Here is a 72,089-nt window from a genome sequence, read left to right as displayed (position 1 = left end):
TGTAATTGCGGATGCGCCCTCAATACTGTTCACTGTGAAAATGACTTTTTATTTGAACTTGATTAAACTGGGATTCACTCACCAGTATTTCCCACTGACAAAACCTTTTTAAAACGCGTTTCAGGTAACGAAATGTGAAAGCCAAATAGAAGCCAGCTGGAGAGCACTGGAGGCTTGGAAAAGTGGCAATAAAAGTTACCTAAATAAAAGAAAGCATTTATTTCAATAAAGTGGAATTTATCCCTGTGATTCAGTTTGTAATAAAAACTTGGGTTTTACCCATGTGTTTAATATTCTAAAATATGGTGGTTTACTCTGATTTAATATTTCCTAACTACGGTCCTGATGAAAATTTCCGCTGCCAAATTGGATAAATAAACATGATACCACCGAAGCTGGCTCACGGCCGCCCGTTCCTGGGAAATAGGGATCGGGGGTTGTGACAGAAGGTGGTATCAGAGCTATGCCACTGATTCAGCCACAGAAGTGTTCCGCTGACATCAAAATTCAAAGTGTTAGGAAATGAATTATGGAAATACGTGTATAATTGTATTTCTTGCTCTGTGTTATCTGACTATCTGTTAGTTTACAGTATGAGCGACCAAGGACCCTCTGACGCGTATCGTCAATTGTCTGGTTCGCCTAGAAGCGAAGGCACCTCTTCTCAGCCTGCCCTCTCAGGGTACTCTGCTGACACGGAAGAAGGAATCTTTGTGTTTAAGGCTCAGTCTGAAGAGCCATTTCCTCAGAAAAAGAGGGGATGGTTCAGTAGGGGAGCACATGAGCGTAGGAAACGTCTGAAAAAGTTACAGGATCAGCGAGTGTTAGCCGCAGCCAAAAGAGAAACCGATGCCTATGCCCAGGATATGCTTAATAGGGGTATAGCCAATATCCATATTTTAGCAACCACTGCTGCTGACCCAAACCTGGAACAAATGCTAGCACCCCAACCACAAAATCCTGATCAACCCATGGAAATAGAAAACCAAGTGGAATTGCCTGATTACAACCCAGAAGAGATACCTAGGATACCTGCACCCAATCCCCTAGACCCAAATAACTACGACCCCTGGTGGAACGAGGTTAGGGATTATGTGCAACAAAACCCAATTCAGGAAAATGTGCCAATGCCCAATCTAGGAGCTTACCCAGGGTTAGATCCTCAAGATCCCTACAACATTAGTGATGCATACGTTAGGGAAATTTTAGAGAATCCATACCCATACCAAGCCCCTATGCCTCCATATCAGGAACCCGTACCTCAGTTTCCAAACCCAGTCCTAGAACCTGCACCCCCAATGAGTGCAGAAAATGTCCAGGAACTTAGGACTTTTGGGGAAGAAATTTTAGAAAGCAGTGATAGAATGCGACAGGTGGGAGAACGCCTCGTATGGAAATACGATGAGCGTAATATGGATTTTTGGATGAATCCATATCAGTGAAGGTGATGGTAGAAACAGTAATAATAATAATAAAATAATATATGTGTGTATGTGTTAGAAAAAAAAATGATGCATACTATTAGTATTGTAGCTTTACATTTCAGTCGGTACTGTAATTTAAATTTCTGTACTGGTGTGTAATGATGCATACTATATAAAAAGAGTAAAAGTCGCAATGCTCGACGTTTTTGGGTAAACATACGTGTTATGTGATTGGATATATATTCAAATATTAATTGTATTAATGTCTAAAATTCAGATGGCCGACGAGGGAAATCAAGAAAATCTGAATAATGATAACCAGAGTAACAATAACGTGGTTAACGAGAATCCGAACAACAATAACAACGGAAACCAAATGGATAATAGTGCTGTGCAGCATATTGTGGCACAAGGAATTATAGATGCGATGCCATTTATTATTCAAACGGTCCAAGAAGCGAATAATAAAAGTAAGCATAACAGTAAGCGACCAACTGAACCCGAAAACAGCGTGAACAATGGATTCGTACTTCAAGCGCCCATTCCTAAAAGAAGAAAAACCATTCCATATGGTTGTTCTTACAAAGAATTCTGGTCCTGCAAACCAATAGAATTCTCGGGCAATGAAGGACCCATTGCAGCTTTACGCTGGATAGAGAAAACGGAGGCAGTTCTGAAAATAAGCAAGTGTGCTGAAGAAGATAAAATAATGTTTGCTTCAAATCTGTTTAAGAATGCAGCCCTAGAATGGTGGAACACTATCCTCCAATCAAGAGGAAGTGATAGGGTGTATAACATGGAGTGGGAAGAATTTAAAAACATGGTAGAAAGGAAATTCTGCCCTCCAAATGAAAAAGAACAGATAACAAATAAGTTTCTGAATCTTAGAATGATCGGGGTAGATAGTAAAGGTTACACTACCACATTTTTTGAATATGCTAGAATAGTGCCAACCCTTGCGTCACCTAAACCAGTGTTAATCTCCCGTTACATCTGGGGATTAATTGGAGAAATTAGACATGTAGTCAAGGCAGCTAGACCTCAAACCATAGAGGAAGCCGTAGAACTAGCCAATACCTTGACAGATGAGCTCATCCGTACTAGGGAAGAAGACCAGAGGAGAAACCTAACCCAAAGGCTTACTCAAGAATTTCGTTCTGGGAATTCTAACCGTAGAAATATAGGTTCTACATCTGCACCCTACTGCAGGAACTGCAAGAAGAAGCATTCTGGAAGATGCTCTACTTATTGCAATTACTGTAAGGCGCCAGGACACAAGGAAGAAAATTGCAGAAGAAAAGCTAGTAATGGAATGTGCTACAATTGTGGAGAAAAAGGTCATATTAAGACAAACTGCCCTAAATTGACTCCAGCTGCAAACAACAAGAACCCTAGAAATGCTAGAGCATTCGTTTTGACTGCAGATGAAGCCAAAATGATCCCAGACGTCATTGCTGGTACGTTTTTAGTTAATGATATTTTTGCTAAAGTATTATTTGACTCTGGTGCAAACCAAAGTTTTATTAATACTTCGTTTTGCAAACTCCTAAATCAATCATTAACTAAACTACCACAAGAATGTCTAGTAGAAACTGCAAATGGAGAAACTGTTAGGATTTCTGAAATCTTACAGGGAGTAAGAATAGAAATTTCTAATCAAAAGTTTATTGCAAACCTTTACCCAATGAATCTGGCTGGATTTGATGTTGTGTTAGGAATGAATTGGTTAATAGCCAATAAAGCCAGTATTTTATGTGATCAAAAGTTAATACAGATAAAATCACCAAGAGGTGAAAAGATTTCAATCAAAGGAGATAAACCCTTTAGACCCACAAAATTCATCTCGGTGATGAAAACTGCAAGTTGTATAAGAAAAGGATCTATAGTGTATTTGATTTCTATAATCACTAACGCTAAAGGAAAAGAATTAAAAGATATTCCAGTAGTATCCCAATTTTCAGATGTCTTTCCAGAAGAATTGCCAGGACTACCGCCAGACAGGGAAGTTGAATTCAGAATTCATTTGCTACCAGGAACAGCACCAATTGCCAAAGCACCTTACCGTTTGGCACCCGCTGAAATGCAAGAACTGAAGAAACAATTAGACGAATTATTGGAAAAAGGATTCATACAGCCAAGTTCATCGCCATGGGGAGCACCAATATTATTTGTTAAAAAGAAGGACGGATCAATGCGTATGTGCGTTGACTACCGTGAATTGAACAAAGTCACGATTAAGAATCGGTACCCATTACCAAGAATCGATGATTTGTTTGATCAACTTCAAGGAGCTCGATTTTTCTCTAAGATCGATTTAAGATCAGGATATCATCAGTTAAGGGTACAGGAAGAGGATATTCCTAAAACCGCATTCAGAACAAGGTATGGTCATTATGAATTTACTGTCATGCCATTTGGTTTAACCAATGCCCCAGCCGCATTTATGGACATGATGAACCGAATATGTAAGCCATATTTGGATAAATTCATAATTGTCTTCATAGATGATATTCTAATTTATTCTAAAAGTAAAGAAGAGCATGCAAAGCACTTGCACTTACTTTTAAGTTTGTTAAGAAAGGAAAAGCTTTATGCTAAGTTTTCAAAGTGTGAGTTTTGGTTAGAACAGGTACAATTTCTCGGACATTTAGTGAATCATGAAGGAATTCATGTAGATCCAACAAAGATCGAGGCAATTACTAAATGGAAAACCCCTGAGTCACCAACCGAGGTTAGAAGTTTCTTAGGATTGGCTGGTTATTATAGAAGATTTATTCGAGATTTTTCTAGGATAGCCATCCCTTTAACTAAGTTAACCTGTAAATCTGTTAAGTTTGAATGGGGACCAAAACAAGAAGAAGCCTTTAGAATTTTTAAGCAAAGATTAACCCATGCACCTATATTAGCATTACCTGAAGGAAATGAAGATTTTATAATCTACTGTGATGCTTCTAAATTAGGTTATGGATGCGTATTAATGCAACGTCAAAAGGTTATAGCCTATGCATCTAGACAGCTTAAGAGTCATGAAGGAAATTATTCGACTCATGATTTGGAATTAGGAGCTATAATTTTTGCCCTTAAGATTTGGAGACATTATCTTTATGGTAGTAAATTTACCATATTCACAGATCATAAGAGTTTAAGATATGTCTTCGGGCAAAAAGAGTTGAATATGAGACAGAGACGCTGGATGGAATTACTTAGTGACTATGATTGTGATATCCAGTATCATGCAGGAAAAGCTAATGTAGTGGCAGATGCTTTAAGTCGAAAGTATCATGAGAAGCCAAAAAGGGTACGTTCTCTTAAATTAAATCTGCAAGTAGATTTAAATGAACAGATCAGAAAAGCACAAGAATCAGTAATCAAGGAGGATACTGAAAAATTAAAAGGAATGATTAAGGAATTAGAACAAGGAACAGATGGAATTTGGAGGTTCCATAAAAAGAGAATGTGGATACCTAAATTAGGAAATTTACGTCACCGTATATTAGAAGAAGCCCATAAGTCTAAATATACGATGCATCCCGGAAGTGATAAAATGTACCAGGACTTAAGGAAAAATTTCTGGTGGATAGGAATGAAAAAGGATATAGCAGACTATGTTTCTAAATGTTTAACTTGCTCTCAAGTTAAAGCTGAACATCAGAAACCCTCAGGTTTGTTACAGCAATTAGAAATGCCAGTCTGGAAATGGGAATTGATAACAATGGATTTTGTTACTAAATTGCCCAAAACAAGAAAAGGTAATGATACAATCTGGGTGATTGTAGATAGGTTAACTAAATCAGCTCATTTCTTACCAATGAAGGAAACCTTTAGTATGGAACAATTAGCCAAATTATATGTAAATGAAATCGTTTCTTTGCATGGCATTCCTTTATCAATTGTTTCTGATAGAGATAGCCGTTTTACTTCTCATTTTTGGTCAAGTTTTCAAAGAGCAATGGGAACCAAGCTAAAGCTAAGCACCGCGTATCATCCTCAAACTGACGGGCAAAGTGAAAGAACAATTCAGACGATGGAGGACATGCTTAGAGCTTGTGTAATTGACTTCGGAGGTAATTGGGACGAACACTTACCTTTGATAGAATTTTCTTATAATAACAGTTATCACACAAGTATCAATGCTGCACCATTCGAAGCACTTTATGGACGAAAGTGCAGAACCCCAGTCTGTTGGGCAGAGATTGGAGAAAAGCAACTATCTGGACCTGAGATAGTACAAGAAACAACTGACAAAATTATTCAAGTCAAGGAACGACTGAAAACAGCACGCGATCGACAGAAAAGTTACGCTGATAACAGATGTAAGCCGTTAGAATTTCAAGTAGGAGACAAAGTATTGTTAAAAGTTTCACCCTGGAAAGGAGTGGTAAGATTCATCAAAAGAGGAAAACTAAATCCCAGGTATATTGGACCTTTTGAAATTACCAGAAGAATAGGACCTGTAGCCTATCAGCTACGACTGCCAGAGGAAATGGCAGGAATACATGATGTATTTCATGTATCTAATCTCAAAAAGTGTCTAGCTGACGAATCACTCATAGTACCTCTTAAGGATATAAAGGTTAATGAACAACTCAAATTTGTAGAAAAGCCTCTACAGATTGAAGATAGAAAAGTTAAGAATCTCAAGCATAAGAGATTAGTTCTGGTCAAAGTAAAGTGGGACTCCAAAAGAGGACCCGAGTACACGTGGGAGCTTGAATCGGAAATGAAAAAGAAATATCCACACTTGTTCCAGTAGATCTCGAGGACGAGCTCTAAAACAAGGTGGGGAGGATGTAACAACCCTCGGTAAAACCGACACCTCTCGTAATAATTCCGACGCCCTAATATATTTGTAAATACATCTATTTGTCTTTATATATGTGTGCCCCGTATTTTAAAACTGAGCCCAAAATAGATTATATTATATAAAAACAATAAATCTTAAGCTGAGGCGGGCCGCCTAGGGCCTCACCTCAAGCTCATGCGGGCCGCGAGGGAATGTGATCCGGATTCTTTTGATTTCTTTAGTCTAGGCGGGCCGCGTAAGGTTTATGCTTAGTTAACGCGGGTCGCGCGCGTTCTGAATGGTGGCACGAACCGGAGTCGACACGTGTCATCATCGTGGCGGACCTACGTATTGAATCAGCTAAGCTACGTGTTGACTGGATGTTGACGCGGGCCGCGAAGCCCCAGCCCTAATTCCACGCGGGCCGCGAGAAACCGAGATTTCAGAACTATAAATAGAGGCCATCAGCCTCAGTCGACAAATCGTTCAAAAATCGTTCTTTCTCTCTCAAATCTAAATAGTGGGTATTATACCCGAGTTCAATATCCCCTAAATTAGCGAGGTTCTGCTACGATGTAAGTATTATAACCCCTGGAGACGTATTAGATACGCTGCCCGATTGATCTAGGGTTCCGTAACGGCTGTCGTGGTTCTGCCCGACGTAGTCGTTGGAATACCGTCTCGGGGAGGGTATTACTAATGTTAAAATGGGTTATTATACTAACACACGTGCATTTGTGTAATTTATAGATTATCTCCAGGAAACCCTTACGAAAAACCTAAAACAGCAATGTGAGTTGATCCACTTTTTGTTAAATGCTTTTACAAAACCTTACATACTTTTCCATGCGAATGACAGTTATTGAGTATTTGTAAGAATACAATTATCGTGGGTATGTTGGGGTTTTGTATACAAAATTTGTTACAACCTGGTTATGGAGTAACATTACCACAAGTCGGGTGTCGACAGTACCACGGGTGATAATTGATATAACTTGGAAACAAATGTAATTGCGGATGCGCCCTCAATACTGTTCACTGTGAAAATGACTTTTTATTTGAACTTGATTAAACTGGGATTCACTCACCAGTATTTCCCACTGACAAAACCTTTTTAAAACGCGTTTCAGGTAACGAAATGTGAAAGCCAAATAGAAGCCAGCTGGAGAGCACTGGAGGCTTGGAAAAGTGGCAATAAAAGTTACCTAAATAAAAGAAAGCGTTTATTTCAATAAAGTGGAATTTATCCCTGTGATTCAGTTTGTAATAAAAACTTGGGTTTTACCCATGTGTTTAATATTCTAAAATATGGTGGTTTACTCTGATTTAATATTTCCTAACTACGGTCCTGATGAAAATTTCCGCTGCCAAATTGGATAAATAAACATGATACCACCGAAGCTGGCTCACGGCCGCCCGTTCCTGGGAAATAGGGATCGGGGGTTGTGACATTTTATACCAAGGATGCCCCTGAACAACTACGAGGACACCCCTAAAAAAAGTTTGTAAGTTCAAAGCAATTAAAAATAATAAGCTCAAATCCCAAATGCCCAATATGTTAGCTCAAATCAATTGAACATTGTAAATAATAAGCCCAATTGCCCAATAAGTTAGCCCAAAATAATAAAAGATTATAAATAATTGCCCAATTGCCCTGAAGTTTTAATGCATGGAAAGACACAACTACGAGGATACCGATCAATTGAAAAGCCTGTGCCTAGGGGCTCACTCGAAAAAAGTTTGAATAAAGCTCGGTTCGAAGTCAGCTCGGTTTTAAACGAGCTGGCTCGGCTCGGTTTGTAAACGAGCCGGGCTCGAGCCAAGGTAGGTTCGATTCGTGGCTCACTCGATAGTTGGCTCGTTAGCTCGCTCATTCAAATTAAACATCAAATTATATATGTTTGTGTATTAATTATAATATATTTAAGAAATGTTTTAGTAACATGGTTATTTTTTATGAAAAGATCTGTGACAACTGTGTTCTGTAAGCATTGTATAATGCAAAACAATGTTGATTTTCAATAAAACAATGTGCTTTGGTGTTACTATGTGTGTATTGATGTTCATGACTTTACAATTTAATTCGACATTGATTTCACGCTTTAAATCACTTTCTGGAGGGTTATATGCAAAACTAGTGCATAAACACAATCAGTTTAACGCAACGTACACTCTGGAACTGTGACGTAAGCCAAACACACCCTAAATATCCTTTACATAACTTAGAAATAAGTTTCGAAGGATTCGGTATGGCAAAAACATGTTTATTTGAACTAAAGGACTATTTGCGACAAAACTGCGAAACTAACGTTGGTGACCACCCGGATAATATTTAAATCCCAAAAATATTCTGTTATGATTAAAATTTTATTTTAACTAGGTCCGTGATGAAAAATAAATTAAAACACCTAAAAATATTATTTTTCGAGTCTAAGCGCGTATCGTGCGTTTCTACGCGACATAGTGCTTCTACTGCAAAACAACGCAGCCAGTCCTAACAACTGAAATTTATTTCAGCAATATTTTGGCAGGTTTATTTTTGTAGAATAATAAAAATAATTTAGAACGCCTTAAACCGGGGTTTAAACACTAGATAAAATACCCGGTTCTAAACACCCGTTTTAGCCTACATATAGCATATTTATATTAAAAGTTGCACATGGACCCCTCCCCCATCTAAATTTTCGGTCACAAGTAGGTGGACCCCACCAAATATTTTGCCAAGATTTACTTTGATACTTCTTGATTTTTCTTGAATTCTATTTGATTTCCTTGGAACATTGAACGAACAAATATCCCAACATGACATATATCCCAACATGATTTTTCTAGACAAGAGTTTACTAGAACATTGAACGAACAAATATCCCAACATGACATATAATTAAGTTAAAATATTAACTATTTTAACAAATAATTATCACATGGAACAATATAAGAAACGTGACTCAAAATACTAAACTCTAAGCCAAGGCACGGCCCGTTCGTCTAATAGACATTAGTACGTTGTAGGTCATCGAGTAGCTGATCACGTTTGAGTGGACGTTACAATACAGGAGACGCAGTACAGTGAGTACATAGACCCCTCTTTTACTATTTTCATAATATTTAGGGGTGAAACACATGTGCCTACTTGTTACTTTCATGCTTTCCTGTTTTCATATCATATACTTGCTATGTTAATTAGTACACTTATAGTACATGATTTACATTACATTGTTTTGCTATGTATGTTTACTTGGCATACTTAGTACATTGTTTTACCTTACATTTCTGCTATGTATGTTGACTGAGCATGCTAGCACATTGATTTACATGAGTTTTCTGCTTCGTATGTTAACTTAGCATACTTAGTACATTGTTTTCATATAACATGCTTACATTTGGTATAACATTTGGTTTGTACAAACGGGACTTAAATACGTTCATTAACATTAGCTACGCCACTCGGTAGTAAATAATGGTACCATAGGACTTGACAAATCCCGTTCCTGACATCCTAGGTTTGTTTGGGTGTAAGGAATGACTGAATCCGAAAACATTTCTTTTGATAACCTTGACTTAGGGTTATCCGTCTGTCTCAAGGCTTGAATGTATGCGTTTAACTTACCACATAAGTGTTTGTATCAATAAAACATGCATTTACTTTGCAAAACATAAGTTTTTGATGTATTCAAAATACTTTGTTTTGTACATTTTTACATTTGGTTTATGTGACTACACTTTACTTACCATACGTAACATTTGTTACACATTACTTGACTACATTTGGACTTGTACATTTTACACAACAACATATTTTTCAAGACTTTGGTTTACAAAATAGTCTATTTTATACAAACTCATATTACTTGGTTAATCATTTAACCATATATTATTCTCTCATTTATACACATCTTCTGATCTTATCGCTTTTCAAATGATTTACGAAACAAAACAATTTACAAGGTTCATGACAAATTTTATTAAACATTTTCTTAAACTTAAGTCATGAATCCTATTTTCACAAAACCTATGTATCTCACATGCATTTTTATGCTGACGTACCTATTTTCACATGTGTTTTCAGGAGTTGTTGCTTAGGATGTTCGTGACACACTAGGGCGGACCTTTGCCTTAGAGACTTAAAATAAAGATGGAATGAAATATACGAAATTTTAAAATCCCAATCAAATAAACCAGATAAGAAAAAAAAAAGTATCTTGACAAGTTATTATGTTATAAATTCAATGCTTCATACGTCGATTGATTAATAATATATATATATATATATATATATATATATATATATATATATATATATATATATATATTATATCATAAGTCTAAATAATTAATATACTATGATAATATTAAGAATAATAAAGAAAACACAGTTTGAGAAGTTGTAAATAAAAGAAAGGAAACCATACATGTGTATCTCGATCAATTTGATTACATCAACTAATAATCTTTAAAACCTCACAAAAAAAAGAAGAAGAAAGCTAGTTAATATTGATAATAATAATAATATAACACATACAATAGTAATAAAATCTTAGCCACCAGACCCTACGCAAATTCCGATGTTATCACATTCAAGTTCAACTGAATGCCCAAGGAATTGGGTTGAATATTAGTTTATACACCCCCCACGACCTCATAAGGTTATCACTTATTCTCGGAAACACCATCGCCCAAACCACAAACCTCCACTCCAGTTTAAGTTGCAGTTGACGTTGAAGTAGCCGGCTAGTCGTCATCGTTTCACCACCAGTTGGGTATCTACGACACCTTCAAGTTTCGGTCTGCCGGAAGCTCAAAATCGTTGGTTTCTAGTTGATCAATCGCGGTCGTTGCGTAGTTTCTTTCTCGTCTTTGTGCGACCCAGGTACAAATCTTCCTAATCCCCCACTGGATCATGTTTCTATGAAGATGAATGAATCTTGTTGAATCGTTTCTGTTGATATACACAGTCACGTCTTCGCCACTTAGACGTTAAAACCGCTCCGACACACCGAAGTTTCTGCATAATCTTTGATTCAGTTCCTTCAACTCTTAGTCTCTCGAGGTACCTATACCAACTGGTTGTCTTAAATTATACAGTAAGAATATAAGATGGTTTTGAAATGTATTGAATTATCAAAGGTGGTCAAAGAACTCAAGTAATGAATATATATGTATATGACTTTGAGTAGAGGTGCTGGGTGTTGGTACGATGCCACCCATTCATGCACACAAAATTCATGTTTTTTTCCAAGCTGTTGCCATCACCATCTTAAGTTATGACTTGGTTTTGAAACAAAGAGTAAAACTTAGAGAAGTAAATCAAAGATATTTGAAAAGAAAATTATAAAAAATAATAATAATAATAATAATAATAATAATAATATGTTTCTGTGATATAAGGAAATTAACATAAATATATGTTATACTAAAACATGTAAAATAGTAAATAAAAGTTGGGTTACTATACAATTGTAAATTATTATTATTATTGTTATTTTTTTGGAAACTAAACCGAAATAGCTTTATATAATGGTAAATCGAAATGAAGTAAAAGAATTAAAATATCTTTTTTTTATAATGATAAAGTAAAACATAAATAATTACAGAACCGATATGATACAAGAACAAATGTATTTTATAGGTTTTCACAAACGGTTGGGAAGAAATTAGCATTGTTGGTATTATCATAGAAGATCGCTTAAGGTACGGATTTTGTGGTCTTTTTCTCGTAGCGTTTTATATTATTGTACTCGTAGTCTCTAGGCTATCGAACCATTGTCATTGTTTTCTAGTAGTATGCTTCTTGCCATCGATTTGCATGCGATAGATAAATTTCGTAGACGCATTATCTCATGTTCCTATTGATCATTGATTTTTGCCATAGAAATGAATTATTGTACTAGTTGTCTTGATTTAAGTGTACCGTTTTATTGACCTCAATACCCGAGCACATCCACCTATGGGGACATAGGGCGTCATCGTCGGCACAGATGACGTGCACCATCCGTGACGGTGCGATTAGTTCACGGCGTCTCTACATTACTATTTATTGTTTATGGATTATTGAGAGGCGTATGGATCGATCCTAGGATATTATTGTTACTTATTGGTATTGGGATAGGTGTGTGTGCCCACATCCCCTCTACATATTGGTACATTGGAACTGCAGCTAATGTACACATTGCTTATTGTTTATTTTCATTGGCTCACATGGGTATTTCCACATAGATTCGTTTCGTATTGATTGACTATTGATTAGTGTTGACTGTTTCGTTACATCGTTATTGGCATAGTATCATTTCACCATTGATCGAATACCGTATTGATCGTTACCATTATTGCTATTGTTTTTCCGTTACTGGGCAACTTTTGGCTCAGCCGTGTTTTTTTTTTTTTCCTCTTGTTTCTTAAACAGGTACTCAAGGGAACTTGGGGAAAAGTGCGAAGAGAGAAAACTAAATGGCTAGAGTTGGAAATAAGGAGTTTAAATAAATTGCTATTTAAATTTTTTAGACATTTTTATTTTCCGTTAAGACCATTGTGTGGTTTTAGATTTTTAAACCTTTGGAGTTAATGAGTTAAGTTTTAAATGTCTCTGATTACTGTATTGGTTGACACGTCAGCCTTATTCGGGCCGGGGTGTTACATGGAACTAGTTTAATTATGTGATGAACTCTTCGTTTCAGTTAATTTAAGATAATGTAACTCTTTGTTTGATGAATAAAACATAACTTTTAATTACCATGGTTGTGGAACAATAATTCTGTTACAACACTCTCCGACGTTTCCGCCACGATTTGATGTTTTACGTGGTCGGGGTGTGACAGAAGAGTTGGTATCAGAGCCAATGGTTATAGGAAATTAGGTTATTAGTAATGTTTTGACCTAGACTATAACCTTTCTAGGACCCCAACACAAGTTATCTTGTGTTTTGATTTTAAAACATGCACTTCACCTATCCTTAGGTGATTACCAAAAACAAAACATAATGGAAGGCACAAAGCCAAAATGAATCATCAATCTCGTAAACCTTCCAAGTTTTCAAAATCTTGTCAAAGTTTTGGGTTTTAAATAGTGTGAACACATGCAAACTGGAAGAGTGAATGCATGTACCCTGGGTTTTCTGTCTAAGGCTAGAGTGTTCATACAAATCCACATAATCGGACCAGCCACTCTTACCTGGGAACTCTTGGGGTGAGTGTTCACTTATAGGCGAGCATGTATTCGCGATGCATTATTTTTGACCCATTTACTCGATTAGTCACTGTGTGTCATTTGTTTGCTTTGTGATACGGACGAATGACCACCATCTTTGCTTTTGTCGATTTCTGTTCCATCTCATTCTTTTCATCTAACCTTCTCACTCGTCTCCTCTCATGTTTCCTCTTTTTAGAATGCCTCCTCGACGCGAAACTCAGCTACCAAATGCCGAACTGGCAGAAATCATCGCGCAGCAGATAGCTGCTGCATTCCCAAATCTTATTGCTCAATGGAACCAAGCTAACAACAACAATAATGCTCCATGCAATTTCAAAAGTATTAACTCGGCTAAACGCTCAAGTTTAGTGGTTCTGAGGGAGCAACTGGGCTTCTTCAATGGTTCGAGAGCATTGAGAATACTTTCCGTCACGTTCAGTGTCCTGATAATCAAAAAGTCGAGTTTGCTTCCAGTGTGTTTCAGAAGAGGGCGCTTACATGGTGGAACGGGGTTATGAGAGACTGTGGTGCAGAAGTTGCTATAGCACAAACATGGGCTGAACTTAGGACTCTTATGATAAGGGAGTTTTGTCCTCGTCATGAACTGCGATCTTTGGAAAGGGAGTTTGATGACTTGAAGCAGGATAGTGGTGAGCACCGGGCATATACTGATAGATATGAGGAGCTTAGTTTGTTAAGCCCAACAATGGTTACCCCATTCGATAAGGCTATCGAAAGGTACATCGATGGTCTACCTGACTCAGTGCAAGACATCGTTACTGGTAGTAACCCTACCACAGTCCGTCAGGCGATCGAGTTAGCAGCGACATTGACTGAGTCCTAGATTTGGAAGGGTAAGTTGCACAGAAAGGGGGAGAAAGGTAAGAAGCAGGCGTCTGACAAAGAGGATAGCAAGAAAGGTAAAAACAAGAAGGGTAAGGATTCTGGTTCCTTGAAGGGTTCTAGGAAGCGAAAGGCTTCCCAAAACTACGCCGTTACTGCACAGGCTCAAGCTGCACCAAATCAGCCTGCGCAACCACTTGCCAAGAAACCATATCTAGGCAATGCACCTTTGTGTAACAGGTGTAACGGTCATCATCAGCCACACCTCCAGTGTCGTCAATGTACCAACTGTGGAAGACCTGGTCATCTTGCTGTTACATGCCGCATTCCTGCTAATCAGAATCGGGCAGCTCAGAACCCGGTTCAACAAGTTGCTCAGCCTCTTACTCAACAACAAGGTCAAGTTGCACGACCTCACTATCCACCAGGTTCTTGTTATAACTGTGGGGATCTGACATACCACCGTAATCAATGTCCAAGAATGGTGAATGCAAATCCAGCTTAGGCTCAGGCTCGAGGTCGAGTCTTCGACATAAATGCACAAGAGGCGCAAGCAGTCAATAAAGTGGTTAACGGTACGTTCTTTGTTAATAATCAATCCGCATCTGTTCTTTTTTATTCTGGTGCCGATAAGAGTTTTGTGTCATTATCTTTTGAGCCATTGACAGTAGAAGTTGCAAGTGGTAATCCCGTTGTTCTTGATTCTGTTCTTCGCAATTGCCAATTGAACCTTAACGACCATCTTTTTCCTATTGACCTCACGCCGATGCAACTTGGAAGCTTCGACATTATTGTGGGTATGGATTGGTTAGCCAAGCATCACGCGGAGGTAGTTTGTTTTGAGAAGATTGTTCAGGTGCCGCTTTCATCAGGTGAGATCCTACAGGTCCGTGGTAAGAAACCTGCTAGTAGTCTCACGCTCATGTCTTGTACTCAAGCTCGGAAGTATCTGCGAAAGAATTATGTGGCTTTCTTGGCACATGTTACAGCAGATAAAGGCAAAGGTAAGTCTATTCAAGATATTCCTGTTGTTCGGGATTTTCCGGAGTTGTTTCCTGAAGAGTTACCTGTTCTACCCCCAGCACGCCAAGTCGAGTTCCGTATTGATCTCGTACCCAGTGCAAATCCCATTGCCAGAGCTCCATATCGTCTTGCACCATCTGAGATGCAGGAGTTGTCTAAGCAGCTTCAGGAGCTATCTGACAAGGTTTTATTCGTCCTAGTTTTTCACCTTGGGGTGCTCCCGTTCTCCTTGTCAAGAAGAAGGATGGATCCTTCAGGATGTGCATCGATTATCGTGAGCTGAACAAGCTTACCATCAAGAATCAATATCTTCTGTCTTGCATCGATGATCTCTTTGACCAGTTACAGGGTGCTTCTTATTTTTCGAAGATTGATCTTCGTTCTGGGTATCATCAACTTCGTGTGCATGAAGAAGATATTCCCAAGACTGCCTTCCGCACTTCTTATGGGCATTATGAGTTCACAGTCATGCCGTTCGGTTTGACTAATGCTCCTGTTGTTTTCATGGACTTGATAAATAGGGTTTGTAAGCCTTATTTAGATAAGTTCATCATCGTTTTATTGATGACATCTTGATATACTCTAAGACGCCAGCTGATCATGAGCAACATCTTCGTCTTACTCTAGAACTCCTAAAGAAAGAGCAACTTTTCGCCAAATTCTCCAAGTGCGAATTTTGGCTTAATGAGGTCCAATTTTTGGGGCATATTGTCAACGAACAAGGTATTTATGTAGATCCCTCCAAGATCAGTGCGATTAAGGATTGGGATACGCCTACTACTCCTACTGAGGTTCGTTCTTTTCTTGGTCTCGTGGGTTATTACCGCCGCTTCATAGCGAATTTCTCAAAGATTGCAGTTCCTTTAACTGCTCTAACTCAGAAGAACAAACCCTTTGAATGGGGATTTAAGTAAGAAGAAGCATTTCAGACCTTGAAGCAGAAGCTTTGTGACGCGCCTATTCTGACCTTGCCTGAGGGCAATGATGATTTCATCGTTTATTGTGATGCATCTAAATTGGGTCTTGGTTGTGTTCTGATGCAAAGGAACAAAGTTATAGCCTACGCATCAAGACAATTGAAGGTGCATGAGAAGAACTACACTACTCAGGATCTTGAGTTGGGTGTAGTTGTGTTCGCTCTTAAGATCTGGAGACACTATTTGTATGGTACAAAGTGTGTGGTTTTCAATGACCACAAAAGTCTTCAGCATATCTTCAATCAGAAAGAACTCAACATGAAGCAACGACGTTGGGTTGAGCTTCTAAATGACTATGACTGCGAAATTCGCTAGCATCCTGGTAAGGCGAATGTCGTAGCCGATGCTTTGAGTCGTAAGGAACATACTAAGCTTCATTGTGTTCGTGTTCAATCTGATATTCAAGCTCGATCTGATATTCAAGCCCGCATCTCTCAGGCTCAGCATGCTTGTGTTTCACAAGACTTGATGGGTAAGAAATTACCCTATCACATTAAGCCTGATCCCGAACTGAAGGACGATGGATCGTACTATCTCATGGACCGTTTGTGGGTCCCAAGCCTAGATGATCTTCGCACTCTGCTTATGGATGAAGCTCATAAGTCTCGTTAGTCTATACATCCTGGCTCAGATAAGATGTATAAGGATCTTCGTACTCGGTATTGGTGGCCCGGTATGAAGAAAGACATTACCTTCTATGTTTCAAAATGCCTTACTTGTCTTAAGGTCAAGGCTGAACACCAACATCCTTCCGGTCTTTTGGAGCAACCAGAGATTCCAGTTTGGAAACGGGAAAACATTGCTATGGATCTTATTACCAAACTTCCGCGCACTAAGAAGGGTCATGATGCCATCTGGGTAGTTGTTGATCGTCTTACTAAGTCAGCACATTTCTTGCCAATACGTGAGGATTTTTCTACTAAAAGGCTGGCTAAAATCTATGTGGATGAAATCATATCTCGACATGGTGTCCCTTTGAACATTATTTCTAACAGAGATGCTCGCTTCTCTTCTCGTTTTTGGAGAACCATGCAATCTGCTATGGGGACCCAACTTAATCTGAGCACAACTTATCATCCACAAACAGATGGCCAAACTGAAAGAACAATCCAGACTTTGGAGGATATGCTTAGAGATTGTGTGATCGATTTTGGTGGTAGTTGGGATTCACATCTTCCATTGATTGAATTCTCCTACAACAACAGTTATCACTCCAGCATCAACATGGCACCTTTCGAGGCTCTCTATGGTCGAAAATGTCGTTCACCAGTCTGCTGGAATGAGATAGGTGAGGCTCAACTTACTGGACCTGGCCTCATTCTAGAGACAACTGATAAGGTTAAGAAAGTTCGTGATAACCTTCAGACAGCACGAAGCCGTCAAAAGAGTTACGCGGACCAACGACGCAAGCCCTTGGAATTTCAAGTCGGTGATCGTGTATTACTTAAGGTCTCACCTTGGAAAGGAGTGATCAGATTTGGAAAGAAAGGAAAACTTGCACCTAGATATGTTGGACCATTCAAGATCGTCAAAAGAATCGGTAAGGTAGCCTACAGACTTGAGTTACCTCCTGAACTTGGAAATGTTCATCCGACCTTCCATGTGTCCAATCTCAAAAAGTGCTTAGCTAACGAGAACCTCCACATCCCGCTTGACGAAATCCGCGTTGATAAAACACTGCACTTTATCGAGAAACCTGTGGAGATAGTGGACCGTACATTCAGACAGTTGAAGAACAAACGGATTCATTTGATCAAGGTTCGCTGGAAATCCAAACGTGGCCCCGAGTTTACTTGGGAATGTAAGGACGAGATGAAGGCGAAATATCCGCATTTATTTTCACCAGTTTCCTCTAGATAAAATTTCGGGACGAAATTTCCTAAAGTGGGGGAGACTGTGACAACTGTGTTCTGTAAGCATCGTATAATGCAAAACAATGTTGATTTTCAATAAAACAATGTTCTTTGGTGTTACTATGTGTGTATTTATGTTGATGACTTTACAATTTGATTCGACTCCGATTTCAAGCTTTAAATCACTTTCTGGAGGGTTATATGCAAAACTGGTGCATAAACGCAATCAGTTTAACGCAACGTACACTCCGGAACTGTGATGTAAGCCAAACATACCCTAAATATCCTTTACATAACTTAGAAATAAGTTTCGAAGGATTCGGTATGGCAAAAACATATTTATTTGAACTAAAGGACTATTTGCGACAAAACTGCGAAACTAACGTTGGTGACCGCCCGGATAATATTTAAATCCTAAAAATATTCTGTTATGATTAGAATTTTCTTTTAACTAGGTCCGTGATGAAAAATAAATTAAAACGCCTAAAAACATTATTTTTTGAGTTAAAGCACATACCGTGCGTTTCTGCGCGACACAGTACTTCTACTGCAAAACAACGCAGCCAGTCCTAACAACTGAAATTTATTTCAGCAATATTTTGGTAGGTTTATTTTTGTAGAATAATAAAAATAATTTAGAACGCCTTAAACCGGGGTTTAAACGCTAGATAAAATACCCGGTATCCAGATAAACACCCGTTTTAGCCTACATATAGCATATTTATATAAAAAGTTGCACATGGACCCCTCCCCCATCTAAATTTTCGGTCACAAATAGGTGGACCCCACCAAATATTTTGCCAATATTTACTTTGATACTTCTTGATTTTTCTTGGATTCTATTTGATTTCCTTGGAAGTTGTAAGATATTGTCTAGATTTTTTTTGCCTATATATACACACCATACTCCACACAACACTTCACTCAACAATCCTCTCTCTCTCTCCTCCTCCCAAACCATCCCCATCTTCTCTCTCTATCTTCATCATCTTCAAACCTTGTTCTTCATATTCAAACACCATTCCTAGCAACCTTCAAGCTAGTGTGAAGATCCAGAGGTGATTCCAAGGTGTTCTCAAGTGATTCAAGCTTCCTATCAAAAAAAAAAAATCTCATCCCACAACCTACTTGAATCTTGGAGGTATAACACTTATGTTTAAATCATACTTTTGATTCTTGGCTGTTTTTAATGATGAAAGTTAGAAGAACACTAAAAAGTTTAAACAAGAAATATGAACAAGAAACATGTTGATTTACATTTTCAGCCGACTTCAACTGGCTGTAACTGGACCATTATAAATCAAAAAACTGATTTTCTGAAGCCTAAATTATGTATTTTTGAATAATCGATCAAATGGCACTGCAATCATATTTTTTCGAGGTCGTTTACTATTTTTAAAGAATTGTTTTTGGACAGCAGCTCAAGCTGTGTTTTTCCTGCAGAAAAAGTGTGTTGTATTCAGAGTCATAACTTGAAACCTGAGTAGAATCAGCTCATGGGATTTTTACTGTAGGTGGTCACTGTTGTCACCGTGATCCTCCATCTGGAATTTCATCAATCGGACTTACGATTAATTTTTAGTGAATTATTTCGTAGACTGAAATCAGAAAGTAACAAATCTGATTGCAATCGGGTAAATAAATTTCTATAAAATATTGGTGATGAACTGGACCCTGATATTTTTAGATAATAAAATTTGGATCGTGTGAGACATTCTGTAAAAATTTGGGAATTTCTGGAGATGGTGAACTATTTTATAAAAATCCTCGAAAAACAGTGCAGTTTTGATTAATAAAGCTGAAACAACATAAGTAATGCTTTGCATGTCTAAATGTCGGGTTGGTTATTTGAGAACGATCTACGGGATATATGTAAAAGAAAATGATATGCTATTAAGCATGGACACCTCCATTTACAAAGGAGACCAAGGCGAAATTTTCCGAAAATCCAACACTTAGTAAATATTTTCTAGACAAGAGTTTACTAGAACATTGAACGAACAAATATCCCAACATGACATATAATTAAGTTAAAATGTTAATTATTCTAACAAATAATTATCACATGAAACAATATAAGAAACGTGACTCAAAATACTAAACTCTAAGCCAAGGCACGGCCCGTTCGTCTAATAGATATTAGTACGTTGTAGGTCGTCGAGTAGCTGATCAGGTTTGAGTGGACGTTACGATACAGGAGACGCAGTACAGTGAGTACATAGGCCCCTCTTTTACCATTTTCATACTATTTCGGGGTGAAACACATGTGCCTACTTGTTACTTTCATGCTTTCCTGTTTTCATATCATATACTTGCTATGTTCATTAGTACACTTATAGTACACGATTTACATTACATTGTTTTGCTACGTATGTTTGCTTGGCATACTTAGTACATTGTTTTACCTTACACTTCTGCTATGTATGTTGACTGAGCATGCTAGCACATTGATTTACATGACTTTTCCGCTTCGTATGTTAACTTAACATACTTAGTACATTGTTTTCATATAACATGCTTACATTTGGTATAACATTTGGTTTGTACAAACGGGACTTAAATATGTTCATTAACATTAGCTACGCCGCTCAGTAGTAAGTAATGGTACCATAGGACTTGACAAATCCCGTTCCTGACATCCTAGGTTTGTTTGGGTGTAAGGAATGACTGAATCCGGAAACATTTCTTTTGATAACCTTGACTTAGGGTTATTCGTCTGTCTCAAGGCTTGAATGTATGCGTTTAACTTACCACATAAGTGTTTGCATCAATAAAACATGCATTTACTTTGCAAAACATAACTTTTTGATATATTCAAAATACTTTGTTTTATACATTTTTACATTTGGTTTATGTGACTACACTTTACTTACCATACGTAACATTTGTTACACATTACTTGACTACATTTGGACTTATACATTTTACACAACAACATATTTTTCAAGACTTTGGTTTACAAAATAGTCTATTTTATACAAACTCATATTACTTGGTTAATCATTTAACCATATATTATTCTCTCATTTATACACATCTTCTGATCTTATCGCTTTTCAAATGATTTGCGCAACAAAACAATTTACAAGGTTCATGACAAATTTTATTAAACATTTTCTTAAACTTAAGTCATAAATCCTATTTTCACAAAACCTATGTATCTCACAGGCATTTTTATGCTGACGTACCTATTTTCACATGTGTTTTCAGGAGCTGTTGCTTAGGATGTTCGTGACACACTAGGGCGGACTTGTGCCTTAGAGACTTAAAATAAAGATGGAACTAGTTTAATTATGTGATAAACTCTTCGTTTTAGTTAATTTAAGACAATGTAACTCTTTGTTTGATGAATAAAACATAACTTTTAATTACCATGGTTGTGGAACAATAATTCTGTTACAACACTCCCCGACGTTTCCGCCATGATTTGATGTTTTACGTGGTTGGGGTGTGACAAGATCCTTTTCTAGTAATGCATTAAATGCATCCTGCACTTTCTGATCTTCGCCTTCCCGCCCATTTTCGTATAGGGGAAACCTTAGTGGGCAGGTTAATCTATCTTTGGGCCTTATCTGTTGGGCCCATGTGACAATAGCCCAAGACGGGTAAATGGGGCAACCCATAGGCCCGTCGTCAAGTCATCTTTAGTCTCTGGTTCTGAGATTCAAATCTGATGATACGGAGCTGAGTGATAACTGTTCACGAGAACAGCTCCATTGGGCTAAGGAAGTGGGCTCATCCTTAGGTAATCATCACGTGCCCCCTCCCCTATCGAGACTCATTAATCACGGGTGATCGACGGTGGGGGTTTAATCTTTCCTATACACGTGCACGGCAGTTTAATTTTGAAATGACCCTGATGTGACGGTTTTTCTCTTTCCAATTCAGTTACCCTCTTTAAATACCCACATAACCTTTTGATTCTTTTCTCAATTTCCACCGGCTTTTTCTTCTTCCCTCTTTCTCTCATATTTTTCCGATCATCATCTCCTCCTTAACTATGAGTCGTACCGGTCGTTTGGTGATTCGATATGTTTTGACAGCGAAGGATTTGGAGTCCTTTGTTGAGACCTACAAGATCCCCGAGCGTTTTTCTCCTGTTCTGCCAGGTCCTGGTGAACCGGCTGTATGCACACCAGATAGGATTGTTCTCTATACTTTGGCATTTTCCTCCTGTGGAGTTCGGTACCCCCTTTTCTCCCTTTAAGATAGCCTTATTGCGTCACTTCGGAGTTCATTTCTCCCAATTGCACCCTCTAGAGTTTATGAGGGTGGTACATTTTGAGTTATCTTGTGTGGCTGTATGCGGCGAGCCGCCGGTTCCCCTGTTTTGCATGTATTATAAACTGATTTCTGATTGGGATTGGTTCACCTTCGCCAAACGAAAAGATAGTGTGTCGAAGCCTTGTTATACCTTTATGCCGACTTCCACTTATCCTAAAGAATGGAAGAGTAGGTTCATCTTTGTTTCTGCTGCCATGATACCAGATTCTCCACCATTGAGGGATGTCGAGGCTGCTATTGACGACAGTGTTCCTATTTTGTCTGCTGACGAGATCGTCCAATGGAAGCGTATGTATGAAAACCCAACAAGAGTTTCCACTTTTTCTGAGGGGATCCTGGCAATGGGGGGTTGAGCCCTTCCTACTCAGTCTGACCCAAGGCCTTTTTTTGGCAAAAACGTATCCTATTGCTCTTGATTTATTGTATCTGTTTTTACTTTTTGGGGTTTGTGCGGTCATCTTTAGTGTTTCTCTTGTGCAAAGTTGACTTTTTGGAGGTTGCTCCAAGGGGATTTTAAAGATGTTAAGTTTGTGGTTGGTGACGAGGTTGAGTCGGGTTTAAACCGGAGTGTTGAGATGTAAGTTACTAGGGGTCCGTTCAGGCAGGAGGCTCTGCTGCTGTGGAAGGAGGTGAGGGGGCTTCTTCTGATGGAGAAGATAGTTCCCCTGATTCTCTTCAAGTTAAGCCTTCTAACCATGGAGATGAGGAGGATCTGGAGAGCCGTGTCACGCCCCCAAAATCCACATGTGGAGTATCGCCGCTTGGAGGCGTGACTGACCAGGATCCAACCACCAATCATATTAAACAATGCAATTAAGTAAATAAAACCAAGTGCAATATAATTGGTGTTTCAAAATAAGCCAAACATGTTTAAGAAATCGGTGGAAGCATAGTAAGGTTTAAATAACCAAAACATAGTTGAAAGTTCAATATCAACTAACGGGACATAACAGTCTGAAATCCCACAACGACCGCAACATAAGCACCTAACGACCTGCAAGGCATGTAACAACGAGTCAAAAACAAAGTTGAGCGAGTTCACAGTTGGTTGATTAGGTATTGAGTTCGTTTCAACAATCGTAAGTTCGTTTTGTAAACCATGTTTTAATCAGTAACCCTATTTCCCAAACCTTCTCAATAATTAGTGGGGGCTTCCCATGTGAATTACCAGACCGTACCATATCGACTACTAACGAAAGTAAGTTGTGCCCTAAGTCAATGTCTATCATCATTGACCCTTTGCCTTAGTCCTTTAGTACACGCCTGTCCTACCCGCCCGGTGTGAGGTTTGTTAAACCTAATAATGCTATTAACTAATGACCCGCTCGCCATCGGCCTCGGCGATTAAGTCGATATAAAATGAGGGACTTATGATAGAGTGTTGGTCCAGTATCTTTAATCTTGTTGTCCTACCCAAGGAGGACGAACGTACGTATCCTACCCAAGGAGAATACACGAGGTTTAATCTTAGCATCCTACCTATGGAAAATGGCCGTACATACCCTACCCAAGGAGAATATGTAGTTTATATATATATATATATATATATATATATATATATATATATATATATATATATATATATATATATATATAGAATTGCGCTAAAATGAGAACCACCCCGAGTTGTAAGAACCGCGAGAACCACACCATCCGGGTCGCCGTTTACCACGATTTTTTTTACAACTAGATGTGTGTATTATAAACACATCCGTAAAAAAAGTTTAAATGCCGTGCCCGAGGGGGTAGTTTTTTACACCACAAGTTTGGTGTAAAAAAAAAAAGAAAAAAGAAAAAAAATAAAAACACCAAACTTGTGGTGTAAAAAACTACCCCCTTAGGCGTGGCGTTTAAATTTTTTTTTTTACGGATGTGTTTATAATACACACATCTAGTTGTAAAAAAAATTATGGTAAACGGCGACCCGGATGGTGTGGTTCTCGCGGTTATTACAACTCGGGGTGGTTCTCATTCTAGCGGTCCCCTATATATATATATATATATATATATATATATATATATATATATATATATATATATATATATATATATATATGGAGGGAGATCATGCGAGAACCACCTCTTATTGTGAGAGCCGCGAAAACCAATGTAAACACACCAAAAATGCCTAAAAATAGCTAAAAATCACACAAAATTTTTTTTTGAATTTTTTAATATTTTTATAAAAAAATCGCTACTTTTCGAATCAAAAAAAATTTTTTTTTGGCTTTTAAAAGTAGCGATTTTAACATAAAAAATAGTAAAAAATTTTTAGATTTTTTTTTGATTTTTTAGATTTTTTGGGGGGTTTAGTTTTTAGTATTTTAGCTTGGGGTGGGGGGGGTTTAGGTTTTTGGAGGGTGGGGGAGGGGGGTTTAGGTTTTGGGGGGGGGGGGGGGGGTTAGGTTTTTTTAGTTATTTTAGGTTGTGTTCACATTGGTTCTAAAGGTTCTCACAATAAGGGTGGTTCTCGCATGAGCTCCTCGATATATATATATATATGGTAAGTAACATGTAATCTTTTCTTATTCGTTTATACTTGCACAAAATTAGTGTTCTATTAGCCTAAATAATGTTCTATTGATTGTTTTTTGGTTTAATGTAAACAAATGAGCCCGCTCAACGAGCCATGAGCTGGCTCGAGCTTTTGACGAGCCGAGCCTGAACACAACTTTCCAACTCGTTAAGAAAAATGAGCTGGCTTGGCTTGATTTGATTTTTAAATGAGCCGAGCCTGAGCCCACCCTGGTTCGGTTCGGCTCGGCCCGGCTCGTTTACAGCCCTAGGTATTTGTTTTACTTTATTTATTTATTGTCGGTTTTTTTTAATGTTGTACGATTGCACGGTGAATTTTTTTTTTTTTTTTTGATACCTCTGAGTTAATGTTCTAGTTTCGCCATCGGGGCAACCCTTTATTAAATAAATTGTTGGTTTTCCTGTTTGCTTTTTAGGTTTTCCTTTGCTTGTTGGTTTATATTGTCTTATGTTTTGTGTGATTGTGTCGTTTACTACAAATTACGAATACGTAGCAACATTTAGCGGTACGTCTGTGTCACAAAAAAGTTTACATGAAGTGTGTCTCGAGGTATCTAAGCTAAGTCTATCGAATAAAAATGTCCACTCGACCACTTGCGTCTTGAGTTTTTAAAAATAAATAATATATTAATGAAAGTGGGCACTAAATAATAGTGAAAAGTGACTTATTTAAAGATTAATGAAGTTTCCTTCTTCACTTGGTGACGAGAACAAAAAATAATAGAATGGAAAATGTGGAGGAACAACAAAGGCTTTTGGCTTAAAAAGATTAAGGTAGTGTTTGTTTCATGGATTGTAATGATATTGGAATGATAATTCGCGCAAAAATTGAAATTTGCTTTGTAGTTTAGGTGTGTTTGTTTTGCAAAATGGAATGAAATTTGGATGGAATTAGAGTGTAGATTCTTTTTCTTATGTTGTTGTTCAATTCCAATTCATTTTCTTGTTGAAACCAACAAAATAAGCAGTGAAATCGACATTCCAATTCCCTCAAGATTTCATTCCATTCTGTGAAACGAACACTACGGTATATGATCATCATTTACTTTATGTTTTGTCTCTCTTATTGAGTTATTGGCTTATTTCCTTTTATGTTATATTATTTTAGGTTCGATTTTGACGAAAGTTGTGTGGTATGGACAACACAAGATAAATGCGTTATAGATTTTTCTTTCTTTTGATTAAAAACCTTGTGTCTTCATGTTTAATTTTCAACCTATTTGCTCTTTTTCTCACAGAGAACTCGTACTGACTATAAAGAAGAATATATCAGTTATCACCGTCGTATTTGGAAAAATCTGAAAGTGTTTATTTTTAAATTGCTAATGTAAATATAGGAAGGAGTACAAAGAAGTGAATATGGATTATGGGTTGGAGATGGATTTTGTCTACTCTTACTACCATCATTTTGAGTTAGAGGTGTAAAAAACCGGGTTGAGCCCGATGAACCAGTTCAAAGCCCGATACGGTAGCCCAAATAAAACGGTTTGGGCCTGACCCAACCCAACGTTTGACATAGGTTTAGGATTTTTATTTTGAGAACAAGTTCAACCTGGTTTTGAATCCCATCCGAATCGATTTGAGTGGATCGGGGTTTTCTACCCTAAAATCGGTTTACAATCCGAGCCGGTTTGAGCGCAAGGTAAAAAAACGGGCTTGTTTACAAACCTAACCGGCTTGAACCCAACAGTGTTTTTTACACCTCTATTTTGAGTTCACTTAAAAAATACATCATATATTTAGCAATGTTAGGTGATTTATATGGGTTCAAACAAAAAACTATATTGAAAAATTGTAAGGAATTTCTGAAAAATGGTTGAGACGACTATGAAAGAAATCTTTACATAACCTTTGGTTTTTTGTATTTTAGTTTTGGAGAATTCATGTTTATATAAAAAGAATTTTTTTTTGAACGGTCGGTTCTATGATTATATAATGGGCTAGTAAATGCTGTAAAAACCCAACAAAGTTACATGCGAAATTAAAATAGAAACTAACTACATACCCCCCTCCCCACTTCTTTAATTATAATATTTTATTTTATTTCTTACACTAAAATCCTCCCACATATCCCATGGTATTCCTCTATATTTCGTCCTTCCTTCAATGCAAAGATATGAGTCTTCCTTGATGCGCTCCAATAATCCTAAACTATTTTCCTTTGCCCAGATTTGAACCTTAGATCTCCCCTCTAAGGCTATAGGGTGCGGGGATCATGGTTGGGACATGATTTGCCACCTAGGAACATGAATGGAAAGCTACACCACCCCCTTGATTGATCCACCATGGTTTGCATGGATTAAACCATGGCAACCATGGTCCTCCTTTCCATTTTTCAACAAATCATTTTCCTTTTTGTTTAGACAAAGATAATAAATAAGAGGCTAATGGTTTGGGTCATGACCATACCCTTAGGGTAGTGGTTTTGGATGGTGGATTAAAGATGAGTTACATGGCACAAACATGGAGGGTCATGATGGTCATGAGGGTCATGACCACACCCTATAGCCTAAAAGGAATGTGTCTCTACCAAGTGGACCAGCCCCACATTAACTTCAAGCAATACTCCGGGGGACATTAACTTCAAGCAATACTCCGGAGGAACGATCACATCTTACATATAACAAGATACCTTTAAAAGTGGACAGTTAATTTAACCCAAATCAGCCCATTGTAATAGCCTAGTGACAACTTGAGGGTGAGATAAGACTTAGGAACCATTAGGTACTGGTTTCGATTCTCACAAGGGGTTTTTCCCATATTTATTGAGTTTACTTTTAAATTTGTGTATAGATATTATTGCCTAGTAGAGATGGATATAATCGGGTGGTTCCACTGGTGACACGATGATACTCCGATGATCCGTTTGTTGTTAAAAAAAATTTCAACCCAAATCATATTAAATTTTGATAAGGAAGACACCTAGAAGAAAAATAAATAAACGATTGATCTCCCTACTTTCATCTACAGCCCAAACCCAAGCCCAGCTTATAATTTTTTTAAAAGATGATTTCTATTTTTTGGGCCCATAGCTTCACTCTTATACATTGATGGGCCGGCCTGTATGGATACCATATCCATAAACACCAAAGGGCTTCTATCATTTTATATCCGTTTCGTTAGAGATAAGCAAATGATACCAAATACCGTATCTACCCACATTTTAGCGTTTTTAGAATTGGTACTTTCGGTAAGATACAAACATTTTACCGATTTACACACAAAAAAAAATGTTTTTTTTGTCCTTATATGCATACTCTGCAGTGTCGAACTGTGGTCAAAACACGGCGTTTTGGTCCGGTTAATCAGACAAATACTGACGGGTGTCTGACGAGTCTGTTGACCCTACCAAAACGCCAAGCTTTAGCCGTGTTTTGGTCCTATCAACCTAGGGGTGTTCAAAAAACTCGTGACTCGCAGCTCGCTCGAAACTCGCTCGAAAAAAGCTTGAAGAAAGCTCGGCTCGAAATTGGCTCGGTTGAAAACGAGACAGCTCGGCTCGGCTCGGTTTGTAAACGAGCCGAGCTCGAGCTTGGCCTGGCTCGACTCGTGAGCTGGCTCGATAAGGTTTATATCCTTCATTTTTTGTCCCACATCGCTTAGAAAATAAAAACTAAGGGAGTATCTCCCCTATAAAAGAAGGTAAATACAATGTACAAAGAGAATTAATTATTTATACTTGCATATTTAGCCATATGGTTAAAATAAATGGCAATTAAGACCCCTAGTCTATCAAGAAGATCATTTTAAGTAGTAAATTTTGCAGTTCTTTGTTAGTTCGAGCTAGATCGAGCCGAGCCGAGCTAGCTCGAATTCTAACCGAGTCGAGCTCGAGCCTCAAATCTCAGCTCGATTTGAAATTCGAGCTCGAGCCGAGCCAGCTCGAATTGAGTTCGAGCCGAGCTCGAGCTGGGTCTTGTTCGGCTCGACTCGGCTCGTTTACAGCCCTATATCAACCAGACAAAAGACTGACACCCGGTCTGGTTGACAGGACCTTTTGTCTGGTTGACAGGACTAAAATCAGCCAAAGCTCGGCGTTTTGGTCCGGTCAACAACCCATCAGACACCCATCAGGGCTTTGTTTGGTTAACCAGACCAAAACACCACGTTTTGACCACAGTTCAACACCGGCGTTTTGGTACCTGGATTTTCGGTACCTGTTATATTCGTTTCGTCCCTACCAAGTACCAAATATCCCAAATCACCAACCACCCCCTTTCTCTTTTCCAGTTTCAGGGGTTTGCGTAAGATCACTCAAAATCAAAACTCATAAAAACAGAAGCTTTAATGGCTGAACAAGAAGATGTACCAGAAGGAACCATTCAAAACGTGTTGGAACAAGAAACTTTGAAGTGGGTATTTGTTGGCGGCAAAGGGGGTGTTGGCAAAACTACTTGCAGCTCCATTCTCTCAATCCTTTTGGCTTCTGTCAGACCCTCTGTTCTTATCATTTCTACCGATCCTGCTCACAATCTCAGTGATGCTTTTCAACAAAGATTCACTAAATCACCTACTCTTGTTTATGGGTTCACCAATTTGTATGCTATGGTTAGTCTTTTCGTACTAAATTTCTATAAAGATCACTTCTTGATAGTCTTTTCATGCTTAATTTCCTTAAAGTTCAGTTCTAGATTCATAAATTTGTTGAATTTTGGTTGTTTACCTAACAATCATGCTCTTTAATGAAACTTTGTTGGGTAATTTTTATGTTTGTTGATTGATTTTGGTATTTGGGGTTTATGTGAATGTGGTGGGATTTAGATTTTAGGGTTTATTGAGCTTAAGTTATTTACGCCCGGATTGCGATATGCACGTATAATGTATATATGTGTGGGCCTTCAGGGGGCAAAAGTGAAAGTGAACTAATTTTAACGTTATTTTACTAATTTCGTGAGAATAACGTTGAAAGCGGGGGACGGTTAATCGTGCATCATGTGGTGGCGTTGATAGCTGAAAGACAAAAGGGTACATGCACTAATCGGTCTTTGTCCCGATTGCTGAGTGTTATGTGCCTTATGTCCAAGACTTGATGCAAAACTACTATCGAGCCGAGGGTCTCACTGGAAGCAACCTCTCTATTCCTACGGGGTAGAGGTAAGGCTGTCTACAACTTACCCTCCTCAGACCCTACCTTTGCAAAGCCCTACCTTTGCTTTGCTGTTAGTGGGATTTACTGAGTATGATGATGATGAAATAAAGAAAGATTGTTTCTTTATACTTGTATGGCCTATTAATTAGATAAATAAACTGAATATAGACTGTTGTGAACATGGTTGTTTGCAATAATGATATCCATTGAGACTCCTGAATTTGGGCAATTTCTATCAAGAGGTTAATCATTGAGTTTGTTGACATTATTTGTACAAATGTAGCTTGTTGGTTGTGTTTATTCAGTGAAGAATCATGCATTAGTTTATAGATTCTTTATTTTGTATGCTATGATTATGATTCTTGATTGATTTTAGTTCTCGGGATTTAGGGTTTAATGAACTTAAGTCAGTTATTAAAAAGAATCAAGATTGTTTCTTGATAGTTTTACGGTCTATTTTGAACATTGTTGCTTGCAATAGTGATACAGTTATAGCTTTTCAATTCGGAAAAATTACAAGTTTTGTCGTTTATCTTAATACCACTTATCAGGCGGTGTCCTTTTTAACGAATTTTGACAAGTTTTGCCCTTTACAAGGAATTTAGTTGTACGTTTTGTCCTTTAGGTTTAACCCAGTTAGATTTTCTTGTTAAATCTTGTCACCCAAGGGTATTTTAGTCTTTTTACCCATTTATTTCAAGAGTCAACCCTAAAATATTTTGTTTTATTTTTTTAAATAATAATAAATAAATGGGTAAAAGACTAAAATACCCTTGGGTGACAAGATTTAACAAGAAAATCTAACTGGGTTAAACCTAAAGGACAAAACGTGCAACAAAATTCCTTGTAAAGGGCAAAACTTGTCAAAATTCGTTAAGAAGGACACCGCCTGATAAGTGGTATTAAGATAAAGGACAAAACTTGTAATTTTTTCTTTCAATTCTGTTTTTTTTTTTTTTTCGCAAAGTCTCCTGAATTTGATTAATATTTTAATGTTTTTGCATGCTATGAGCCTATGATGACCTTTGGCCTATACAAGGTCAGCCATTCAAGTAAACTTGTTTGGGCGATTTCTATCAAACGGTCAATCATTCGAGCTTGTTTACACAATGTAGCTTGTTGGTTGTGTTTATTCATTGAAGACTCGTGCATTAGTTAATAAGTTAAAATTCACCTCATTTGTATCATTGTCTCCGTTCATGAAAATCTATCGCATTTGTTGATAATATTCTTAATGCATAATTTGTCCGTTGTACTTGTAGTTACGTTTTCGTTGAGTAATTGTAGGATGAAATCCGACTATTAACCAATGTTAAAACTCCTTAAATATGATAATTAGAGATACAAACACTAGTGGATCAAAACTCCGTTTCATTTTGCAGGAGGTGGACCCCACTGTGGAGAACGAAGATACCGGTAGTTCAGATGGAATGGACGGTTTCCTATCAGATTTAGCAAACTCGATTCCTGGAATCGACGAGGCTATGAGTTTTGCGGAGATGCTAAAGTGAGTATATGTTATCATTATTTTCATCTATTAGTAAAACGTGTATAATACCCTTCAAGGGTCAGGTTATTCTACAAAGGCTTCTAATTGTAAGAAGTGTAAGAAGGATTTATAGAGTGACAAGTGTCCAATGACCTAAAACTAAACCCACTACATCACCACCAAAAACCTAAACACCCACCCCCACCCCACCCCACCACCACCCAAAAACCTAACCCCCCCCCCCCCCGGCAAAAAAAAAAACTATACCTCACCAAAAAAAACCCCCAAAAAACCTACCCCCCCCAAAAAAAAAAAAAACCTAAAAAAACCTAACCCCCCCCCCCCCCACACCTAAAAAAAACTAAACACCCACCCCCACCCCCTCGGCAAAAAAAAAAAAAAAATTTTTAGGGTGGGTGATGGGAGGGGGGGGTTAGGTTTTTGGTGGTGGTGGATGTTTAAGGTTTTTTTTTTTTTTTTTTTTTGTAGTGGGGTTTTATTGTGTAGTGGGTTTTTTTAGGTTATTGGACACTTGTCACTCTATAAATCCTTCTTACACTTCTTACAATTAGGATCCTTTGTATTTGATCCTAATCCTACCCTTCAATATAGACATCTTTATTATGAGAATGGCAATTAGGTAATCTGATATTCAAATCCGTGAATAACATATATATTTGAATTGTTATTGGATACGAAATATATTTTTCTGAGATTATTTTTTGAGTGAATTTCAAGGATTGTCCTTTATCTTTATACCCATTTTCAGGCGCTGTCTTTTATGTTCAAAATTGACGAGTTTTGTCCTTTATGTTTTCATATCATACACGTTTTGTCCTATAGGCCTAACCCAGTTAGTTTTTTCAGTTAAATTTGGTCATGTGCTTTGCACATGAGGGCATTTTTGTCAATTCAAAGGTTGAAGAACAGAAGAAGCATTGAGCTGTAAATCTGCCGTTGAACTTACCTTTGAATTGACAAAAATGCCCTCATGTGCAAAACATATGACCGTTGAACTTACCTTTGAATGGACAAAAATGCCCTCATGTGCAAAACATATGACCAAATTTAACTGAAAAACTAACTGGGTTAGGCCTATAGGACAAAACGTGTATGATATGAAAACATAAAGGACAAAACTCATCAATTTTGAATATAAAGGACAGCGCCTGAAAATGGGTATAAAGATAAAGGACAATCCTTGAAATTCACTCTTATTTTTTTTTATTTCCATCATATTTGGTGTTAGGTTAGTGCAAACTATGGATTATTCGGTGATAGTTTTTGATACTGCTCCCACCGGTCATACACTTCGATTGCTACAATTTCCTTCAACATTAGAGAAAGGTCTTGACAAAATAATGAGCCTAAAGAGTAAATTCGGTGGCTTGTTGGGTCAGGTATTTTTATTTAAAACTCGATTTTCTTACATGACAAAATAGTAAGTCCAATTTTGTTTTCGCAATTTAACAACGTCGTTGACAAGAAATGAAGACATGATTGTGGATCCCGTGTAGCTGAGGTCATGGTTGTAAAAATCCAGACTAGTCTCCGATTAGTCGCTGATTAATCACTAATCGGAGGTTCACCGATTAATGGCCGATTAATCGCTAGGCAGTCAATAGCGGTCCTATTCTGGCCAAATTTTGGCCTGACGCTGGCCAAATTTCGACCAAACCTTATAAATTCTTCCAATTACTTAAAAAATGGGTCAATGAGGGGTTAAAACATGTATATTTAAAAAAACTACATATAAATATGTGTGTGTATAACTGTATATAGTATAACTAAAAATTATATATAAAAATCTCAATCCGATTAGTCCCTATTAATCCCGGTTAATCGCTAGTAGGTACCCCACCGCCCGACTAGCGCCTAGCGATTCTTACAACACTGTCTAATCGTCATTTGTTTTGAGATCAAGTAAATGGGACCCACGAAATAGGTCTGGTTTTGCGGTCAATACCCCTTTACGTTTGTGGGTTATTAACGTATCGGTGATACTTAATGGCAGATGACGCGTATGTTTGGTGTTGGAGAAGAGTTTGGTGAGGATGCAATTCTTGGAAAGTTGGAGGGCATGAAAGACGTTATTGAGCAAGTAAACAAGCAGTTTAAAGATCCGGTATGTGTCTATTGGTGAAATGTCTAAAATACCCTTTAGTAGTAACAAAAGATCTTGTGAAATTGAACATGAGCCATTGAGCTAATAGGTAAATTTAACATCAAAAAATGCTTTGCAAAATTCTGCTTATTGTTTTGTTATTAGATTAACGTGTCGTCGAATTAACGATTTAATGCAAGAAAATTGATTATTAATAATAGGTCAAGTAATAATACTTGTATACAGTGGCGAAGCTTGAGATTTCCGACCGGGGGGGCGGAAGTCACCGGACCTAAAAATTTCTATAAAACTGAGGGATCGAAAACATATATACCTAAAAACTTCTATATGAAAACTACATACTCTTCACTACTGAGCGAAAAGTTTGGGGGGTCAGCCGCCCCCTCCCGCCCCTTAAAAGCTTCGCCCATGCTTGTATATATTCTTATCATTACTATATTAAATAATCAGAATTTGCCAAACATTCAACACCATGAAAACTTGAAAAATTAAAAATTATATTCTCCAATGCAGGATTTGACAACTTTCGTATGCGTGTGCATCCCTGAATTCCTCTCGTTATATGAGACAGAGAGACTTGTGCAAGAACTTGCTAAGTTTGAGATTGATACGCATAATATCATCATTAACCAAGTGCTTTTTGATGAAGAAGGTACACTTTTTCATGAATCATGATTAAGAACTTCATAAATTTAGCCATATTATTTTCTTGATTTATTGGGTCCCGTATCTATATAAATACAAGGAAAAATTACAAGTTTTGTCCTTTATCTTTATACCACTTTTCAGGCGGTGTCCTTTTTAACGACTGTTGACAGGCGGTGTCCTTTACTGGGTATTTTGTTGCAAGTTTAGTCCTTTACACCCAACCCAGTTAAAAAACCCTGTTAATTGTTGACAGGCAGTGTCCTTTACTAGGTATTTTGTTGCAAGTTTAGTCTCCTTTACACCCAAGAATTAACAGGGTTTTTTAACTGGGTTGGGTGTAAAGGACTAAACTTGCAACAAAATACCTAGTAAAGGACACCGCCTGTCAACATTCGTTAAAAAGGACACCGCCTGAAAAGTGGTATAAAGATAAAGGACAAAACTTGTAATTTTTCCTAAATACAACCCACAGAACGGAACACGTGGTATAAGCATAAGTGAAGCTTACTTCGGCTTTTAATCTTGTTATAGGTGTGGAATCAAAGTTGCTCAAAGCTCGAATGAAAATGCAACAAAAATACTTGGATCAATTGCATAGCTTCAACCCATGAATTGTCTTTAAGAGCCATATGGATGTTCTTCGGCTCCTCTTGGGAAATAAAGCAACTATACAAGCACTCATTCACTATCCCAGTCTTCTCAATCGAAACAAATAACCTAGAATTCGCTGCAATGCTTCTTCTTGTCTGAACACCTGCAGTAGGATCTCCAAGTATCATATCAACTGGATGATCTCTATTTGCTCGTGTAGTAGCAACAGCATCGACTTCCAGATTGTCACCCAGGTTTGATCCAACCTCCCCCTGAATATTCTGATTTGCAAATGGATTAATGAAGTCCTCCCCCTGATTGGGTTCGGGTTCACTATCACTTGAATCAGGATCAGCAACACCATGGGAAGTTTCCAGAGCAGCTGACATATCAACATTCGATCTAGGCATGAACTCGCCTTCATCGTCTTCACCAATCACTGTTTGAATCAGCTGAGAATCACCTGCATCAGAAATCTCAGGAATATTAAATGATTTAAAAACACTTTCATAATCATATAATATAGCAGGACCACTCGTTGATTGTTGAGGTTTGTAGGAAGTAATTTCCACATTAAAAACAACCTCAATTTTACCAGTTTTTAAATTGAAAACCCTTTTATTCGGTGTGCCAGGCACGTAGCCTAGAAAGTAGCCTTCGTCTGCCACCTCACCGAATTTTTGTTTATCTTTGTTTCGCACAATGGTGCAGGGTAATCCAAATGGTTCAAAGCCTTTTAAGTTTGGTTTTTCGTTAAACATCAACTCATGACAAGTTTTGTTAAAACGTTTAACAGTCAAAACTTTGTTTAGGACGTAGCAAGCTGTATTCACAGCTTCTCCCCAGAAAAGAACTGGTAGCTTTGAATCTGAAAGCATCGTCCTAGCGGCTTCAATCAACGTCCTGTTTTTCCTCTCAGCGACTCCATTCTGTTGAGGCGTATAAGGAGCAGAATATTGATGTTCAATTCCCTTTCGAAGACAATAGAGATCCAGAATACGATTCTTGAACTTCGTGCCATTATCACTCCCTATCCTCTTGATCCTTGCATCATGAACGTTTTCCAATTTTGTAAAAAGATCGATAAGCATCTCTGATGTCTCATCTTTTGTACCTAAAAAGAAAACCCATGAATAACATGAGTAATCATCAGTAACAACAAGACAGTAGTACTTTCCACCTATGCTCCTCACGTTCACTGGACCGAATAAATCCATGTGAAGTAATTAATAAGGGGCATTAATGGAATTTACTGTTTTAGACTTATGAGGTTTCTTGTGTTGTTTTCCCTTTTGACATGGAAGACATTTATCTTCCACTTGAAACCTCAGCAATGGAACCCCTTTCACTAGCTCATTTTTGATAATGTAATTCATCTTGCGGTAGTGAATATGGGCCATGCGTCTGTGCCACAACATAGATTCAGCTTCAGATGCTTTTGACAGTAAACACGCCACCGCAGCAGTTGGATCCTTGGCACTCATGTCCATGACATAAGTATCATTTTTCCTTGGTGCACGCATCACAATCCAATCGTCCGGAATGACTAAACCCGGTTTCAACACCAATGCCTCAGTATTTGTAAAATGGACCGAGTGACCCTTGTCGCAAACTTGTGACACGCTCATCAGATTGTGTTTCAGCTGCTCAACATAGTTCACTTTGTCCAATGTGATCTTCCCATTCGTCACTTTTCCTCTTCCAGTAATCCTTCCACCTTTAGCACCAGCAAAATTAACATGTCCACCATCATATTCTTCAAATTCAGAAAACAACCTCGCATCTCCTGTCATGTGCCTGGAGCAGCCACTATCAACATACCATAAGTTGATAATCCTTCTTAGTAGCTCCTGCACACACCAACCAAAAGATCAGTTAGAGTGGGGGACCCAAGCCTTTATGGTCTTGGGTCGTCCAGATTCATCAACTACAGGAACATCCATCCAATGTCCATCACTCCTAACTGGAGTCTTGGATCTTGGACCTGTTGATGGAAATGGGGCAGGATTTCCATAAGGTCTCTGGTCCTGTGGGTTCCTATATGTGTTTGGACTATGTGACCTTTGAAATCTTGAGTTTTGATTCCAAGAAGCTTGATTGTTATAATTTCTAAAGCCATTGTTATAAAAAGTTCGACCACCATTATTTTGGTATCGATTTTGATATTGACCTTGACTTCTGAAACTATTTGAATTTTGATTGATCATTCTTGGTGAGCTACTTCTAGGTCTCTCATATCTGCCTGATGTAGATTCAGGCTGAAATCTTGGTTGATTTCTTTGAAAACGAAGAACTTGAGGAGTTCCTTTTTCAGCCTTATCTACACCACTAGCAACACCCTGTTGTTGCTTTGGAGCAAATTTCTTTGGAGAGTTAGACTCTCTTTCCTTTCTATCACCGTTCCTTTCTGGTGACTTCCCTCTTTGTTTCTCATTAACTTGTGCTTCAACCTTTTTGTTAGGACAGCAGCTGGCTACATGTCCCTTTGTGTGACATTTGAAGCACGATCTCTTTTTCGAAGACTTCTCACTTGAAGCCTTTGAACTAGATTCTGGTTTTGATGATGATGCTTTAGAAGGATTTTGTGTAGTTTGCTGAGTTTCAGATTTTTCTATGTTTTTGTTTTTAGCAAACTCCACATTTGATTCCTTTTCGATAACAGTTGTTTCTGTTTTCATATCACTTCCTTGATCAAAATTAACCTTTTTAACAAAATCTTGATTGTTGTTTTTAGAAGGTATACTTTTCTTTTTCAAAACAGGTTTGCTGTTATTTTCCTTCTTAGCATCATTATCTTCAAACACATCACCTTGACTGGATGTGAAATTACTTGGTGATGTTGACAAAAAGTCTGTGAACTCATCTTCATCAGGTAAGAAAGAATAGTCATGACTAAGAGGAGGTGGGACTTCATTAAAGCCCTGGAATTCCACACTAGTCTTGTCATTACTCTTCTTTAACCCACCCATCATATGTTTCATAACAAAAGTAGAATCTCTGAATTGACCTAACTTCTTTTCAAGTTCAACAATTTTAAGTTGTGCATCGGACAACTCTTTGTTTTTATCAGAAATCTCTTTTGTTTTCTCAGCCATCATGTCATGAGCTAAGTCAATGACCTGAAGTTTTTCATTCAGTTTGCAGGTTAAAGCTTCAATTTCAGCTTCATAGCCTTTTATCTTTTTCAAATATGATGACTCGTTTCTTTTAGCAAAGAAATTTGATTCGTTTACGTTAGACATTTTGCTCACAAGACTTTTGTTTTGAGTTGACAATTTGTCAACTTCACCCTGCAGTTCACGACACTTTAAACAAACAGAAGTAGTAGAGTTACTTACCTCTCCTGTCGCTTTGTCTGAGTTGGCCATGAGAGCAGCAAGTTGAGCTCTCATTCTTTTGATAATTTCATCTTTCTCATCAGCTTCCATTTCATTCTCAGACTCTGGCTTTTCCTCTTCAGCTTCTGTTGTCTGATCAACCTTCTTTACCTCAGCATCACTTTCCTTCTCAGCATCTGCTTTAGTTTCAACTTCTTCAACTGGCACGATCTCTGCCATAAATGCTTGTGTAACATTCTCATCTTTTTCCAAGTGAATGCTCCAGTCATACGAACCTTCTCGTGCAGTAGAGATCAACGCCCTTGTGTTAGAGTTGTTTGATGAATTTCTATTGTTTGAACTCTGACTCGAAGTCTCATGCTTTTTTTTCTGACACTCCCTAGCGAAGTGACCATAACTCTGACAGTTAAAGCACCTGACTTTTGCCTTGTCAAAACCAACATTCTTCCCCACAAACTTCCTTCCAGTTATATTCATGAACCTCTTCACACGCCTCGAAATCATGGCCATCTGCCATTGTAAATCCATCTCTTCTAAATCATCAGGATCAATCTGATCATAATCTTCATCTAACGTAGCAGGATCAGATATCTTCCCCTGAATGTAATTCTCATACGAAGCAACAAACGAAGCAAGTAGTGCGAGATGTTCTTCAGCAGACTTAACACTCATAGGCATTGACTTTGCACTGCTTGTTTGCTTTGAGGTTGATGTTCTTTTGACTCCTGTTGATCCTCATGCAGCAGCTACAAAACACACATCACCATCATCATTAATTGTAACCTGCTCATTATCACACGAAAGAAAAGCAGTGACAGAGTCGCTAGAAGCATCATGAGATGAAGAAGATGCAAGCCCATTGTAGATCCCTGGATCTTGAACCTGATCATATCCAGTGTCCTTCTTCTTTATGCTGAGCTCATAAGCTCTTAACTTTCCAACAACTTCTTCCAGCTCCTTTGTTTCATATTCAGCTTCTCCCTTATCATGAGAGTGTAAATATCCCATTTTGTAGGTAGGGCATCTAGCAGCTTGTCATTTTTCTCTATGTTAGAATAGCAGTCTATATCATAATTATCCAGCTCTGACATCAGATGGTAGTATCGAGTGATGATGTCTTCAAGTGACTCATTCTTCATGTGTTTAAACACAGCAAACTGCTTCTTTAGAAGATCAACTTTGTTCTTCTTGACATTAGGATTTCCTTCATATATCTTCTCTAGAGCATCCCACATTTCCTTTGAAGTAGTGTACTTCTTAAAGGTATGTTTGATACTATCAGGTAGAGACATCTTGATGGCAGCCAAGGCTCTCTTTTCAGCCTCATACATCTTTTTATCATTCTCCTGCATGTTCACATAAGCTGTCACACGAGGTCTGCCTTCGAAGTCATGTGTAGGGTTTGTGTACCCATCAGCAATACAGATCCACATGCGAGTGTCCTGATATTCAATGAAGGATTGAAACCTATCCTTCCATGTCAAGTAGTTTTCCACGCTCATCATCTTAGGTGGTTTGTTGGTTGTGCCAACCTCATGCTCCATCCTTAAGAGTTCGTTCAATTTAGTTATGCTCGACATTTTAACGTAAGCAGACTGGTAAAACCGAACAAATTGTGTCCGAAATCTGTTTTTATCAAATTATACCGTTAGACTCGTCTCGAGAATACGATTCCAATGATATATAATGTCGAAGACCTTTTTCGGAATTTTCCAAAGTGTTTTTTATATTTGATTTTTGAAAAAAATCAATTGTAAGTCCCCTAACGCGTACGGATCGTAACAGAATCGTCGATCTAACCTAGAGTGCGGAATCCCCTAGATTAGATTTCACAGAAAACGAGTAGAACATGAATCACTTCAAACCCGATCTTTATTGATTATCTTCGTAACGATTACAATAAATCAAGATCCTAATTCGTCCAAGCCGTTGTCTTTCACGAATTCTCTCCAAGTGATTAAGGTGATTAGATGAGTAACCTAAACCCTAATGCTAAGCTTTGTTTATATAGGACAAAGCTTTGCATATGGGATAGGACTTGGGCAAGGCCCAATTCGCAAACCCTCCCCCATATGTGGGTTTGGTTTGGCCCAATCACTCTTAATTCACTATTACAAACTATTACAAAGCTAAACCCGCTAACTATTTATCGTTTTACTAATTACAAGATATCCAAAGACCAAATCTAAACTGTTGTCACAAAACATGCACCAACAAAGGTCTATATGGAGGTATGTTGACTACCTGGTCGGGGGTTAAGGGAACGGTTTGGTAAAAGTCTTGCCCTTGTTCAGCGTTTAGAGGTCCTGCAAGGGACCTGGGTCAAATTTAGTAGGATCTCCTTCAATACCCAAAGGTATTGGATGGCGGGGATCCAAACTCTTTGACCCCCTCATAAGTTAAACTACTATTAATACTATAACCCAGCTATTTAGGACTGTATCCCTGTTGACTCAGACTACTTAGTCGAGGGTAACGTCACCTTCAAAAGAGGGGCCTACCATAATTTGCATTAATAACTTAATTAATTATCTTTCAATAATCCGACCCTTTAGGATTGTATCCTTGCTGACTTAAACTACTGGGTTGAGGGTAACGTCACCTTCAAAAGAGGGGCCTACTACAATAACTAAGATAATCTCTTAAACAAGTGCAAAAGTGCGAAAATAATCAAAGGTTACACTATACACGAGTTGGATCCAAGTGATTCATCTTGTCTATCTGTTTTTGTTTTTATTTTTATTTTTCAGCATTTAGTTAGTTTTATTTTCTTAGTTTTAAAATCTTTTCTAACATTTTGTTTTGATTAGACCTTGAGGATAAACCGGTACTAAAAGTTCTTGTGTCCTTGGACGACCTCGGTATCTTACCAACACTATACTACGTCCACGATGGGTGCACTTGCCCATATGTGTGTTTAGTGTTAGTAAATATCGTGTTTTATAAATTTAAAACTTGGCTAAAAAGTGTAAAAATGGCTTAAAATATATACCTAAAACATATACACACTAGCACGCATCAAGTTTTTTGGCGCCGTTGCCAGGGACACAAGGATTTTAAGAAAGTTAGGAATCAACGGCCTAATCATTTTTTATTTTCTTTTTATTTTTTTTAGGATTTTCTTAATTTTTCAGCTTCTACAGAGCTCAGCACGGGCCGTTCCTGGTCGGACACGCCCCGTGCCCAGCATTGGTAATGACAGTTTTTATTTTCCGAGTTACAGAAGGCTGAGCACGGGGCCGTGTCGGTGCAACACGGGGCCGTGTCCAACGTTCCAGTAACAGGGATCCGGAAAACAATCACTGTAACTCCGACCACGGGCCGTGTTCACTGAGCACGGGCCGTGGTGAACCTTCTGACCAACATTCTTTTCTGTTTTGTTGTAGGACTTGGAACCCGACGCCACCTCTACATAGTGTATGAGCTCCAATTCTAATAAAGACATAAAAGAACCTCTAGAAGAACCCGAACGCTTTCTTAGAAAAAGACTAAAAGCTAAAAACCAAGAGAAAGTTTCGGGGGACCCACTTCCAATGGCGGACCAGCGTACCCTCATGGATTACCTACGACCCATCGTAGGTAACCTTGGCGCCGCTATCAATGCACCGAATGTCGAAGCCAATAACTTCGAAATTCGGCCACATTTGATACAGATGCTTCAAAACTCTGCAACCTTTCATGGGCTTGCGGACGAGGATCCCCATCTACATATTACTAATTTCTTAGAAATATGTGATACCTTTCGGATTAATGGAGCATCAAATGAAGCCATTCGCCTCCGAATGTTTCCATTTTCACTAGAAGACCGAGCAAAAGCTTGGCTTAACACCCTCCTAGTTGGTTCGATAAACACCTGGGATGAACTAGCCCAAAAATTTCTATATAAGTATTTCCCTCCCGCTAAAACGGCTAAATTAATGACTGAAATTAATACATATTCGCAAGACGAGGGGGAATCCTTATATGAAACTTGGGAAAGATTCAAGGAGCTATTACGAAAGTGTCCTCATCATGGTCTTGCAGTGTGGCAACAAGTATCCACCTTCTATAATGGATTGTTGCCACATACTAGACAAACACTTTACTCTAGCTCCGGGGGACTTTTAGGTAATCGCCGCCCGCAAGAAATATATAATCAGATTGAGGAAATTGCTCAAACCAGTTTTCAATGGCACACTCCCCGAGGCAATAAATCTATTGCCTCGGGCGCCCATAAGGTTGATGAAATCACTTCTTTACAAGCCCAAATCGAGGCCCTTTCTTCAAAAATTAAAAAGCTAGAAATGACAAAAACAGTCTCAGTTATGGCTTGTGAAGGGTGTGGTGGGCCACATGAAAATTGGAGTTGTATGAAAAAAACAGATGATCAAACAGAGTCGGTAAACTACATTGATAATAGACCTAGGCCGTCGGGTCCCCCAACGGGCACCTACAACCAAGGATGGCGTAACCACCCTAACCTTGGTTGGAGAGAACCCGGCAATAGTAGTAACCAACAAAACCTAAATCAACTAACAAACTTTCAACAACCAAGGAATGAGTCACAAAATTTTTCTCAACAACAAGGTGGACGAGAGGGGCTTGAAGATACTATATCTCGCCTTATCTCCGACACTGAAAAAAAGAACTCGGATAGGTTTCTACAATTAGAATCAAATTTTAGAAATCAACAAGCTAGTATTCAAAACATCGAAAAACAAATAAGTCAACTAGCTCAAAATTTCTCCGAGAGACCACAAGGCGCGTTACCAAGTAATACCGAAACAAACCCAAAAGCACAAGTTTATCTCATAACACTACGGAACCGTATCGTGGGTCCTGCGGAAGGCCCACCGCCTACCGAGGAGACCGCAACACCGCCCCAACAAGAGAAGGGTTCTCCTCCCTCACCAGAGCCTACCAAGGCTCCTCGAGTTCCGTACCCTAGTAGGTTAATCCGCCAAAAGACCAATGACAATTCGCTAAATTCGAAAGTCTACTAAAACAATTGCATGTTAACATTCCTTTTATTGGCGTCCTAACCCAAATGCCTAAATATTCAAAATTTACGAGGGAATTTCTCACTCATAAAAGGAAAATTGAATCATTGCAATTAGTTAACTTAGGCGAAGAATGCTCCGCCCTCGTGCTCAATAAACTTCCCCAAAAGAAGATTGATCCCTGAAGCTTCACAATTCCTTGCTAAATTAGGGACTCCCCCATTCAAAATGCACTAGCCGACCTTGGCGCTAGCATCAACCTCATGCCAGCATCATTGTTTATTTAACATTGTTCGTTTTTTTTTGTTTATTTACTTGATCAATACAACGATCATGCACATGTGCATTATGTTGATAACACCCATACTCATCACCGATCATGCACATGTGCATTATGTTGATAACACACATACTCATCTTTCGTAAACTTTCAGTGCATTATGTTGAAAAATGCTCACATTGGTTAATGCACATGTGCATGATATCACGGCAGCACAGAACTATGTCCATCTGCTGTCAATCCCGTTGATAGTCACAGAACTATGTCAAAAACTGTTGAAAGTCGACATACCCTTCATGGGTTTGAAATTCAGACTCTTGACTCTATGTCTACAACACTTTGACTTGTACAACACCTACAAATACAGATCATCAAGAGTTGCAATTCAGTTGATTTGTGACTAAAGGTATTATGTTGACTATAAATGATGTTTATTACTTTGTAAATGATATTGTATTAAATGATGTGCACATGTGCCTTATATTGACTGTAAATGATGTTGTATTAAATTATATGCACAGGTGCATCATGTTGATTGTAAATGATATTGTATTAACTTATATGCACATGTGCATTATGTTGAAAATTATACCATGTCATTGATGTATGGATTCTGTTTATGTATGGATTCTGAACAGGTGCCTTATGGATGACTATCCAATTATGTACAGAATGGTATTAAACAAAGGGTATTGGGTGGCGGACAATTACAAAAAAAAATGGAAGAACAAGCCGACAAACGGGAAGGCATGGGTGGAGTTTATGCATCTTATGGCATGCTGAGAAACACCAGAGTGAAGACGGGTCAAGATGGGTGGGGTTGGCACTGATGTTGATGCTGAATTCCCTACTCTAAATAGAACGTTTAATCACTAGGAGGACATTGTGATGATGTACAACACTTATGATACAACAGCTGGATTTTCCACACGCAACTACTTATATATTGATTATCACTTGTTTTGTTGTTTACATTCATTGTTTATACTTATTGTTTATCTATTTAACGATGTAATATTCATTGTTTTATTCATGTCCATTTAACATAAATTACCAATATGTCCACTGTTTCAACACATGCACATGTGCATTACCCAACGCGTGCATTTTCAACTTTGAAACCGTAGCATCTAAACTTGTCGATTCACTGTTTCTAATGTCATTAAGTTTTAAGTGCATGTACTCCATTTTCAATCCACCTATTATACATTGCAACGTATACATTATGCACATGTGCATTGCCACCATATACTATGTCAAACAATATTAAACATTACTACCTTTACATTATGCACATGTGCATTTCTAACATAATTTATGCCACAAATTATATCACATCAATATGTGCCTGGGCATTTCCAACATATATTATACCAGACACCATATAACATTGTAAACTACATATCCTATACCAAACACCATCATGAATTACCATTATGCATCATAATATATAAATATGCACATGTGCATAGGCAACACAATCATTTACGGCACAATATTACACACTTGTGTATTTCTAACATATACTATACCAACCACCATATAACATTTGAAAACGTTGTAAACTGAATATAATCATCTGGTAACACATCATATATCACCACTATGCATACTAATTCACCTTATGCGCATGTGCGTTTCCAACATATACTATACCATATTACATCAAATTATGGAATTAACGATCACATAGTTGTCATCGTCCAATAAACAAATATAAATTATCGTTAAAAGAAAACAACCAACATGTAAACCATCATACAAAAAACAACCATAATTTTCAATATAACATCGTTCTATCCAACTTTCTTTCATTAATGTTTTCCACTGTCTTGTCGCCCTTATCATCCATCACATAAGATCCATCATATCGTGCATTCGTCTACTTGTCCTATTCCTTGTATTTCTTTATCCTGCCGTAACTGCATGTGACATCAAAGAACATCGTTCTACTAAGATTCGTTGTTGTTGGTAGTCTATCCAAAACAAGCCTCCAAACTGATAAATTTATTGTTAGCGGCACCCATCTGTTCCAAAAGAACCCGAAACCATCATTCGGAAACGAATTTTCTTCGATTATCTTCCTGATGTTACGAACTATAAATAACCCTGAGGATTCCGGAGACCACATCCATCTGTCTGGACCTACCTCAAAAGAGACCGCATTCGCTGCATAGGTTAAGTCCGACAACTCAGCCAGTTCAGACGAGTTAAGTTGCAGCCTAGACCATTGGAGATGCAGCATTAGTTGGCCGATTTCTACCCCCCATCCGCTCTTGTAAACACGCTGATTTGCGGCGTTAGCGCATATAAAAGTGTGTACCTGCTGCACAACGACTGGTCACCCAACCATACTTCCTTCAAGAATCTGAGCCCGCTTAAACAACGACATTAGATCCACCCCCAACCTGCAAAATCGTTGGAAATATTGGCAATTTGTTTCCACGTACCAGGCGTGGACAATTTAACTGGAATGACCTTATTAACCTATTCTAGCAAATTATGCACATGTGCATAATTATACGCATTTTCATCAATAACTGACCCTTTTAAACTAATATGGCAAAATATGCATATGTGCATAAGCACTATGCACATATTCACTATGCACTTTTAACGAATCAACGACTTGAATCACTATACGCATAATCACTATACGCATTTTCATCAATATAACTGACCTTTTTAACGAATCAACGACTTGAATCACAATCATAGAAATCAAAATTAATTACTGATAACAACAGATACTTAAACTATAATATATATCTACCGGTAATAATCGGATCTTTACCGAGTGTTAGATGGCGTGATTGGTGACTAATTGAGATCTGGCAGAGATAGACGATCAGCGATTAATACTCAGACGAACACGATTTCTGATTGCTATGTCATGTCGATCAATGGTAATCAATGATTTTGTAATCGGTTATTAAATTGTTTAATTTAATAACAATCGGTAACCGATGATGAGTGATTTTGTTAAATTTGTGCCCTAAATTGTACGATGATATGGTGAGGTTGTTAATGGAAATCGAAGTGCAGATATTGTCGAGAGTGTGCAAGTTTTAAATGTTCGGACGTGATTCTGAACAATTGAATATGAAATAGTATTTTGTTGAAGTCCGCTTTTTGTTGAATTATTTGAAGTCCGTGTTTTTTTTGAACATTCACTATTTAATTACAATAATACCCCATGTTCACATTGGTTCTCATGGTTCTCGCAATAAGAGTGGTTCTCGCATGAATCCTACCCTATATATATATAGGGGAGAGTTCATTGGGGAACACTAAAAAAGTGGGGAACGGGGGAACACTCTTAAAAATTATACTTAACATGTTAAAAAAATGTTTTTCTAACTTTTTTTCAGCGCTTTTTCTTATAAATACAAGTAGAAACATTTTTGATAAAAAAAATCAAAAACTAAAAATATAAAAAAATATGTTTAAAAAACAGTTATATCTTATAGAAATAACTTAACATGTTAAAAATAATTTTTTTTTTAAATTTTTCAGCGTTTTTCTTTATAAAAAAAGAGGAGAAACTAGTCTAGCAAAAAAAAATTATTTTTTCTAAAACAACATTTTTTAGCCTTTTTTTTAATTGTTTTTTTAATATTTTTAGTTTTTGATTTTTTTATTAAAAATACTTCTACAAGTATATATAAGGTGAAGCGCTGAAAAAGATTTAAAAAAAATTTATTTTAACATGTTAAGTTAAATTTTTAAGAGTGTTCCCCTGTTCCCCACTTTTTTAGTGTTCTCCAATGAACCTCACACTATATATATATATATATATATATATATATATATATATATATATATATATATATATATATATATATATATATATATATATATATATATATATATATATATATATAGGGGATGGTTCAAATGAAAACCACTTTTAACGCGAAAACTCGAAAACTAACTAAAAAAAGCCTAAAAAACACACAAAAATTTTTTTTTTCAATTTTTTTATTAAAATCGCTAGTTTTTATATATAAAAAAACTTTTTTTTTCAAAAAAAAAAAAAAAATTTTGTGTAGTGCACATGTGTAATAATACACATGTGCAATATTACACATGTGCACTACACAAATTTTTTTTTTTTTTGAGAATTTTTTTTTATAATACAAAAACCTGCGAAAAATTGATTGAAAAAAAAAATTAAAAAAAAAATTTTTTTGTATGTTTTTTTGGCTTTTTTTAATTAGTTTTCGAGTTTTCGCGTTAACTAGTGGTTTTCATTTGAACCTTCCCCTATATATATATATATATATATATACATATAAGCAGAAGATCATGCGAGAACCACCTCTTATTGTGAGAACCGCGAGAACCAATGTGAACACACCAAAAATGCCTAAATATAGCTAAAAATCACACAAAAAATTTTTTTTTTTGAATTTTTAATATTTTTTTATAAAAAAATCGCTACTTTTCGAAGCAAAAAAAATTTTAATTTTTTTTTTTAAAAAATATTTTTTTTGGCTTTTAAAAGTAGCGATTTTAATATGAAAAATATTAAAAAATTCAAAAAAAAAATTTTAGATTTTTTTTAGATTTTTTAAGGTTTTTTTGAGTGTTTAGTTTTTAGCATTTTAGCTTGGGAGGGGTGGGGGTTTAGGTTTTTGGGGGTGGGGGAGGGGGGTTTAGGTTTTTTTTTGGGGGTTGGGGGGGTTAGGTTTTTTAGCGTTTAGCTTGGGGGGGGGGGTTGGGGGGTTTAGGTTTTCGGGGGGGGGGGGTGAGGGTTAGGTTTTTTTAGTTATTTTAGGTTGTGTTCACATTGGTTCTCAAGGTTCTCACAATAAGGGTGGTTCTCGCATGAGCCCCTCCCTATATATATATATATAGGGAGCCGCTAGAATGAAAACCACCTCGAGTTGTAAGAACCGCGAGAACTACACCGCACGGAGCGCCGTTCGCCATGATTTTTTTTACAAGTAGATGTGTATATTATAAACACGGCCGTAAAAAATCATGGCGAACGACGCTCCGTGGGGTGTAGTTTTTTACACCACAAGTTTGGTGAAAAAAAAAAGAAAAACGAAAAAATTAAAAAACACCAAACTTGTGGTGTAAAAAACTACACCTCACGTAGCGCCGTTCGCCATGATTTTTTACGGCCGTGTTTATAATATACACATCTACTTGTAAAAAAAAATCATGGCGAACGGCGCTCCGTGGGGTGTAGTTCTCGCGGTTCTTACAACTCGTGGTGGTTTTTATTCTAGCAGCCCCCTATATATATATATATATTAAAGATATGAGTTAATCTGATGGAGTGGATGAGAATGCTCTAAGGGGTGTTTGGCCTAGCTTTTATTTTTTAGCTTATGCTTATATTTTAAAGTAGTTTATAGCTTGTTTTCTATTATTTGATAAGCTATTTTAAAGTGTTTCGATTAGCTTATAACTTATTTTCTATCATTTGAGCAACTTACACCCTTACACAAATAAGCTAAAAAGCCATCTTCAAATAAGCTTCTACAAATTAGTTTATATAAGCTAATAGGGGAGGTTCATTTGACAAGAACTTCTTTAAAGAAGACAAATAAATTAATCTAGGCCCTATATTTTTTTGATCAATGGTTGAGAATTAAGATATTATTTTTGTGCACTTTTAATTAATGCTTTAATTACTAAGGGTAGAATAGACAATTTGATTTAGAATACTAATAAAGAGTTACTAAAGTTTCATTAATGCCACTTAAATTGTTCCTTCACCACCATTAATATGTTAGACCCTACACTAATTTTATTAGGAGTGACAAAATTATTTAAAGGTGTTGTGTATTATAGATATTTTATTATGAGTCGCAAAATTATTTAAAAGTGTTGGAGTCCTACACATTCTGTACCATACACCAAAACATTGTTTTAATAGTGTAGGAAACGTTAAATATGTAAGATCATGTGCAAGATTATTTTTATTGTGTAAGGTGCACAACTATTTTATAAGATAGACTCATTAAATGATTATAGTTCATTAATTTGAATAGCACAAATAAATAATAGACTCATTAATTGATTTGTTCAAATTACTTTTTTATCCTTTATTCTTTTTATTCTTAATTTGTAATTTCTTCTCATTTGAACTCTTCACTAAGCTAATAAGCACTTAAAAAGATAAACCAAACACCAAGTTAATCTTATTTTGTAAAAAAAAAAAACTAAAAAAATCTATAACCTTCGTTAAAAAAGCTAGGCCAAACACCCCCTAAGCTAACCCAAACACACTCTTAAAATGTCTTTAGAAGGTGTTTGGGATTACGTTTTGAAGTGATTATTTGATTATTGAGTTTGTAAAACATAAATAATCTAAAAAAGTGTTTGGATGAAAAAAGTAATTATCTGCCTCCAAAACGCAGTTTTGGAGAAGCATGAAGCATGTACCTACATGCTTTTTCAAAATGCAAAAGCAAAATCTATTTTAAAAAACGCATAATCTATTTTGAAAACGCAACATCAAACACTTAACTTGTTGTGTTTACTTTTTAACGATATCACCGACCCTCACGTCTACCATGGGGCTGTTTGGGATTCCTTTAACTTATCACTTATAATTTCTGAGAAGTAAGACTTCTCAATTTCTCCTTCTCAAAACCATTTGAAGGCACAGAGGTCCTTATTTGAGAGTGTTTGGAATTCCATTTGATTCCTCTCAAAGGTGTTTGGGTTTCTTTTTCACTTCTCAGAACTTAACGGTGTGTTCCCGAGTTAAAAATCCCTCCCCTTCCCTCCCCTCCCCTCCCCTCCATGTCTTTCCAAATTGGAAAGACTATTTTCAGGCAAAAAAAACCCCATTTTCCCTCCCCTCCCCCTGTTAAGTGGATCTGGAACACCATTTCCCCTCCCCTCCCCAACAGTAGATCTCTGGAACACAGCGTAAGTGAAAAGTTGGTGCAAAATAAGGAACCCCAAAACACCCCATCTCGCCACCAACCCTCCGCCGGATCCCTTAGCCCCACCATCCCACTGCGGGAGCTCTCAACCCTCCACCACATCGCCGGATTTCTCTCTCCTCCGCGCGATTTTTCTGCTACATTCGTTGGGGGTTTTGGACGTGCTGTTGGAAATGGAAGACTTTGTGAAGGAATCTGATGCTCCCCTGAAACATTCTTCGGAGGAGGATTTAAGGATGCTGCGAGATGCGATCTCCCTTTTAGAAAAACGCGAGAGGCGCTTCGGTCGTGTTGGCTACCTCGAAAAACGATATCATCAGCACGCACGTCGCGAAATCCAGGTAGCTTCTGCGTTTGATTAACGCCTTTTTTCTCAAAGGGAAATGAGGATTCGTACATATAATCGAATCGTAAGTACATCTAAAGCGATACTGGCTTTTGCAGGAGAAGATGAGAGTTTCACTCTTTGCATACAAGGAGTCACTACAGTTAGACGGCATACAGGTACTATTTCCCTTAATTGTATGTAGTCTCTGTTGGAAAATTAATAATTGAGGAATTTAGTATTATTAGAAGTCAATTTAGAAAGTCACAATGTTTATAAAAAAGTCAAAATAGAACATAAATTATGAACCGACGAGTCTGTTGATTAGTATTGTCAATTGTGTGTGGAATAATATTGATTTCAGTGTGTATATAGTTTGTCTTCACACCCTCTGTTCATCGTGAGTCCCTGCGCATCCATGTGCATACTCAAAATCAATCATCATGTTCATCCTAATTTGATCTGGATTATCAACAAACACTGGTCCTTCCCTCTTCTTAATCCCAATATTAGAGAACATGTTGGGGAATTTTTTAAATACGGTAATCAGAGAGGCGTGTAATCACTCTCAGATTAAATTATTTCGGTGGTTCTCCCAAATAATTCAATCGGATACAACTCTGAATTTGAGAAATTGAACAATAGTGTGTGCGTATGATAATTCGTATGAACCAGAGAAGAGTTAACTTCCATTTTGCTCCCTGTGATTTGGTGATTTTAACGGTTTTGCCCCAATAGTTTAAAAATAGTCATTTTCCTCCCTGATTTTTCTAACTTATCGTCATTTTGCTCCCCACTTCTAACTCCATCCAAAAAAATCCATTAACTAGAAGGGTATTTTGGTAATTTTATAGATAAAAGCAGGGGCATGTAAGTCTTTTCACCTAAATAAACTTATAACTTGTTTATTTACATGTATATAAGTAACTCTTTTCTGATCCCCCATATTTCCAACCACTCTTTCTACGGCCACCACCATCCACAACCATCCACCACCACCTGCAACTACCACCTGCAGACCACGACTACCGCGACTTTTAACTAAACATTTTAATTGAGTTAGAGCCAAGGAGTAAACTACCGAAATACCCATACTTTTAATTGAGTTAGAGCCAGGGAGCAAACTGGCGACAAACTCGAAAGATCAGGGAGGAAAATGACTATTTTTAAACTATTGGAGCAAAACCGTTAAAATGACCAAACCACATGGAGCAAAACGAAAGTTAACTCACCAGAGAAAAATGTGACTAAAACTGACTACAAATTTTAGGGTTAGGGATGGCATTATCTAAGGGCTGAGAACAATTTGGAAGGCAGTTTCACTAAGCGCTGTCATAAGAATATTCAATTTCATTGCGGGTGTCACAATTGATGGTAATTATCAGACCGTATTCATGGGTCGTGAATGAAGGGCCGATTTTGACAACTGGGTTGTAATTGGTTTGAGTGTTATAGTTGGATTATAACGTGCTGGTTGTAACCTGAAGTTCAGCAATCCTAATTGTAACCTAATGTGCTTAGGTTTGTAGGGTAGATTATAAATAATTGAGTCAAGGGTTAGGGATTGTAATCAACTTTTGTGTGAGTTTCCTGATAATAGATTTGGATGTTTAGCCAACGATTTTGTGTTCATTATGTTTGCTCTGTACTGATTTCCAATCTAGAACAATGTCCGCTAAATATTCTGTAATTCCAAACAAGTTAAACATCTATACCAGAAATAGTCAAAGGTTTCACATTTTCAGTGCAACAGAAGAAATTATTTCCCGATCAATGTGAGTTCACTGAGTCCTTGGTTTTAAAAAGCGCGCCTTAGGCGCGCCTAGGCGCGAGGCTCATCAAGGCTCAGGGTCCCTCGCTTTTTTGCTTAGCGCCTAGAGGAAACCCAAGAAGCGGTGCGCTTCAGCGCTTTTTTTGTAAGGCGATGAGGCACTGAAGTGTGCGCTTTAAGGACCTTATACGAAAATTACACATTCTATGTAGAAACAACCATACTTATGAAGATGAAACACCTGAATTCATAAAAATGGAGATGAAATATTGCCAGAATTAACGATTTGAAGTGCTTTTGAGAGAAGGAGATGTAAGAGTGATAGCTAGACATGAAATAGAGAGTGATGGCTGAAATTTTTTAGGGTTTACATCCTTTTTACTTTTTATCTTTTGTTTTCACAAAATTACAATTTTCATCCTTAATGTTATACTATTTTAAATTTCTAACCCAAAACTTTGTCTAACTTAGTTTTTTTTTTCCTTTTCTTTGCTTTTTATGGAGTTTTATTGATTGTACATATAACTTCGTTAGTTATACTTTGAGTGTACAGTAGAGATTTTGTGCTTCTTAGGTTGTACATATGGGTTATTTAAATATTAAAGCATATATAGAGGTTACTTGTGTCACAATTTTAGGTAAATGATACTAGAAACCTTTGGGAAATATATAAAAATATATATATAATTAGCTTGCGCCTCGGGTACGAAAAGCCCGCCGCTTTTGCGCTTCGCGCCTCGGTTTTAGACCTCGTCGCTTTTTAAAACCAAGTCTGGTCACATGTGTTGACTGTCTGACATTTAAAAATATATATTTTAAGAGTCATTTCAAACCACTATTTAAAGTTTTAAACCACCTCATCTATCCATTTTAAATGTAATTCTATCTCAAATATCAAGTTATTTCTCAGTAGTTTCAATCCAAAACACCCCAGCAATACCAAAAACGTCAGTTCTAGCAAAAACACTTGCAAAAATCAAACCTAAAACTCGCAAAATCAACCCTAAAACACACAATTCTATCACCATTCACAAAATCAACCCCAATTCTACCAATACTCCCAGCCTCCACCAATGTTGTCAAAGACGCAAGGCTCAGGCGAGGCGCATCGGCCTCGCCCGGAGCCTAGGCGCATCGGCCTCGCCCGGAGCCTAGGCGCAAGGCGCAAAAAAGCGTGGGTTTTTTAAGAAAAGCGCACATAGAGAAAAAAATATAAATAATATGTTATGCTTTGAAAATAAATAAGATTCCACAAATATAATTAAAAAAACTATTCTACATGCCATTTAAGATCATGGAGCTAATAGTTAGTAGCAAAAGTTTAGGACTTATATGTTGTAAGTTTTGGGTGTGTGAATAAAAGTCTCAAAAGGTGGTAAATACTTTGTCCCACATCGGTGTGGGGACAAAGTGAGTGGTTGTTTATAAGGTAAAGTCTTCACTACTCTATTGTAGCTTTATGACATGTTTTACCACAAGTCCTACCCGCGCGCAGGGGGGGGGGGGGTGTGTGCAAAAATGAGTTTCTGAGCTGGAATTTGGTTGAACTCATGCGTGCACCTGCGGACACGAATGCAGCTCCGAAAAGCCCGGGCCCGCGTGAGGCAGTTTTTATTCGTATTCAGTTTCGTTTTTTTTTCTGCAGCGCTGCGCCTCAGGCCGTTTTTGTGCGCCTTTCTTGCGCCTCAGGACGCTTTTTCAAAAAAGCCCATTTTCGCGCCTAGGCTGCCACCAGGCGCTATTGGTGCGCCTAGGCGCACGCTTTTTGCGCTTTTGACAACATAGGCCTCCACAGTTTCCCACTTAACAATCATACTACGAGTTCCGGCTCCTGCCAGTTCTTCACAACTTGGATCCATTCTATCAATATGCCTATCGTCAAACCCAATTTGACGCAGCTAAAGAGTTGAGTAATGAAACCATGTCCGAGACGCCGCTCAACAAAGAATCCGAAGAAATGTTTCCCACAAGACAACAATGACCTATTTCAACGAAGAATTCTTCCTAAAAGCGAATGATGATTTGATGGTAGCTATGTTGAATGTGGTGCTAAGTCTCAAACATGAAACATCCATACCTTGGCAATGGGAGTTCTATTAGTTTTATCTTAGTTAATAATTTTTTTTTCTTATTTTTATTATTTAATCTTGCAATTCTTTTAGTTTAATTAGTGGAATGTTTTTTTAGTTTAACTTTAATCTTGTATTTAATTGAATTAATAATTAACTGAAAAAGAAAGGATGGGAGGGATATGCGTACCAGCTACCATGTGATTTAAGGATGGGAAGGATGATTGTCAAAGCATTTTAAACACAACAAATGAATAAATATATAATTTTTTCTGTTTCAAAACATTAAAACATAATATCCCTGATATTTTTTCTCTTCTATTTACTCAGAGATACAGACTTAAAGACATTTTATCCGCAACCAACAACTTTTCTGAGGAAAATCTCATTAAGGAAGGTGTATCAGAAAAGTTGTACAAAGGACAACTCTTGCGGGATGGGAATCTGATGAATTTGACCGTACGGAGGTTAGATTGTACTTATGGGCAAGGAGGTGAATTGCAGACGGAGATTCAAACGCTTAAGAGTCTCAAACATGAAAATATCATCTCTATTTTTGGGCATTGTGATGAGAACAATGAAAAGATTATCGTTTACGAGCAAGCATTTCACGGAACTCTTGACCGACATCTAAGTGATCCAACATTCACATGGTCTCAAAGACTTCAAGTATGTTTAGGTGTTGCAAATGCAGTGAAGTGCATCCACTATGATATCATACATTGTGACGTCAACAGCTCTAAAATATTTTTAAATGAAGATTGGGTACCCAAATTATACGGTTTTGAACTTTCCACAAAGTATCCTCAAAGCTGGAGGCATCGTATTCTCTACTCTCGCTACTTTGACACCAACAATATGACACCCAAGTATGATGTTTACTCTTTTGGTGTGTTATTGTTTGAAGTCCTTTGTGGGAGGAAACTGATGATTACAAATGGCGTTATTCAGGAAGAACCAGTTGACCGTAATTTAAGGAAACAATTGGACATGGAATCTTTGAGACAATATAAAGACTTGGCTTGGAAATGCTTGAATCAACAACCTGTGAATCGTCCAACTATGGATCAGATTGTCAAAGAACTTAAGGAGGTGTTGAAACTTCATTTCATACATGCAAATATTGTAAGCACATCATTCTGTTTTTGTTCTTTCATTATTTTCACATTGTTACTTTTGTAAACACGAATTCATTTTCCATTGTGGTAATTTGTATTGAAGCATGCAAAAGCCGTAGATGAAGGTACAACATCCAAAAGCTTGGAGGTAATGACTTTTTTTTTTATTTAGTTTCAGGTGATTATGGTACATACAATTGCACAGTTTTAAGAACTGCATAGTTCTAAGAAGTATGTGTCTTTTCAAACCAAAAAAGTGTTGAGTTAAGGTTCAAACTATTTATTTCAGTTCAGTAAAGTTGTAAGAACATGTCTTGACAAAATATTAAGTCTTTGCCATTTTTTTGTTTCTAATTCTATGATCGTCTATATATAGGATGATCTAACTTTAATTTAATTTTTAATGCTGACACTCCATTGAAATATATTTCTTATCAAATTAAACAAAGGATGTACATGCCCCAATAACACTCCTCTTCTCACACAAGATATAATTTTGTAGATGGATTTATACAACATCCCGTTGAGCATAATAAAGCTAGCGACAAATAATTTCGATAAAGGGTGCGCTGTTGGGTCTGGCGGGTATGGTACAGTCTACAAAGCGGAACTTGATGTTTCATCTGTCAAAAGTTTGTCATCAAAGGAAAGGGAGTGTAACGATGGAATGCCCAAGATAAGTGTAGCGATAAAACGTATCCTTAGCAGAGAAGACGGGCAAGCTGAAAAAGGGTTTTTATCAGAAATTGATTTGCTTACTAGTTGTAAGCATCTTAATATAATCTCTCTTTTAGGCTTTTCTAGAGAATCCAATGAAATGATTCTTGTTTATGAGTATGCTTCTAACGGAAGCCTTAGTGATTATATAGGAAACAAGGGTAAATCGAATAATCTTACTTGGACACAAAGAATACAAATTTGCCTTGATATTGCACATGGAATTAATTACCTTCACACCCCCATGGAGGGAAAACCAAGGATAATACATCGAGATATAAAGAGTGATAACATTTTATTAGATGAAAATATGACTGCAAAGCTTGCTGACTTTGGGCTCTCCAAATTTCATAATATGAAGCAATTTGCTAGCACTGTCTGTACAAAAATGCTTGCAGGCACAGAGGTTTATATGGATCCAGAATTTATGACTACAGGCAAGTATAAAAGGAAATCTGATATTTACTCCTTTGGAGTAGTTTTATTTGAGGTCCTCTCTGGGAGTTTGGCCTATGATCGAGTTTACCTTGACGAAAATGACATGGGGCTTGCACCCGTTGTAAGGCAACACTACAAGGAGGGAACATTAAAGGAACTTATGGATCCTAAAATAATAGAAGAAGACGATGATCGTATTTTTACTTTAAATAGAGGACCCAATCAAGATTCTTTTGACGCATTTTCAAAAATCGCGTTTAAGTGTTTAGCAGAAACTCAAGCCGACCGTCCAACAATGGAAGAAGTCATCATGGAACTTAAAAACGCATTGAACTTGCAAGTACGTGATTACTTTAATAAAAGTTGCAGTATTTTTCTTCATGCTATTGAGCCCTTTAAAAATAGTGTGCTGCTTGTTCTCACTTTTAGAATACATCATGCACAAAGTTGATTTCATATGTACAGAAGTACACAAAGTATCCGAATTTATATTGCATTGCATACCTTTGAACCATGATTTTTTCTATTTAATTTGTGTTAGTAGAATTGAAAATTTAATTACAACAAAAAAAAGTTATAATTTTAATATTTAATCATGTAAAATACTTATTTGTTTAAAATTTAAGAGAGCATATTGTGTGTATTTTTAGTGGGTCCTTTTGAGCAAATTTATAAAGGACTGAACATTTACTTTTAGGGGGCTTTATAGTTTTAATTTTGAGTTAAATGCCATTTTAGTCCATGTGGTTTGGGTCATTTTGACAGTTTAGTCTAAAGGTTTCATTTTTCGCCTGTGGGTCCAAAAAGGTTTCAGCGTTGCTATTTTAGTCCACTGGGTTAACTTCATCCCTTTTTTCTGTTAACGAGAAGGGCCCGTCCCGGGGACGTTTTGGGGACGGAAACGCCATGGGGACGTTTCCAAACGTTTCCGGTGTATGGGGACGGATCCAAAAACGTTTTGGGGACGTTTCCGGAGGCTGAACTGAATTTTTTCCCGATTTGTTTTGATGGTCAAAGACCTGCAAGTGATGTGCGAAGATGATGGATTTGAGAGAAAATAAAGGGTAATTTTGTAATTATACAATTCAATATAAAAGTCTAAAGAGGGGTCAATGTCTTTCACTGTACGCACTTTCTTTTCAAATGCTTTCTTTAATTGCAATACTACTAAATACTTAATTATAAAAATAATTTATTGATTAATATTAATTAACCTATGTCTTTCATTTAAATAGAATTTTAACTTTTTATTAATTTTCACTTTGTTAATTTATTTGATTTAGTTAAAAAAATGTCCTAAGATTTTTTAATCGACAAAATATAATCTATACTATATAATAAAAGAAACCAATTTAGGGACACTTTTCATTATTTTAGACTATCATTAGTTGTAGATAATTATTATTTAATTTAAATTTAAATTATTAAATTTAATTAGTTGATATCAGGATTGAATATATATATTATATTTAAAAAGTTAAAGTAGATAAAATTTACTGATATTGATGAACATATATTATTTATAATTACAGGATTTACGTTTTTTTCTCTTTTCTAATTAGGTTTGTTTGTATATGCTTCATTTTCGAATTGACTTATGCCCACCTGTAGTGTAAAAGGACGAGATAGGTTGACCACTTCATTTATTTTCGATGAATCTTATTTTCTTCCGTGTGTATATTTTTTTATGTTAATAGGGTTTTGGTAAATGAAGTTAAGATGCATTATGTAATTTAAAAATAGTAAGACAGATTTTTTGATTGTTAATTAATTGAATAAAGGGTTAAGATTGATAAGAGAACTAGGTTAGAATCTCGTGTATTACACAGGTTAACTAAATGTAATTTTATATAATAAACAATGAAAACAATACCGAATAGTTGCAAAACATGAACACATTATCCACAAGTAAAGCTATCTATCAATATAATAGTTAGCAACCAAACTATTCCTAAAATGATATAAGTAATTAAACTGAGTAAGAGAGTATATGTAAACAATATAATACTTTAGGCTTAGGAAGTTATGGAACAGTGCATTAATTTCATTAATGTTTTATGTAAGTCGTTTGGGAAGTAGGATGACGCCAAGACTTTTTTTTATAGTTTATTCAATCCGTGTAATGGACAAGGTTTTTAAAGATATGACTTTTTATTATATAGTATATAAAATTGCATTTATTCAACACATACAATACAAGGGATTCTTAAACATATAACTTTTTTTATTATTCAATATATAAAATTACATTTATTTAATCCATGTTAAATAAGGTTTTTTTAAAATATATTATTTTGTATAAAAATAAATTTGTTTAGCCCGTGTAATACACGGGGCTCTAACCTAGTTATATATTAAAGTAAATAAACTAAAATGGACAAAACAAATAATTTTAAATGCACGAAACTTAAAAACCAAATAAAAGTTGATTTCTTCTTTAAATGCACTTTATATAAAAAAAAGTAAATGGTAGACCGGAATCCGAACCCAAATTCTCCATTTTAAAATGGTTATTACAACTCATCTACGTTGTCTTGTAATTCTTTTCCACACAAAAATATCAGATTAAGATGCAGTGTTTTTAGATTTTACACTTTACATCAATATATATATCTATTTTGTATTTTGTTTAATATATATTTTTATTTTTATATTTTTTGCCATACCCGTATCTTGGATTTTTTAGTTTTGCCGTTTCCCGTAGCCGTATCGTCCCCGTACCCCAGTCACGTACCAATCCCTGTGCTACATAGCTTATAGTTAACAGAATTACATATAAGATGACCGAATTGCCCTTCTTGTTAACAGAAAAAAGGGATGAAGTTAACCTAGTGGACTAAAATGGCAACGGTGAAACCTTTTTGGACCACAGACAAAAAAATAAAATCTTTGGACTAAACTGGCAAATTGGCCCAAACCACAAGGACTAAAATTGCATTTAACTCTTTAATTGTTTAACATTAACTTTATCACCGTTTTTTTTAAAACATATTTCTCCTCATTTTCTGTTTTAAACACACATACCCACACACAAAGTGGAGTATCATTTGTAAAGGATCTTAACCTCAAGAAAAATCATTTTTGTACTTATTACGTCAAGATCGTTTTTACATCCATGCAATGCCCACAATACTCACATAAATACGTGTGTGTGTCTTGCAATTCTAAGACACACACAAAGGATTAAGGGCAGTTCCTTTTTAATTTCATCATCATCTTTACCTGTGCACTTGGTTTAAAAAAGTGAGCCTAGGCGCGAGGTGACCTAAGGCGCTAACCTTTGTGCCTTGGGTGACATAAGGCACGCAGTGTACAAAAGGTGCAGGTGAGGCACACTTTTTAGGCTAAAAATTGACCTGAGGCGCAGGTTAGGCGTGCGCCTTTTGTACTTGGCTTGTTCTTGTGCAGCTGAGTGTTGTACAATAGGATTTTTATGTTGTACTTGTATGTGTTTTTCATTTAAAACATATATAAAGCTTAATTATAGCTAAATCATAGGTAGGGGATGCTAAAAACCTATGGGATATATAAAATAAATTATATAATCACTTTGCGCCTTGCGTACGAAAAGCTCACCGCTTTTGTGCTTTGAGCCTCGGTTTTAGACCTCGTCGTTTTTGTGCGGCTTTTTTAAAAACCAAGCCTGCGCATGTACAACATTCTCATTCATTTTAACATGTACAACACGTTGCAGGGGGAAAGCATGGTACTCTCAAGGTTTCGACTCGGTGATATAAATTTGGCTACGAAGGACTTTGCTGAAACATGCTGCATTGGGTTAGACCCAAATAGCATGGTGTACAAAGCTGAACTCGATCATTTTGAAAACAATAGTATGCTGGCAGCAGAAGGGAAGGATAGTGATGTACGATCCAAGAAACACATTACTGTAGCTATAAAACGCATCAAAGAAAAAGCAGAGTTCGTTGCGGAACTTGAAATGGCTGGCTATAAGCATCCCAACGTAGTCTCTCTTATTGGCTTCTGTGACGAAGTTGATGAAATGATCCTTGTCTACGACTATGCTCCTGAGAGAAGCCTTGATGACTATTTGAAAAGCGTTGATAACAAGGATAATTTTAGTTGGACCCACCGTCTGCGCATGTGCCTTGAGATTGCACGCGGGATCAATCACCTTCACACCATGATGTTCAACCAACAAAGGATAATACACCGACACATAAAGAGTGCGAACATTCTGTTAGGTAAGAACTTGGAGGCGAAAATTGCGTACTTTGGGATCTCTACAGATATAGGCGTGAATGTGTACAAGGATCCAGAATATGAAACGACAGGTAACATGAAAAGAAATTCTGATATATACTCTTTAGGAGTTGTGTGTTTTGAAATATTTTGTGGGCGGCTGGCATATGATCTGGATTTCATGGTTGAAAATGACAAAGGGCTTGCACCCATTGCACGCCAATGCTTCAATGATGGAACAATAGAGAACATAATGGATCCGAAGCTAACGGAAGAAACTCATGAAGAAATTTCCTCTTCAAATGGAGGACCCAACAAAGATTCTTTGAAAACATTTTTAAAAGTTGCATATCAGTGTTTGGGAGAAGCTGCCAAGCGGCCTACAATGAAAACCGTGATCAAGGAGCTTGAGATAGCATTAAACCTTTCTAGTTATGAAGGGTCGCTTTCTCATAGTGGATCTCTTGATTTATCTCAACATCCTACTTTTACGCATTCGCCGTCATTTGTCGATCCACAAAGCAATCAACAATACCAAATGGTCCCATTCACGTCTTCGCCTTCTAAAAAAGCGTTAAAGGTTCTACTTCTACATGGGAATTTGGAGATATGGATACACGAGGCGAAAAACCTTCCGAATATGGATATGTTTCATAAAACAATGGAGGAAGTTCTCAATTATTTACCAGGAAACAAAAGTAAAATAACTAGTGATCCATACGTCTCTGTCGCTGTTACAACTGCCGTGATTGCAAGAACTTACGTAATTAGTAACTCCGAAAACCCTGTTTGGAAACAACATTTTAACGTCCCCGTTGCGCATAATGCTGCCGAAGTTAATTTTCTTGTTAAGGGTAGTGACGTTATCGGGTCTCAACTTATCGGAGCCGTAACGATCCCGGTCAAACAACTATACTTAGGAACCAGAATCGAAGGGCTTTTTCCGATACTTGGTGCAAACGGAAAACCATGCAAAGTGGGAGCGGTGTTGGGACTTACGATTCAATACTTTCCGATTGAAAAGTTGAGTTTATATCATAACGGGATCGGAGCGGGCCCGCAATATGTAGGAGTTCCCGGGACCTATTTCCCGTTAAGGCGAGGTGGCAGGGTGACGTTATATCAAGATGCGCATGTGCACGACGGGTCTCTACCTGATATTAGGCTTGATCAAGACAGGCATTATGTGCATGGGTCTTGTTGGAATGACATATATGATGCAATAAGTAATGCCCGACGTCTTATATATATAACGGGTTGGTCTGTATGGCACAAAGTGAAATTAGTTCGTGGGACGGCACAAAGTGAAAGTAGTCTTGGAGATCTATTGAAAATGAAATCACAAGAAGGTGTGAGAGTTTTGCTTCTTGTTTGGGATGATCCTACTTCTACGAACATTTTGGGCTACAAAAAGGTAATTTTTTTTTTGCCATTTAACAAGCTCTGTGTTTAGATGTTTCATTTTAGATTGTGAACTGTAGGGGTGCTAACGAGCCGAGCCGAGCCGAGCCCAAGCTCAACCAGGCTCGAGCTCGAGCTCGGGTCGTTGGTAGTTTCTCAAGCTCGAGATCGGCTTGGGCTTGGCTCGTTTATTATTTATTAATTAATATATTAAATAAAAAAATATTAATAATAGACTCATTTATGCTCGTGAGCTCGATAAGTGAAGCTCAAGCCCGGGCTCGTTTACTAAAGAAGCTTATTTTTAGGTTCGGGCTTGGCTCGTAAACAAGTTTATGGAAGCTTGGCTCGGCTTGTTTACTAGACGACTTTAAATAAGGGGTAAATGTTATAAAATATTTATAAAAACTAATATTACACTAAGGCTCGATGAGCTTGACGAGCTTCACATGCCAGACTCAAGCTCGGGCTCGATAAATAAACGAGCTTTATTTTAGGCTCAAGCTTGGCTCGGGCTCGATAAGGCTCGGCTCGTTCACTGAACTGTGACAGCTGGTTAAGCAAGGTACATTTATATAATTTCACATTTATTTCAATATTTTCAGAATGGACAAATGGCTACCCATGATGAAGAAACTCGGCGATTTTTTAAGCACTCTTCAGTTCAAATAATTCTTGTTCCTCGTATAGCTGGAAAAAGACACAGTTGGATGAAGCAGCAGGTAAAATCCATGTATATTTTTATACTCTTGCTATACGGTATTCAACACTGATAACTTAAAATCAGTAATTTTTTAAATTCGAGTGTTAAGGTAACATCATATTTGTTCACTTTTCTAGTTTTCATTTTTTTTTAATTTGGTTCAGGAAGCTAATATCTATACACACCACCAGAAAACTGTGATTGTCGATACGGATGCAGGATATGGTAAAAGAAGAATTGTAGCTTTTGTTGGAGGACTTGATCTGTCTGTCGGCCGATATGATTCCCCAGAACATCCCTTGTTTAGGACTTCAAAAACAGTTCATGTGGATGACTTCCATAATCCTACTTTCACGGTAATGACTTTGATCTTTTAGTTCCATTATTTCAAGTTTTTTTTTTTTTTTTTTTTTTTTTTTTTTTTTTTTTTTTTTTTTTAAATTGCAGGCTGTTATTTTTTCTTAGTATATTTAACTGGCCAACCAAGTTCTTGTATATTAGGTCTCTAATCCTGCTACCTTAAAAAATGCCATGTTGTCTAATCCTGAAACATGTTTGTATATTTAACTGGCCAAACAAGTTCTTGTATGGTTAATAGTTTCAGCCAAATTTAAAGCAAACCGAACCATTTAAGATATGAGTACATGACATGTTTGGCGAGATTAACATATATTCTCCATTTTGTAAAATGCTAGATATATTAGGGTTTTAAATTCATGTTTACGTCTATACAGTGGCGGAGCTTGAACGAAAAATGGGGGGGGGGGTCTCAAAATCTAAATCAGGGTGCCGGTACCGAACCGGTCATTTCGTTATTGGTACCAGTATCCATTTTTATGTTTTTTGGGACCGGTACTGGTTCGGTACAGTACCGGTATTTTGGTTGATTTACCGGTAAATACTGGTACCGTGCCCGTCATTTTAGTTATCGGTACCGGTACCCATTTTTTTCGTTTATCGGGACCGGTACTGGTTCGGTACGGTACCGGTATTTTGGTTGATTTACCGGTAAATACTGGTACGGTACATATTATTTTCGGTGCCGGTACCCATTTTTCAGGACCGGTACTTTCGGTTCTGGTACCAGTCCGGTACCATGCTCATCCCTACTCAACCCTCCTGACCCACCCATTTTGTTATTTTTTAACAGGGTAATCTTGCGGGTTGTCCAAGAGAACCATGGCATGACATGCATAGTAAAATCGATGGTCCAGCAGCATATGATGTCTTGACCAACTTTGAAGAACGATGGCTAAAGGCCTCAAAACCTCGTGGTATCAAAAAACTAAGAAGTACATATGACGATTCTTTGCTCAGACTAGAAAGGTTGCAAGATCTTTTGGGTATAAATGATCAACCTTACCATGATGAACGGGATCCTGAAGGGTGGCATGTACAGGTAAATAATTTGATACTAATTTGATCGGCATTTTGCATTTATGTTTTGTACATCATAAATTTCAATACCCGAATTATGCAGATATTCCGTTCAATTGATTCGAACTCCGTTAAAGGATTTCCAAAAGATCCAAAGGAAGCTACAAGCAAGGTGTGATATAACAACTCTTTATCTGAGTCTAATGTTTTTAATAAATAAATTAATTAATTCATTTTGATTACGTAGGAGTTTGGTATAATAATAATAATAGTAATAATAATAATCTAAACCGAGTAAGAGGGATTATGATGCATTACATACTGATTGAGGGGTTAAACATGTCATTATTAAAGTTCAGGGGCTAAAGTTGTTTATTATCAAAGTTGAGTGGCTAAAGCTGTTTTATTTAAGGGGCTAATCATCTCATCATTAAAGCTGAGGGGCTAAACCTATCGTTATTAAAGTTGAGGGGCTAAAGTTGTTTATTATGAAGGGCTAATGTTGTTTATTGTTAAAGTTGAGGGACTAAGGTTGTTTATTATTAAATTTGAAGGGCTAAACATGTCATTACTCATTACCGAAGTTGAGAGGCTAAATATGTCATTATTAAAGTTGAGGGGCTACAGTTGGTTAATGCCAAAGTTGAGTGGTCAAAGTTGGTCGATGTGAAAAAATGGCATATTTTATAGTATATATAATGCAACCCGATTACCCGAATTGATCCTTTCATAAGTAAGTGGGCCAAAGTTCCAACCTCGAGCATTAAGTACTAAGTCGTATAACTTGCTACTTCCAATGTCCGTTATTGTCTTCATCAATCAATAAATTTTTCACCCGTAAACTTCTATGAACAGAATTTGGTTTGTGGGAGGAACGTGTTGATTGATATGAGCATACACACAGCATACGTGAACGCTATCCGTTCCGCCCAACATTTCATATACATCGAGAGCCAATACTTTATCGGATCATCATTTAACTGGAATTCATTTAAAACCCTAGGTACGGATCATTTCTTTGACATATACTCCACTTCAGATTTTGTTAATCACGGTTTTTCGTATTTGATTACGTCTCTTAGGTGTCAACAATTTGATTCCAATGGAAATTGCCCTGAAAATTGCTAGTAAAATTAGAGCACGTGAAAGGTTTGCTGTATATATCATCATCCCCATGTGGCCAGAGGGTGTCCCCACAGGCTTTGCTACGCAACGTATTCTATATTGGCAGGTATACACATAGTTTTGACTCTATAGTTTGACTTTCAGGTCAAACATATTGCATTTCAGATTCAGCTTTTTCACAAATCTTGTTAAAATGCCATATTCGTCCCTGAGGTTTGGCTACTTTTGCGACTTTTGTCCAAAGGTTTGTTTTTCCGCATTTGGATCCAAAAGGTTTGGGGTTAACGAGTTTGATAAATATGCGGAAAAACAAACATTTGGGGTTAACGAGTTTTATTTACCCAGTTTTTTCATGTATGTTGTAAAGTTCAGTTTAGTTGGAATTTTTTTCTTCGACATGGAAGAATCTATATATTCTTAGTGGTTAAAGTTTGAATCTTTGACCTCAAAATGACAATTTGGAGTACTTGTATGTAGTGAAATATTCATAACCTTTTTAATTTGCAGAACAAGACGATGCAAATGATGTATGAGACTATTCACAAGGCATTGGTAGAAGTTGGGCTCGATGGGGTATCTTCACCGCAAGATTACTTGAACTTTTTTTGTCTTGGGAACCGTGAAGCCATGGGCCCACACGATAACGTAGGCGGCGAGAGCCCTGGTTCAGGAAATACTCCACAGGTAGGCCCTCACCTGTCTTATGTATTAACAATCCCTTTATGCTTCCATCAAGTGAACTTTTCTGTAAGCTATTTTAAATTTATTATTATTTTAGGGACTTGCGTGGAAGAGCCGCCGGTTCATGATATACGTTCATTCAAAAGGCATGATAGTTGACGATGAGTATGTAATTATTGGATCTGCAAACATTAATCAACAGTCTATGGAGGGAACCCGAGCAGAGATTGCGATGGGGGCGTACCAACCTCATCATACTTGGGCCACAAGACTCTCGAATCCACGGGGACAGGTATTTGTCCTAAATTTGCAACATTTTTTTATATTTTTAGCGGGCATTATCGAAGAAATCCTATGGATTTTCTATGAGCTACCACATAAGTCCTTAGAGTATGTTTTTGCATGGTTTAGCCCCTGTACTCAAAGTTGTTATTTGATGTTCTTTGACAAAGTGAAATAAAGGTGAGAGACTAAGTAGCACTGGAACGGGTACGGGATCGGGGTACGGGGACGATACGGGAACGAGGAACGGCAAAACTCAAAATTCCAAGATACGGGTACGGCAATAAAAATTATAAAAAAATAAAAATATATTAAACAAATTCCAAAAATACTACATCTTCCAAAGGTAATTAATTATCAATAATCAAATCATTTTCAAATTCCAGTTCATCTAGTGAGAGATTGGCAATCAATAGAGAATTAGAGATGATGAAACTTGAGAGTTTAGAGATTAGAGAAGCCGGATATGATAGGTCTATTTATTTAATGGGCGGTTGTGAAATTTGAAAGGGTAAAAACCCTAAAAATAAATGGAAACGGGCTGGATACTTCTACCAGATACGTCCCCGACATTGGAAACGTTTAGGAAACGTCCCCGACGAGTACCCATGGTGTTTCCGTCCCCGACAAGTACCCGAGACGGGTACGGCCATATAAATGGAGTCCCCGTGCTACGTAGGTGAGAGATTAAATCATGCAAAGAAAGAACCGTTTTCGTTAAATGTTGAAAGATCCTTTTAATCATGCAAAAAAGGACTTTGCAGGGGTTTTACCTTAAGTTATACAGTATTAGGGTCTTAGGGATTGAATTATACAAAAGTAAAGTCCATAGGTTTTTTAAACAGTTGGTCCAAACTTCAAGGACTTAGAGCATTCACAGCAGGTTCTCCATATATTTGTGAGTGAGTTCTGCATATTTTAGGAAGTGTTTGCGAGTGGAGGAGAGAAAAAAGGTTATTGTTCATTTGTATATTTGGGAAGACATTGTTCCCCCGCATTTATTTTTCAGCATTTTTTGAAAGTGGTTTTGAGTGGAAGATAGAGAAAAGGTAATGATAAAGGTATAATATAAAAAAAGTATTATTTAATTGAAAGAGAGAGAAATTGTGGTGATTTTTTTTTTTTGAATGGCCCAATGTTTACTCTCTCCTAGTTTACACCAAATTAATTCTAAACTACCCTTTGACTGGGATTGAACCCAAGACCTCCCACTAAGAGACAAGAGCCTCTACCAAGTGGGCTAGCCCCACATAGGCGATTTTTAGTGTAATTATGTGGATAGGGATAGAGAAGCTGTTGTGAATGCTCCTAATCATGCAAAAATGATTGCATTCTTTTCTTTATCTTTTTATAATGGTGAATTGGATTTAAATAATCCAACCTCGTTGTATTTGCCAATAATAAATTAATAATCCCAACTGAGTTTATTCCCAATAGTGGTCCAACCTCTTTCATTTTGTTTCTATAATGGTATGCCATTAAAAATAACTTAACGGAGTTAAGTTTTTTTCCGAGTTACAAACCGATGTTTTAGGGCTTTTGATCAGAACGAGGATACGAGTCGATTTATGTAAAACTTACCTCCAAACGGTACTCCAAACGGCTTGATTTTTGTTAATTGGAAGTTTAAACACCCGAATTGAAGCACCGTTTTCGTCGTTTGGACCACTGTTTTGAGGTAAAATTTACATCAATCAACTCGTATCCTCGTTCTGATCAAAAGCCCCAAAATATCAGTTCGTAAGTAATTCGGAAAAAAACCTAACGTTCTTCTGTTTGTTAATGGCGGACCATTATACAAACAAAATGAAAAAGGTTGGACCACTGTCGGGAATAAACTCAGATGCGATTATTATTGGCCAAAAACGGCGAGGTTGGATTATTTAAATCCAATTTTCCTTTTATGACTAAAGGTAGGGGTGAGCAAGTTTCGGTCCGGACCGAAAATAACCGAGAACCGAACCGAAAATATACCCAACCCGACCCGAAACTAAGTACCTAGGTATTTAGATCGGTTCCAATTTTTAATATAAAATCGGGTCGGGTCGGTTCTCGGTTCTTTTCATGATGAAACCCGACTTGGACCTATGGACCGGAACCGACCCTATATTTAGGGTAGTGAATCGGTTCTGTATTTTATATTTGATCGGTTCTCGGGTCGGGTCGGGTAATGGTCGGGTTTTTCCTTTTGCTCACCCCTAACTAAAGGATTTAATCACGTAAAAAAGAAAGTATATATTTCGTTGTGTTTTTATAACTAAAGGGATTTAGTTGACATAAATAATGAAGTTGACTTATGTGCAAATTCGTTAAAAATTCATATTGTTTAATCAACATACCCCATTTACGCAAAAGTTAAACTTAGACATTTGCAATGAGCTGCCAAATTTAAGTCAGCACCGCAAGACCAAACGTGTGTTCTTACTTTTATGCCTTTTTTTCCTAGATTTATGGATACCGAATGTCTCTTTGGGCCGAGCATCTTGGGCTTGTGGATGATCGATTTACACAGCCCGAATCATTGGAATGTGTAAGATATGTGAGATCATTGTCTGAAGCTAACTGGACACAGTTTGCAGCTGATGAGGTGTCAGAAATGAGGGGACATTTACTAAAATACCCTGTTGAAGTGGGTCCAAGTGGCAAGGTAAGTTCTCTTCCGGGATGTGTAAACTTCCCAGATGTTGGCGGTCAGATTGTCGGGTCGTTCACTGTGGTTCAAGAGAATTTGACTATTTGATTAGTGTTTTTGGGCAATTTTGACTTTTCAAAATTAGGGTTCTTGTTGAGTGGTGGTGTTTATGATGTTAGTGGTTGCAAATAGTTTGATGTTCATGTTGTGTTTGCATATATGTACATTTGACTACCTTTTGTTCTATTCAAATGACACCAAAACCCTTGAATCTCTTGTTTTTTATCATGTGCATGGTTTGGTTTGACCGGCTTAGGCCAATAAATTGGTGAAACTTGGAAACTTGCGCGTAGAATCGTCCAAAAACTAGCTTCCTTCGATGTGTTTGGAGTTTGGACCGAGTTTTTATTCTTGTTTTTAGTTTTCACAAAATGTACGTTTAACCAAATCCTCGATTTCGTGTTTTGAGCGACTTGTATGCAAACCAAAAGTTCGATCATCATCATCATTATCCTACTTAGTAAATCTCACCAATAGCAAAGCTAAGGTAGGGTCTAAGGAGGGTAAGATGTAGACAACCTTACCTTTACCTTGTATGAGTAAAGAGGTTGCTTCCTATGAGACCCCCGGCTCGATAGTAGTTTTGCATCAAGCCTTAGACGTAAGGCACAAAACACTCAGCAATCGGGACAAAGACCGATTAGTGCATATACCCTTTTGTCTTTCAGCTATCAACGCCACCACATGATGCATGATTAACAAGCCGCCGCTTTTAACGTTATTTTCACAAAATTAGTAAAATAACGTTAAAATTAGTGCAATTTCACTTTTGCTCTCTCGAGGGCCAACACACACACACACATTTATATATATACACATTATATTAGATCCACATTTATGAAAATGATCACATAGCGTCCTTTCTAGTTTAAATGATGATGAAGGTGATTTATACACTCGTTATACACTTATACCCCATCATTGCACAGTCTCGTAGACTCGTATTCGTGAAATAATCACTGTTATTGAAACCATTTCACAATGAAAACACTAATCAAACCATTTATGAAAGTAACCATTCTTTTGATGTTAATTGATTTACTTCATATCTAATTAAATGTAAAAGTTACCACATTTTTTAAGTTCTTATTGGTGATTTTTTGTGAAATGAAGAAAGTTAAAAAAATAAAATGTTGAGAGTGGGATTTGAACCCACGCCCTTTCGGACCAGAACCTTAATCTGGCGCCTTAGACCAACTCGGCCATATAAACTTTGATGTTACAATCTTCAAATCAATAAGTAAATTATGTTTAATTAAATTTCATGTGATACCTTTAAATTAATAAATCAAATGTTTAATTAAACTTCATTTCTTGAATTTTGGTAAACATGGTTTAGTTTAAGGCATCTACATTTTCGAGAATGAAAAATACAATTCAAATAAACATCAGAATATTTTCAAGACCAAAAAAGTGTCTCTGTTTTTATTAGAGTGAAAAGTTATCAAGTCAAGACACAATGTCATTCGATTATAATATAAATACGTCTAGGTTGGGTTATATAACTTCGAGTAAGACATCGGCCAACATGTCTCGTCCTTCTAAGTTTTTGGACTGATTCGGGTTGTCATGGTTTTTTTACCATTAGCCCGTTTAACCACTATACTAAAAACGATGAGTATTTTTTAACGTTTATATATTTTTTCAAATACATTTTCACTAGTGTATGACCCGTGATCCAATTATACGGGCCGTTGCTAAGTTATCCACGTCATAACATGTTTTTGTTCAAATCTAACATACTAACATGTTCGGGTTTTTTGTTCAAATCTAACATACTAACATGTTCGGGTCGTTTTATAATCGGCCCACCAACCAGGGGCGGAGCTACCTTATGCCGGGGGGCAACGCCCGCTACGGCTTGGCGCGGAAAAATTTAGAAAAATTAGTGTAAATTTTGGAAAAATTTGAGGGTTTTTCGATTTCGTTACGGCTTATTTATAAAACGTTATGGCTTGGCGGATTTTCTAGATCCGGCGCTGCCACCAACCCATGACCGAAAGTGCCACTCATTTTCCGGGATCTCTTACCATCCTTAATGACGGTAGCTACTCGATAACTAACATCTATCAGAATCTCTCGATATTAGACAATACGTTCTCCATGAATGATCAGTTTACTCAACAATTTAAACAGTCCAGTAACAGTAACTTTCAAAAGCGTGAAAAGCTCCAATGACTGTAATCTAAGCCGGTAACAAAAAGACGAGTTATACAAGATTATGCATATTGATGTATAAAAAATCTTGGTTACTATAATATCTTAATTGTTAATAGGTTGTTTCCCTTTTCTCGCCCTTTCTAGTTCAGATTCGGCTTCTTTAAGTTGTTGTTGGAGCCTTGAGACTCTTTGTTCTAGCTCTTCTACTGTACCCTCAGTAAGCATCGGTTGATACGGTTTCAAGAAATGTTGTGAAAACGCTTTTAATGCTTCGACTCCACAAACCTGTCAAAAAACCAATAAGTTTGTCGTAGAATATCAATAAACAATTCACATGGATTTTTATATATATATATATATATATATAGGGGAAGGTTCATTGGGGAACACTAAAAAAGTTGGGAACAGCGGGGAACCGACTCAAACGAACTCCGATTGGACTCATTCCAGTGGCGTTGGAACCGTCTCGTCGAACCCTAACTAAGATCTCTTAACCCTAAACCCTAAATCCTAACTCCTAAACTCTAAACCCTAAAGCTAAAAAAAGGCTAAAACCTAAGCTAAACCGTAAAATCTAAACTATAAACCCTAAAAGCTAAACCCTAAAGGCTAAACCTAAAGCTAAACCCTATAGCTAAACCCTAAAGCTAAACCCTAAACCCTAAAGCTA

The 72,089-nt window shown here is 37.2% G+C and overlaps 2 protein-coding genes and 2 non-coding genes across 4 annotated transcripts; 2 read left to right on the top strand and 2 right to left on the bottom strand.

The window, feature by feature from the left end:
- The first annotated feature begins 29,090 nt into the window (after nucleotides 1–29,090).
- On the top strand, nucleotides 29,091–34,905 carry LOC110900358 (ATPase ARSA2). The gene is made up of 6 exons (XM_022147237.2): nucleotides 29,091–29,455; nucleotides 31,379–31,503; nucleotides 32,735–32,885; nucleotides 33,500–33,610; nucleotides 34,124–34,262; nucleotides 34,790–34,905. The coding sequence occupies exons 1-6, from the start codon at nucleotides 29,195–29,197 to the stop codon at nucleotides 34,867–34,869; spliced, it is 867 nt and encodes a 288-aa protein (XP_022002929.1). The 5' UTR covers nucleotides 29,091–29,194; the 3' UTR covers nucleotides 34,870–34,905.
- Nucleotides 34,906–42,098: 7,193 nt separating this feature from the next.
- Nucleotides 42,099–42,205, bottom strand: LOC118486073. Its single transcript, XR_004877929.1, has one exon. It is a non-coding gene; the product is annotated as a small nucleolar RNA R71 (small nucleolar RNA).
- Nucleotides 42,206–50,330: 8,125 nt separating this feature from the next.
- On the top strand, nucleotides 50,331–69,473 carry LOC110900357. Its single transcript, XM_022147236.2, has 15 exons — nucleotides 50,331–50,698; nucleotides 50,802–50,861; nucleotides 54,853–55,647; nucleotides 55,744–55,788; nucleotides 56,143–57,135; nucleotides 60,490–62,412; nucleotides 63,005–63,121; nucleotides 63,267–63,458; nucleotides 64,253–64,501; nucleotides 64,583–64,651; nucleotides 65,335–65,482; nucleotides 65,562–65,710; nucleotides 66,112–66,288; nucleotides 66,383–66,577; nucleotides 69,014–69,473. Exons 1-15 carry the CDS (start codon nucleotides 50,531–50,533, stop codon nucleotides 69,305–69,307), a joined length of 5,574 nt encoding a protein of 1,857 aa, XP_022002928.1. The 5' UTR covers nucleotides 50,331–50,530; the 3' UTR covers nucleotides 69,308–69,473.
- A 917-nt stretch (nucleotides 69,474–70,390) lies between these two features.
- TRNAL-AAG lies at nucleotides 70,391–70,471 on the bottom strand. Its single transcript has one exon. It is a non-coding gene; the product is annotated as a tRNA-Leu (tRNA).
- Nucleotides 70,472–72,089: the final 1,618 nt, after the last annotated feature.

Source organism: Helianthus annuus, chromosome 13 (genome assembly GCF_002127325.2).
Source record: "Helianthus annuus cultivar XRQ/B chromosome 13, HanXRQr2.0-SUNRISE, whole genome shotgun sequence".
Taxonomy (NCBI): Eukaryota; Viridiplantae; Streptophyta; class Magnoliopsida; order Asterales; family Asteraceae; genus Helianthus; species Helianthus annuus.
The sequence above is the reverse complement of the archived record's forward strand: the minus strand, read 5'-3'. Positions and strand labels throughout refer to the sequence as shown.

What these genes read in the sequence shown, in the direction of transcription:
- LOC110900358 (XM_022147237.2), top strand. Translation starts at nt 29,195, where the DNA reads ATGGCTGAACAAGAAGATGTACCAGAAGGAACCATTCAAAACGTGTTG. An exon ending in AGTTTTGCGGAGATGCTAAA is followed by an intron (nt 31,504 to 32,734) that starts GTGAGTATATGT and finishes ATTTGGTGTTAG; the next exon opens with GTTAGTGCAAACTATGGATT. An exon ending in ACAAGCAGTTTAAAGATCCG is followed by an intron (nt 33,611 to 34,123) that starts GTATGTGTCTAT and finishes TCTCCAATGCAG; the next exon opens with GATTTGACAACTTTCGTATG.
- LOC110900357 (XM_022147236.2), top strand. Translation starts at nt 50,531, where the DNA reads ATGGAAGACTTTGTGAAGGAATCTGATGCTCCCCTGAAACATTCTTCG. An exon ending in AAAACGCATTGAACTTGCAA is followed by an intron (nt 57,136 to 60,489) that starts GTACGTGATTAC and finishes AACACGTTGCAG; the next exon opens with GGGGAAAGCATGGTACTCTC. An exon ending in GAATTCATTTAAAACCCTAG is followed by an intron (nt 65,483 to 65,561) that starts GTACGGATCATT and finishes TACGTCTCTTAG; the next exon opens with GTGTCAACAATTTGATTCCA.